The sequence below is a fragment of the Gossypium hirsutum genome, chromosome D02 (assembly GCF_007990345.1).
Source record: "Gossypium hirsutum isolate 1008001.06 chromosome D02, Gossypium_hirsutum_v2.1, whole genome shotgun sequence".
NCBI classification, from domain to species: domain Eukaryota; kingdom Viridiplantae; phylum Streptophyta; class Magnoliopsida; order Malvales; family Malvaceae; genus Gossypium; species Gossypium hirsutum.
The window spans coordinates 36,765,051-36,837,139 of NC_053438.1; the positions used below are offsets into that span (position 1 = coordinate 36,765,051).

The 72,089-nt window shown below is 34.3% G+C and overlaps 2 protein-coding genes and 1 non-coding gene across 4 annotated transcripts; 2 read left to right on the top strand and 1 right to left on the bottom strand.

Moving 5' to 3' along the window:
- Positions 1 to 28,552: 28,552 nt before the first annotated feature.
- On the top strand, positions 28,553 to 28,659 carry LOC121214980 (small nucleolar RNA R71). The gene has a single exon (XR_005910715.1). It is a non-coding gene; the product is annotated as a small nucleolar RNA R71 (small nucleolar RNA).
- Positions 28,660 to 40,219: 11,560 nt separating this feature from the next.
- On the top strand, positions 40,220 to 41,943 carry LOC107907973 (30S ribosomal protein S11, chloroplastic). The gene is made up of 3 exons (XM_016835264.1): positions 40,220 to 40,449; positions 41,603 to 41,742; positions 41,852 to 41,943. The coding sequence occupies exons 1-3, from the start codon at positions 40,220 to 40,222 to the stop codon at positions 41,941 to 41,943; spliced, it is 462 nt and encodes a 153-aa protein (XP_016690753.1).
- Positions 41,944 to 43,435: 1,492 nt separating this feature from the next.
- LOC107910177 (uncharacterized WD repeat-containing protein C2A9.03) lies at positions 43,436 to 50,003 on the bottom strand. Of its 2 annotated transcripts, XM_016837953.2 has the most exons (10): positions 49,347 to 50,003; positions 48,666 to 48,799; positions 48,385 to 48,552; positions 48,205 to 48,291; positions 47,350 to 47,484; positions 47,103 to 47,213; positions 46,198 to 46,289; positions 46,007 to 46,112; positions 45,451 to 45,537; positions 43,436 to 44,063 (listed from the first exon to the last, which is right to left on the bottom strand). In XM_016837953.2, the coding sequence occupies exons 2-10, from the start codon at positions 48,780 to 48,782 to the stop codon at positions 43,650 to 43,652; spliced, it is 1,317 nt and encodes a 438-aa protein (XP_016693442.2). In that variant the 5' UTR covers positions 48,783 to 48,799; positions 49,347 to 50,003; the 3' UTR covers positions 43,436 to 43,649. The 2 variants fall into 2 exon arrangements, with proteins under 2 accessions (XP_016693442.2, XP_040944497.1); XM_041088563.1 differs by lacking the exon at positions 49,347 to 50,003 and having other exon boundaries at positions 48,666 to 49,140.
- Between the last annotated feature and the right edge of the window lie 22,086 nt (positions 50,004 to 72,089).

A 72,089-nucleotide genomic window follows, 5' to 3' on the forward strand; every position in this document is an offset into this window, starting at 1 on the left:
ATCAAAAACCGAATAAAAACGGACCTTTAATCAAGCTTGGAAGTAGTCGAATATCAAAACATATGAGCCCTAGCTTTTCTTTCTTCAATTTCGGCAAAGATGAACTAAAAATGCATGGCCATTTTATTTTATGTTTTATTATACTGTCATAATTAATTAATTTACAAAACTAACCTTTATAATTTCATTTAAAATCCACTAACCATAGGTTTTTGTGTCCATCCATAATTTCAATGGTATAATTTCAACATAAGGCCCCACATAATGAAAGCCATAGCAATATATTACTTTAACAATTAGCAAGTCACTTTTACATTTTACGCGATTAAGTCTTTTTTTTTGCAAATTGAGCACACAAACAATAAAATTTTCACGCAAAATTTTCACACATATTAATTCACATACTGTAAAAACCAAAAATAATATTAAAATATTTTTCTAACTGAGATTTGTGGTCCCAAAACCACTGTTCTGACTATGGTCTAAACCGGGCTATTACAGTTTCCATCTTCGCTACCAACTTCCAATCGAGACAGATGGTTTACAACTTGATTCTTTGAACCCTTGCGGTCTTTTATCTCGATGTCGAATTCTTGCAACAGTAGGATCCAGCGTATCAGTCTTGGTTTTGTATCCTTCTTCGTAAAAAGATATATCAACGCCGAGTGATCAATAAATATGGTAACCTTTGTGCTGACAAGATAAGATTGAAACTTGTCGAAAGCAAAGACTACATCCAACAATTCTTTCTCTGTAGTGATATAATTGATTTGAGCCTCTGTAAGAGTTTTGCTCGCATAATAGATGGCGTGAAATATTTTTCCCTTGCGTTGTCCTAGAACAACACCCACAGCAAAGTCGCTTGCATCACACATAACTTCAAAAGGTCGAGACCAATCTGGTGCAACGACAATGGGTGCATTTACTATCTACGTCTTTAATTGAATGAATGCATCCAGACATGTATCGTCAAAGAGAAACTTATTATTCTGTTCTAGTAATGAGCATATGGGCTTTGTCATTTTCAAGAAATATCTAATAAATCTTCGGTAAAACTGTAAACGAAAAAATATATAGGATTTTTCCTAAGTAATTTATCACCTTTTTACTTAAATCCATTGTTAAAACTAAATAATTGTTTAATAAATTAATGAAATATGTGAAAATATGAAATTGAAACATAGAAATTATTAAAATGTGATTTTATGGTTTATTATATAGTTTTCATACAATAAATGGCTTATTTTTATATTAATTTGAATATATTATATTTTTTAAGACATAAAGTGGGCCATGCATGATTAAATTAAATAATAAAATATAAAATTATATTTAATAATTCATTTTAAAATATTTCATTAATAATTTGGGTTTTAATTAATTAATTAAATTGGATAAATTTAATTCTTTGGTCTTCTAACTTGTTGATTTATTTTTGACAGGTCTAATAGCTTTGCTGGATTACAAAATCGTCCAAATTAGAGACCAAGTCAACCCAAAATTCAGCTGCACATGGCTGTCCATAAACCACTTTTTGGTTTAATTGCACAAGGTCCTTGAAGAGTTAAAGAAATCAGAGATTTTCCCAAAGATTTGCTAGTGACCAAGTCTTAGTCCTGAGTTGTACTGGCACTCAAATTGACCAAGAATCAAGTAGAATTAGCTGCATTTCCTCAATTCATGGCCGGCCATCCTTGGAGGAAGTTTCAAAAGATGGACACTCCTATTTTTAGCAAACTAGCTCCCTTGCCTCACCTATAAATAAGAGCTCATTCTCACTTTTTCAGTCATCCCTCACTCAATCATCATTCTCTCCTCTCTCAAATCTCTTAGCTATCTTTCCCCCTCAGGCCTATCATCATCCTTGCATAAGGATTTTTAGCAAAATTAGTCTCTTAAAGAACCCTTGGTCGGCCACCTTGGAGAACCATCAGCAAACGAGCAAAGTAAAGAAGCGAAGGAGCCTCTTCAATCAGAGCCTTGGGTGACAGCCACTTTGAATTGGGATTAATCTTTCTTTTCTTTAATTTAATCTAAAGATGTTTGCTATGTGTTCTTTGTTCTTATTTACAACAATGTTAGCTTAATTTTATTTAAGCTAGGATGATTGCTTTGATTAAATAATATTTATTTGATTCATGCTTATAATGTTTGTTCCTCAATCGATCATGTTTTCAATTAAAATCAAGTCTATATTTTGTTCATACGTGATTGGAATACACCTGAATTAGCTGAGTGATCCTGACCAGACGATGGCTAATGGGCACATAATTGAAATGTGCATGCTCAATTTAGATCCTAACCTGATTAAATTGTAGGTTGCATAACAACTCTGACCAAGCTCTGTTATCTGCATAGTTTTTAGATATGTGTGATTAAATTGTTTCAAACCTGACACGTCCCTATTACTTCACACGAATACTAAGAAACCTTTAGTAAATAAGGATCAGTAAAATGTGTATTTACTAAGTAAAGGATTCCGAAAGAACCTACTGTGGTTTCCAAACTCATGAAAGATCGAGTTGCCATGGAATGTTTTTCCGAATGTTATTAAGCATGTTGATAATAAATTGAGTTTAATTAAAGTAATTGTCCTAGATTATTTATGTTATAATTAAAGAAAAATTGTGTTTAATTTTACTAAAATCTATTTCATTTAGTTTGCATACTTAGGATAATTTGCATTAGGGTCATTGCATTTAGTTTAATCACCACTTTTCAACTATATTGTGTTTTTATTTACCAAATTGTTAATATAATTTTACAAATTAAGTGACTTAGCACAAATACAATCCCTGTGGAGACGATAACTTAATACTTACTTATTACTTGATAACGACTGTGTACACTTGCACAAACTTACGCGTTACAAACCCCGCATGCGCATGAAAACTGTGAATACCTTTCACATTTGTCGGTGGAGGCAATTTCTCAATGATTTCCACTTTAGCTTTTTCTACTTCAATGCCTTGACTAGAGATGCGATGGCCTAACACAATGCCTTTAGTTGCCATGAAATGGCATTTTTTCCCAATTTAGAACAAGATGTGTGTCTTCACATCACTGCAACACTTTATCCAAATTGTCAGCGCAATGATCAAGATCATTCCCATAGACTAAGAAATCATCCATAAAAACCTCTGAAGAATCTTCAATCATATCCGAGAATATTGTCATCATGCACCTTTGAAATGTGGCTGGTGCGTTGTAAATACCGAAAGGCATACGATGAAAAGTAAAAGTACCAAAGGGACAGGTGAAAGTTATTTTCTTTTGATCCTCTGAAGCAATAACAATTTGATTGTACCCAGAATAGACGTCTAAGAAGCAGTAATAGGCTTTTCCAGCAAGCCTTTCCAGCAAGCCTTTCCAACATTTGGTCAATGAAAGGAAGTGGGAAATGGTCTTTCCGTGTGGCAGCATTAAGTTTGCGATAATCAATACAGACTCGTCATCCCGTAGGAATGCGTGTAGGAATTAATTCATCTTTGTCGTTGCTAACCACAGTGATGCCACTCTTTTTAGGAACGTATTGCACTGGACTTACCCAATTGCTATCAGAAATAGGGTAAATAATTCCAGCATCAAGCCATTTTATAATTTATTTCTTAACAACTTCCTTCATCTTCTCATTTAATCTTATTTGTTGCTCAATTGATTGCTTGCCTTCATCTTTCAACTTGATCTTGTGCATGCAAAAAGATGGACTAATGCCTCGAATATCATCATTAAGTCGCATGGTCAATTCACCTTTGTAACATCAATAAGAGTTCGTCCGGTGGCTAAAAATGGTCGTCCCAAGATTATGGAAACCTCATTGTCTGCCTCGCAGTCAAGTATGATAAAATCAGCCGAAAAATAAATTTATCCACATGAACTAAGATATCTTTGATTTTCCCTTCAGGTTGAGCCAAGGATCGATCAGTTAGTTGCAATGTCACTGCAGTAGATTTCGTGTGACCAATTCGCAACTTTCTGAAAGTAGATAGTGGGATTAGGTTGATGTTAGCTCCCAAGTCACATAAAGCCTTGCCCAAATAATGGTTGCCAATTGAACATGGGATAGTAAAGCTCCTAGGATCTTTCATTTTGGGGGGCAACTTATTTTTCAAAACAGCACTACAGTCCTCTGTGAGTGCAATAGTTTCCATATCACTAAGTTTCTTCTTCTTGGACGAGAGCTCCTTCATAAATTTCCCATAATTCAGAATTTGCACAAGAGCCTCTACTAAAGGAATATTGACCTGAAGTTGCTTTAGTGTGTTCAGGAACTATTAGTATTGTTTATCCTACTCATTCTCCCTCAATCTTTGTGGAAAAGATAAAGGTGGAGATACATCTGATTGCGTTGACACCTTTACTTGTGTCGACAATTTCAAGGGTCAGACATTAGGCATATGAGTGACAATTCATGGAACTTCTTTGTCTAGTACATCGACAAGCTCTTCAGATTCAACCTTCTCACTAGGGATCGCTTCACCAGTATTTTGAGGTGCTATTGTAGTCGGCTCGCCAGTTTGTTTACCACTCATAAGGGTGATAGTCTTGCAGTGTTCTTTCCCCTTCGAACTAGGATTATCAGTGTAATGACCACATTTTGACTAGGAGTTTGGTGCAGTGATGGTCCGGGTAAGGAAATAGTGGAGAAATTTTGAAATTTACTAAATAGGGATCTTTAGTATTAAATTAGGAAGTATTTAGACCCGATAGGAGACTAGAAAAGATTTTTGAGATAGAAAAGATTTAAATAGAAGCTTAGACTAAATTGAAATAACATAAGAATTGTTGTGGTGGAAGTGGGAATTTAGAAAGTTAGGAGATACATAATGGTGTAGAAAGGAATGAAGGATTAAAAAGAAATTTAACCAAAGTGAAGTGTGAGTCATCCTAGGAATTATAAAAGGTGAGTTGGGATAAAATGATAAATAGTCAAGTAGATATTTTAAGGTGGTAATGATGATAGGTAAAAGTGTAAAGCTGGATGGCTTGAGGACTTATTAGGAAATTGACCATTTAATAAAAAAAAGTGAGATATTTTTAGTGGAAATGTACAGAAAAGTGGAGAAAAAATGAAAGATATCATCTTTTCCCAACACACCAATCGTCCCTCACCTTTCCCCCAAATCCATCTAACTTTCCTTTTATTTCCTTCCATGTCCTTCCTCTATTGTTGAACCATCCAAGCTCCAAACCTTCATTTTCTTTGAAATTTCTTTTGTAAAAGCTAAAATAATACTAGTGAGCAACTTTATTTCATGAGGGAACTTACATAGATGAGTTAAAAGAGAGAAATACATGAGTAAGGGTTTTGGGTTTTTAAAAAGTTAAAGTAAGGATGATGGAAATTCTCATAACATACATGTTTATTTTCATAATCTAGCATAGAAAAGTTATTTGATTTTTAGTTTTAACTTATAAATGTTATATGTTGTTATGAAATTGAAGAAAAATAGAAGAAGTTTGAGGACAAAAGTGAAGAGAAAGGAAAAGAAGTGGCCAAGGAGTAAAAGAGAAGAAAAACTCATCATCCAAATTTTGGTTGTAAGTACTTCAAGTAGTAATTTTGTTTAAGTTAAGTTAATTAATTAATTATTTTAATTAAATAGTTTAATTACTAAATTAATGATATCATAATAAGTATTTAGTAGGGGTAAGTAATACAAATGTTATGAATTTTGACTTTAGTGTACCATTATATGATGTATTGTGGTGATAATGAAAAAGGACTAAATTAAAAGAAATTAAAATATGTTATGATATTATGAATATAAGGAAAGTGAGTTTAAATGAAGTGATGTAAAAATTATAGTATTTTATGTGGTAAAAATGAAGAGAATATACAAGTTTTAGTGTTATTATTGTGATAAGGACTAAATTGTAAAAAATGCAAAGTTATATTATTTCCTGTCAAGTAAATGAATAAAAATATTCAATAATTAGAAAAACCAATGTAGACGAGTCTCGAACTATTGGGATATTGATGGCATGCCATTAAGGAAAATTAACGCACTTATCGTAATTATTTCGCACTTCGGTGCTTATCGTTATTTGCACTTTGTACTTAATGATATATGATATGCATTAACAATGCATTATTGATTTATTTCCATATATCCTAAGTGTTCAACTAGTCTACATTAGGCTATAGTGTCGTACTTCAGCTAATACCAATTAATGCGTTACGGTAAGTAATGGTAAGTGTGATTTTTAAGAAAAATATATTGAAATTTAGGGACTAATTTGATGAGAATTATATGTCTATAAAATGGATAAAATTTTATTTTATATTATTAATAACAGTAGATTTTAAAAATCTTGAAGTACTTACTAAGTCTTCACAGACTTACCACATTAATTCTCTAACGCGTAGGTTAAGTACATCCGTTTGGGCTAATATTGAGGTCGTGTGCATCCCATCTCATCACCATTCCAAGAGGCAAGATTGTATGTATGAATATTGGGGTTAGTATGGCATGTACATAGGTTCTTGGTATAGGTGAATGTTAGATGGACTAAAATGCAAACTTTGGAAACCTTTTTATTTTGGTGATTTAATGGTATATTTTGTTAGCTTTTGAAAGTAATTTATAATAGCTTAACATATGCATGCATATATGATGTTATTATATTGATTTTGTGGTGAATTTTAATGAGTTTGAGGGTAATTGAATTGGTTTGGAAGTGTTTGAAAGCTTTGAATTAGTGCAGGGGGCTTTTAGCAATTTTTCCAAACTATTTTTTTTGTGTCACCATAACCTAAGGTATCAATACCTAAAGATATGTTGATCTAAAAATCAATTTTTTTGAGAAACAGAGAGCAGTTTTGGTATCGTTTTTGTTTAGCAGTATGTTGCCCCTATTTTGAGTAAAAACAATTTTTAAATCATTTCCGAACGCAAACAACATCCAGTAATAACCTTGGATATTTATATTAATAATTTTTTTAGTTAAATAAGTTAAAACACAATGTATGAATGATTGAATTATAGAATGTCTAGCCAAAATTGCTTTGGCACTAAATGTAATAGTCTTATACCGGGTCTATATAGCTGGACCGGGTATAGGGGTGTTACATTCCTTGTCACTAGGTAGTGTGACTGGTGGTCGAGTATTCAAATTCGAAGCAAATTGTCCTCATTGTCCTTCAACGCCTGAATAGAAGATTAATTCCCTTGCGCAATAGCTTCTGTGCGAGTCATATGCTCCCGCATTAGAACCTCAAAAGCTGCTAATGGGTCGGAAAGAGAAGCTTGCGTGTACTGTTGTCGTCAATGTTCTTGAACATGCTGATTCGACATTGAAGAGTGTTGTGGCTACGTCTGGTTCTAGTATGGATGCATCTAGCTTTGTTGTGGATGCATCTGAGTGTGTTGATTGTAGTTCTGTTGTTGTTGATTCTAATTCCCTTTTCTTGAATTATAATTGCCTTGAGTAGATATATTTCCATATCATAATGTCGCAGCATTTTGTCCAGCATTCTAAGTTCCCCAAGACTTTTGATTGCGTGCAAAATTATTATAAAAGGTGCCATAAGAATTGTTGCGGATGTTACTGACATAAAAGGCATTCTCTGCATGTTGTGGACAATCTTCATAGATGTGGTTGTCACTGCAAATCTCAAAACAATAGGTAGGAGCATCAACTTGTTGAGCGACTTGTATAGGTGCAACGTTGCTAGTCCCTTGCATATTTTTATCATATTTACAAGAGAAGAAACCTAAGCACTAAGTGCAGATATTGCATCCAATTCAATAACTCCTAGAGTAGCTTTTTCTTGTGGAACTTTAGAGATGGGATATTGATAATCATTCTACGCAATTCTCTCAAGAATTCCAATAGCTTATTTAACTACAATCCAGAAAAAGACCATTGGCTGATGCGTCAACAAGATTCTTCGTGTGTGAATTCAACCCATTATAGAAAATCTCAATTTGTGTTTCCTATTGAATGTCGTGTATGGGACAACATCGAAGCAAAGATTTATAACGTTCCCATGTGGTCTAAAGATTCTCATCATCCAGCTGATGATAAGTTGTAATATCATTTCGGAGACGAGCATTCATTGTCAACAGGTTAAATTGCAAAACAAACTGTGTTGCTAGTGTATTCCAAGAAGTAGTTGATCCGGCAGGTAGCCCAATGAACCAAGTACAAAGCTCTTCCCTGCAAGGAATAAGGAAATAATTGCATCTTCAAAGCGTCATCAGGAATGCCTTGTTGACTAAAGGAAGAACAAATTAATAAAAATGATTTAAGATGTTCTCGTGCATCTCCATGTGGCAGTCGAACATATTGCCGATTAGAATTCAGCATTTGAAACATTACTGGCTTGAGTTCAAATTTTCCATCTTGGATTGCTGGCCTAACAGCTCCCGATTGTAAGTCATCAAAGATAGGTACTACAAAATCTCGTATAGTCTTGTTTTGTATTTGAGCATCCTGTGACAACGGTGGGTCATTAGCATTTTGGTGTTGCATTGGGGGTATGACTTCATAGTTTCTTGGTAAAGTCATATTTCTTTGTTCTCAAAGTTTCCTCCGAACGGTTCTTTCAATTTCTAGATCGAAATCAAAAATAAACTCCAAATTGCTTTGGGTCATACAACACCTAAAATAAAATGTGAAAATAACGAAAAAAAAAAAACAAGTTAGTAACAACTAAATATTATGAAACAAAAACAAGCAAAATAAACATCAAACAAAAGCCATCCCCACCAATGGCGTCAAAACTTGATCGGCTGTTTAATGTCACAGCAATAATGTGCAAGCATACACTGTCAATGCAAGTATAGTAGACAGATATGAATCTGTCGGATATCGATCCCACAAGAATGGTTGTCTTTTGTCTATCAACGTTAGTGCAATAAATAGATAGAAACGAGATAAATTGTGAGAGTAGTTGTCAAAGCAATAACTTGAAAACAATAAGATAAAATATGAAAATGATAAATAGGGATCCCCAACGTGAATATTCAGCAGAATACTAAGTGCTCACAAGGTATAAAAGGATAGGTGATTGTCGATGCATTAAATTGCAATGAATATCTTACCAAGCTTAACTTCTATATTTAATTTAAGACTTAAACATGCATATTAGCCACAACTTTCGATGATGACAGTGGAACACTATTAAGAACAAGTGGATTAAATTTCTCTAATCCTCAAGCAACTTCCGTTGTAATGCTTGTTAGCTTGAACTGTCGCTATAATTTCCAGTGCCAGTGACCGCAATAACACTTCCATGCTAAAAACATTCAAACCCAAATATTAAACAGTAGAAGCAAGATTAGAGAAGATAAAATTTAACCCAGAAATCATGTATACTTCCGTACAAACATGAAATAGAAAGTAATCACCGGCGTTTAGAAAATAAATATAAAAGAAACAAGTGGAGAGTACTATTCCTAGAAAATCTGGACATGATCTCTCAACTCGCTCTTGTGTCACACTCAGGGCTCCTCGTCAAGAGCTAATCTGCATCCCTTTCATGTCGGTTCACCCGTAGGAGGCTTAAACTGCCATAGCCGAAAAGCTTCAAAAGATAGTTTGAAGAAGATGATACTCCTCTAAAAAGCCTCTTTTCCTCCTTTTCACGTGAATATTAATATTTATCCAAATAACACAAGTGTCCTTTCATCTAAATCATACTGCCTCTGTACGTACTAGTTGGTTGTACCAGATTGGACAGCTTACAGCTATTTTTTCTTATCCGGATAGCTGTCAAGTGCGACAACAATTCTGGGCGCAGTCTGGAAATACTCATGCAGTGACATCAATACCAAAACATGACGAAATTAAGGATAAGTAGGTTAAAATCTACTGAGTTATAAAATGTAATTTACTGAACTAAAAATACTAAAATATGTGTTAAAGATAACTAAATGGGGACAAATTAACCAATAAGAAGGGAGAAAAAATATGTTCTTTCTAGTACTATAAACTACATTAGTAAACAAAAAGAATATACCTATCGAGTCAAATGATTACACTGTCAGAGTCACAAATTTGCTTGGTTAATGTGTTTTAATTAATCAGATTTTCAGAATGTGTCCACTGAAAATCTGTGTTAGTACTTTCTTGTCGATTTGATGCTATTACCATTTGATTATTTTGATCTCATTTTGGGTATGGATTGGTTGACTGAACATGTTGCAATAGTGAACTATCGACAGAAACAAATCACTTTGAAATGTCAGCAGTGTTGGCTCAGAAATTGATTAGGAAGGGTTGTGAAGCATATTTCGCATACATTCTTGATTCTCAAGTGTCTGAATCAAAAATTGATCAGGTACTAATAGTTAAAGAATTTGTTGATGTATTTCCTTAAAATTACCAAGGTTATTGTCAATCATAGAAGTTGAATTTGTTATAGAACTTGTACATGAGACAACTCTGATTTTGATAGGTCCATACAAAATGGCTCCTACTAGTTTGTCACACAGTCGTGTTCCATACATGGGCATATGGCACATTCACGTGGTCTATTTAATTTAGGTGCTAATTGGTTCATATGACCACAATTTTTTACTTGGCTTGCTGACACGACAGTGTGACCCATGATTACACGAAAATAGTCTATTACATAGCCATGTCACTTGGCTTCACACGACCTCAGCCTGTCACATGGCTTGGCCACACGACTGTGTGACCCATTTTTTTTCTTTTTACCTATCTTTTTGTAAAAGTTTCAAATAAGTCCTGAATTGTTTCCAAGTTGGTCTAAGAGCTTCGTAAGCTTGATTAAGGCTCGATTTTGATTGTAAATCATATAATACTTATATTATAAATGTTTTGTGGTTTGGTTGATTGTTTATGTCAAATTTATTAATGATATCGATTGTTAACTGTCGTAATACCTTATAGCTCGGGTCTACCAGCCAGACTAGGTATAGGGTGTTACAACCGTACTCTTTAAATGCTTTATTGGGCTATTGAAGCTTCAAGTAGATAGGCTTCTCTACATGTTCCTTGAACCGAACTAGCTCAAGTGGGTCTAATGGGCCCCATTTAATCAATTAACCTTCATAAGATACTCTTTGTGCATTAGTCATGGACTTGGTTCTCTGACCCGTGACACTAGCTCACTTTTGGCTGCTTTCAAAGCATCAGCCTTTTATTGGACCACAATTTTAAGCTTTTTTTTCTCCTTTAAGCAGAATAATTTGTTCATTCAAGGAATCATTTGATGGGCACAATATGTTTGTTTTCTTTAACATATGTTTATAAGCATCCTTCAAAGATTTAAAAGGAACATCATCATTATCTGAATCTTGTTCAAAATCTGTTAGAACATGGTTTCAAAAAATAATAGTAAAGCCAACATAGTTGTTGACATTTTCATCTACATCAGAACTTTTTTCATCACTCCAAGTTACTGAGTGACTTCTCTCTCTTTTTAGTATTAGTATACTCTATATGTAAGTACCAAATTATTGCATGCTTATTAAATATCCTTGTTCCTTGTCCAACCAATATCTAATTTAGTTCCCTTCTTAGCAAACCTTTTCTTATTTTTGTAAGGAAGGCTAATTTCTTTTTTATCTCATCAATATCCTCCACTATTTGTTTTGTTGTTTGGAAAACCATTTGAGCATTGAGTGTTACATTCTTTATCATACCCATTTTATCAAATTTTGCTTCCTCCATGTTCAATTCAAAAGTATGGAGTGAGCCTATTATCTCAAGCTTATTATCTCATCCAACTTGAGAGTAGTAATATATTTGGCCTCCTATATTTTCATGATTTTAATGGAAATTCATTTTGGTTAAGACATCAACATTATGCACCAACTTATCCTTAGAAAAACGCTCACCGAGACAAAAAGCCTCATTAGAAATTTCACATAATCTTGCATAAAACCCATAAATAATTTCATTGTCAAACATTTTTTAAAATTTTTTTATCTCTGTTGTTAAAATAATAAGCTTTGACATACATATGACATCATTTCTTTCATGTTGGTTTTGCAAGATTGTTTATGCCTCCTTAGCAAATTCACATACAAATTTAAGTTGGTCTAAATCAACTCTACTGGAAATGACATTTAGGGCTTGTAAGCTTCCATAAGAAGCCCTTCTTTCTACATCAGTGTATTTGCTTCATTCTTTAAGGCATGTGGTGTCATCAACAATAGTTATAATGGGTTGAGTCCAGTCATCTTCAATAGCTTCCCAAGCTGCCTCATTGCTAAACATAATGAAGGCTCTCATACAAGCCTTCCAATAAGCATAGTTTCTTGAAGCAACAAGGGTTAAGTAACCGAGCTACCTTCCTTCATGGATTCTATGGCCACAAACCAAACAATAGATCACCTTTAAACAACTCTTGAAGTCTGTTCTAATACCAATTAAAAAAGCTTTCAGTTTGCACTTGAAAAACAATTTTGTTTTAATTATTGTTACAACATAATTGAAAGGATTACATTAAAGACAAAGTAAACCAATGAGCAAAGAAGATAAACGAAGACACGATATTTGTTAGCACAGTTCAGATTCACCAATCCTACTCTGCGAAGCCTCACTTAAAAAATTATTCTTATTCAATAATCCAGCCGAATCACCTATTGGTTAAAGCCCAAACTACACTTCCAACAACGGATATATGCAACCTCAAAAATGACTCAAATTGTTACAAATCACTCTCCCAAATACCTCGCATTACAATCAATAAACCTCTCCAAATAATACTTAAAAAAGTGTCACAAAGTAACCTAATGGAATAGCACAATATAAATGCCAAAGACACTCAAAAGTTAGACATGGTGTGCGGTACAAAACATCTTATTTATAAGCCTCTTCAAGTGATCAATCAACGATGTTTTGATAGGCTTGAAACACTCATTTAAAATTTGATTTTATCCCATTAATTATCTTGAATATTTATCACATAAAAGGTGCTCCCCAACAACTTTAAACACTCTAAGAGATAATGATAAGTACTTAATCCTTATCTAATAGGCTCATAGCTTCATCAAAAAGTTCGGTTGAACAGTTAGAGTCCTTGCCGCACATCACCTCTTATTTTGCCAAACATGCCACCACTTTGTAGGCTAAACATAAAAAATCTATGAGGTGAAAACCATCCTATGATCCAAGAAAAAATTTGTTCTCGTCTAATAAAACATGAAATGAGCAATGTCAAAAACTCTAACATGTCCCAAGAATGATTCTTGTTACACCAACACAAATTCCAATTTATTCTTATGTCAATTAATTAATAATAAGTCACATTTTCTATTTTAGTTAAATTTGAATTTTAGTCCTCAAACTTTTTAAAATTAACAATTTGGTCTATTTTCCCACATTCTCACTTCTAAATTCATTTTCATAGTTTCCCATCTCTAAATAATGATTCCTTTCATAAGAATTCTTTTTCTAACTCTTTTTTTTCAAAATTTCTCAAAAATTCATTATATTTTATCCTAGAGTTGTCATATGTTAAACCAAAAATTTTAGGATGTTACGTTTTCAATATTGATTTTGATTACAAAGATTCTATATTTCCTTTTATTTTTCTTCAAGGAATGTATAGCTTCTTTAATAGTTATTATTGATTATCCGAAGCTTGTCTACCAGGGATAATGTTAGCTTGCAAAGGAGAAATAAGTTTCACAAGAAAGGGTTAATCTTAAAAAAAATATATTTGTAATGCCTTTAAGGAATGCATTACAAAGGATAATAGGCCTAAATTGAAAGATAGAAGTTAAGAAAACACATTTCAAGATAAGGGAAATAAGGGTGCAATTTAGCCTTAAGTACATGGAGCATGAATTGAAAATATTCTTAATGGTTTGATATAAATTGCACTTAAGAGTATCTCAATATTTTTTAAAAAACGATAGGGTGAAAGCCATTAAGTCCTAAGGCCTTCAATATCTTGAAAGACCTTTTGTTTTTTTTAGAATTTCTTCATATGTAATAGAATGGGAAAGAGTGGTAATCTTAAATTCTAAAAGTGGAGGCCTATTCAAGAGATAATAAGGAGAATGAAGATCGAAAGCAACTTTCTTTGAAGAAAAAAGATTAGATTTTCAAGAGAGGCTAGATCAAAAACTGAGTTTCCCAAAAGGTCCTTTAGACTAACAATCCAATTCTGTTTCCCATGAATGATAGTAGTATAGTGGGAAAATCTAGTCTTATGCTCTCCCTTAATGAGTCAATTAACTTTAGATTTCATAGACTAAATGTAACAACTTGTTTTTCAGTGAAATCAGAACAGTGGTTTTAGGACCACAAATCTGAAGTTAAAAAATTTATTTTATTATTATTTTATGGTCTATAACATGATAGAAATATCGTATTAAAATTTCGTTAAGAAATTTTACTGTTTACATGCTTAATTTGATAACAAGGATTAAATCGCATAAAGTGCAAAAGTTGAGTTCTAATAGCTAATGGTATTAAATAGCTATAGGAATTTAAAGTGGAGGTCCTTATATGGTAATTAGACCATTATTTTGTTAGTGGATGATAATGGTTTGGCATTTTGTGCAATTATTAAAGTTTATAAAGGTTAATTAGGTAATTAAGTAAATAAATGATAATTAAAATAAACCAAATTAGTATAATCTTTTCTTTCATCTTTCTCAACCGAATATCAAGGATAATAAACCATTTCTAGGTTCGGCCAAGCTTATTTTGCTCAATTGGTAAGTGATTTTTGTCCCATTTTTAATGATTTTTACGTTTTCGGGATCGTTGTAGCTTAATCTAGCTAGCCTAGGGATTAATTTGTGAAACTGTTAAACTATTAAGGTTTTACCATTGATGAGCATGCTTGAGTTTTGAAGTTTGGTGATAAAAAATGAATGGTTGTTAGATAAACAACCTTTGGAAAGGAATTTTTACTAAAATTGCAAAATAGGGACTAAATTGAAAAATAAAAATATTGTATGGTGAAATTATGAATTTATGAAATATATGGGTTACTATTAATATGTATAAAAATCATCTAGGCTTGGGTAAGGGTTAAATTGCATGAATTTCATTTTTCGAGCCTAAGGACTAAATTGCAAAGAATTTAAAAGTATAGGGGCAAAATGGTAATCTTAAAAATATGCTTTGGACTAATTTGAATGAGAAGTATATTAAAATATAGATCCAGTTAGACCTCATACGGAGTTAGATAGGGCCAAAGAGAGTATCAGATTAATCGCCTCCGCATCTACGTATACTCGTCGAGGTAAGTTCGTGTAATTAAATTGAGTATTCATATGTTTTAATTGAATTATATGTGTGTAAATTTTATAATTTTTATGTATAAATACCGATTGCATATCCGATGACGTACGATGATTACTAAGCCTCGTTTGAACCTTAAGAATTCATAGGATACGAATGGCATGTCATTAGGGTTACCGATTTGGTTGTGGTCCTGCATGTGTTGTAGACACACCACGGCTTGTATGAGCTTACTAATTTTAGCTCGTGAGAGCTTACCGGTTTCAGCTCGTATGAGCTTACCGATTTCCAGCTCGTGAGAGCATACCGATTCATAGCTCGTTTGAGCATACATGTATAGGGATTGATGGATTACAGTTTAGCACACTATATGTAAGCTATCTCACGTATCCAACAATATTCTAAATGGTTCAACGGGCAATGTTGTGATACGATAAGACATGATTTCGATACGAATTATTACAGGTATACATATGAATTACATGGAAAATGATATTACATGGTATATATGTATATGAAATGGATGATACATGTATATGAAATTTGATTAATTGTTGAGCTCATCCATGACTTGGTCTATATATGTGTTTACATAACTAACATGGTTGATGTATATGTGCTTAGGCATTTGGCCAATATATGTTGGGATATGCTTTGATTACTTACCTTATATGTGAATAAATGGTAAGTTAAATTCTATGTTATACAAACTTACTAAGCTTAAATTCTTACTTTGTGTTAATTTTCGTGTTATAGTAAATCAAACGCTCGGTCGGGTTGGAAGCTTGTTGGAGCTATATCAGCTCTTTCGATACTTTCAGTTGGTTTAATTTTGGTTATAATAGCATGTATAGGTTATTTTGGCTAATGTTAGCCTCTATGTTTTGTTTGTGGATATGAGCATTTGGTTGGTTTGCATTTTGGCCTTGTGTTGGCGAAATGGTATATTTTGATGTGTATATAAGTTGCCTTATATGGTTGGTGTATGGCTTGATATAGTAGAGTGATGGAAGATAAAATGGTGGTTTGAATATGTATTTTGTGTAAGCCTTGAATGGTTGTGAAATTAATACTTGTTTGAATGATTTATTTGGTGTTTTTAGTGCACAAGTTATATGTGAATTATATGACCATTTGGAGCTAGTTTTTGTATGTCATATGTGGTACATTTTGGTATGCTTTTAAAGGGTAAATCAAGTGGCATAATATGGCTTAGTTTTGGTCAAGCCTTTGTTGGTTAAATGATCAAATTGTGTTTATATTTGCACATGTTTATGAATTGTCATTTGAGGTGCCTAAGGGAATATTAGCTGTATGTAAATATACTACATGTTTAAGGCTTGATTTTGCTTGTTTCGGATGCCTCAATATGGCTTGTTTATATGCACAATGTTGAGTGTAGGTTGATGCCAAATTGGGATAGAAATATGGCTTGCAAAATAACATATTTTCATCCACACGGACGTGTGTCTCAACCGTGTATGACACACAGCCATGTCACACGACCATGTGCCCCCTGTAGTTTCCAAAAGGTTGCAAGTTAGGCTGTTACACGACCTGGCACATTGGCGTGTGAGATTTCTTCGAAGGGTACATGGCCTAGCACACAGGCATGTGGCTTGGTCATGTGGCCCAAGTTAGTGAGTTACACGGGCACGAACAAGGGTTGGGACACGGCCATGTGTCCCTATTTTGAAAGTCCACATAGCCTAAGACACAGGCGTGTCTCTTGGCCGTGTGAGTCACACGGCCTGGCCACACGGTCGTGTGACCCCTGCAGCTTTGAAATTTTCAATATTTTCAAAAAATTCTCTGAGTTTTCAATTTAGTCTTGACTTGTTTCTAACGCTATTTAGGGCCTTGAGGGCTTGTATAAGGGACAATATGTATGATTTTGTTTGATTTTGATATGAATATTGATATGATATGAAATGTTTGGAATTTCTGCCTGTTTGATCTGTAAACTCTGGTAATGCTTCGTAACCCTGTTTCGGTGTTGGATACGGGTTAGGAGTGTTACACTAAAGCATTTCCTCTTGATTGAGCATGGCTTGATATTCAAATTTAAGAGTTTTTTGGAATTTAGAAAGAAAGTTGCAATTGTTGTTCTGTAAAGACTTTTGGATGCCAAGTAGTCTAGCCATAATTTTTTTTAGGGATAAGGATGTTACTTAAAATATCTTTATTACAAAGATTAAGATTTGTCGAGAGTCTTGAAAGTCTAATTAGAAATGGTGCCTAAACTAGAGTTGCAGGTATTATGAACCAAGTCAAAAAAATCATTATGTTGGGACCACATAGGTTGAAATCGAAAAGGCTTATTACCAAGATTGAGCTAAGAATGGGAAAATGAGAGAACATGATAGTTATCAAATGATTCTGGCAAGATGTTGGTTATTCACTTCAAGAAAAAGGGATCTCCAAAGGGGGTTTGCAAGGCAAGACCAATTCATTCTTGGATGAGACTGTTATTTTCCCTAAGGTTTGACTAGGTAAATCTAGGATCTAAAAACCTAGATTAGTAAGTTGACAGGAATCAAGGCATTGATGAAAGAGTTTATGTATCACTAAGTTTAAAAGAAAACCCCCTCTTTTATGGGAGTTTGAAAGCACTTCATTAAAATCTCCAATAAAGATCCAAGAGAGGTCATGGTTTGAGGCAACAATTATTATATTCTCCTTTTTGGATCTGATGTCCTAACTGTAGTATTTTTTTTCTATGTACACTTGTATTTTTTAAACAAACTGGTTTAATAATATCCATAAATTATATTAACACCCTTTGTATATTGTCTTCAATGTTTTTGCACGCAAAGCAAAATGGAAGCAAATATTAACTCACTGGTTATTTAATGTTTAAACCAATACTAAATGACATTATGTGATCGGATCTAATACGGAAAGACAACTTATATTAGTAGACGAACTTAAACATGTCATTATTTTCTATTAGACGAACTTAAACATGTCATTAGTCTAATAAAAAATGAGTAAACCGATTGAAAGACATATACATTGTCTATCAAGTCCAATTGGAAAGATGCTTCGTCTAGAGCATCAAAGCGAATGACTCCTAAAAGATAGAGTAACTGGACTAACAGTACATCAGGCTAGACCCAAGTAGAATAGATCCTAAATCCGTTTATGGATTTATTCACTTGTGACATTCAGAGTATGACATACCTTAATCCTAAGTGAATGATGAACTATGTATGTGTGGCTTGTATACTTTGATGTAAGTAAAAGCTTGAGTTCAAATAGATAGTGCATTAGGTATTCGATTTCTACAGTATGTAGCATCATTCACATTAGTGGAATTCATAACCCAAAAAATGGGTAAATAATATCCTCTAATTGACATTATATAATAGATGAAAAGTAAACATGATCACAGGTCGTTTGTCTTTGTGATAAACAACTTGATTACTATTTTATAGTAATTGACTTTTTATGAAAGAAGATACAATGATTACCATGAGATAAAATACAATCATATTGGGAGAACGAATATCCCAAAGAGATTAAGTTTATCCTATGAGGGTAACACACTTATGACAAGGTCATTGAATGAACACTGATTAAGAAACTTTCGTAATTGTATGTAATAAGGGAGAGCTTGGTCATGATACTATAGTGAAATGACTTCGTGATTAAATAAGTTTATAATTAATAGACAAAAAACTGAAACTTAATTATAAATTATTTGAGCCTTAATTACATATGCCTAATCAGTCCCTCCGTTAGCTCGTTGAAACCAGCAATGACATTTAGAATCAAACGAACAAAAATGAATCAAAAATAATAAAATTAGAGAAATGAGTCACATTCACAAATGAATGTGTTTTCTCATGAAGTATAAACATAACTTCAGAATTAATTTAAAATTTTTGAATTTTTATTTAATTAAATAATTGAAGTTCGAAATTAAATTAAATTAATTAATCATTGTGAATATGTTGAATATGAAAATTAAATATGTTCCTTTATAAATTCTTTTACGGTAAAATTGTCATGACTTTAATGAATTAGAATTGAGTTGAGAAAATTATTAAATTGAAAAATTAATTTAATTAATTAATAAATAATATTTATTTTGGAAAATAGAAAAAATGTATTGGATTGAATTAAATTTAAAAAGTGTTAGTTTAAAAGTTTAGTAAGACCATTGGAAGGACAGAATTGTGCAAGTGTACACAATCGCAACAAGTAATAAAGTGATAAGTAAATGTCGAGTTATCGTACCCACATGGACTGTGAAAAGAATTATTTATGAACACTATTTAAAACACTTTGGTGAAGAAAAATATTTTGTTTGAAGAGGGTGATTAAAAACTAAGATTTTAAACTAAGTGAACTAAATAAATAAATCTCAAATGCACGATTTCAAAATATGATTTTAATCAAGATGACATAATTGTGTTAGATTAATTACATTTCTTAACTTAGAATTACTAAACTCATGTTTATATTGTTACGAACAATTTCACAGCAACTCGGTAATTTGCTAACTTATGAACATACTCACCTGCCAAAATCCATTTATGTCTTGACTATATCCCTATATCAATTCAACCGATTAAACAAATCTTAATAGGCAAATATGTTATTGCACATACATACTTATTAAATTGAAATAATCTCTTATACATATCCCTATGTCAATTCAAACAATTAACTCGATTTAATAAGCACATAAAAGACTATGTGAGGTAACAAAGTATCCCTACCTTGAAACAGTTTAATCACAATAATCTTACAAGTTATGCAAGGCAAAAATATTGTCAGATACCATTGCTAATCTAACCCTCAGTTACCTTAGATGATTAAACATGCATTAATTAAGTACTGTGTCCATTAATTACAATTTCAATCCGTTTAAATAATTAATTCATTTGTTACCTAACAACTGTAATGCAATAATAACTTAGTCATGATTTTACTTAATCAAGCATCTTACCGAGGCCTATAACAACATAACACAATTTTAATAATTTTAACAAATGAAATGCAATCAACCTAACACGAATTAAATTCAAGCTAAATTGATTAAACTAACCATTCCAACAACACAAATATTCATAGATATGTTCAGCATAACAACAACAAAAATTAAAAAGATAGGGAACAAGAATCAAATCTGGTGTTTTTCCGTGGCTTGACTAGTTGCTTTGTTCTTCCTTCTCCGTTGTCCTCGTTGACCAAGGCTACTATGAACAGTTAATTACTGCTCCAAATAGCTGATGAATGCCCCTTTCCCAAGAGGAGAAATCGACAAGAGAGCAAGGGAATTTTGGAATGGAAAAGAAGAGAGAAAGTGGAGAGAAGAGATGAAAGATGTGAATGCTTGAGGTGTGTTTCTAAACTGACCATCCTAAGGGGGTTTTTATAGCTGAGGAGGGCTGCTAAATATGGCTAAAATTATCAGCCAAAGAGCCCTCCCTTGGCCGGCCACACATGTGGCAATGTTGATAGTTTCAACTTTGCTAATTTAGGCTTGGGGCAAATCTAAAAAGCCACCAATTGTGGAGGGGTTTGAATGCAACTTGAACAAGTCTTCAAGGGCCACTTTGCAAGCTTAAATAATCAGCTAATAAGCTGATTTGGGTCAGCTCTTGGGACGGTTTTTGGGCTATCCATTTCTTGTTTGGTTCGGTTCACTCGGTTCAGCTCAACTAGACCACTTTTTCATAATTAATTAATAATAATTTATTAACCCAAATTAAATTGGATATAAATTAAAATTAATTATATTATGAATTAATACATATAATTTTGGACCTTCTTAGGCTGAAATTTAGTTCGCCTCAATACTTCAAATTGCTTCTCGGTTTTGTGCTTCTAGCAATGTTTGTCGACCCATTTTTTGCCCTTTGTGCAAATCTGTTGAAAATAATCAAAATTCATCAAAATTAATTATAAAATTAACTAAAATTAAACATTTTCATATTTTAAGTGCACTTTAATTATTTTGTAAAAATTAATTATTTTTTCGACAAGAATTTTATCAAAATTGTATGATTTTAAGTTTAAAAGGGTATGTAAAAATGTGTAAATTTCCGTGTTCACACCCTCAAACTTAATTCATTGCTTGTCTCGAGTAATCCACAAATTAAAAAGAATTACTCAAAAAACACCTTTGAAAAATTCCTTCAGAATAACATTCTTCCCAGAATTATGAATTTAATATACTTATGCTCAAAAACAAGAAATTTGATAGTTATACTACTTAAGTATACATATCGTTCAAATTAATCTCAACAACTATTATGATAGCACAATTAGACTAAATGCTTCCTTAACAAGACATGTTAACCCTTAACAATTTGATTTTATTTCCTTATTCAAGATTAAGCTGCAATCTTTAAGTTTAACTTATGCCTTCATATGTTGAACATAGCAATTTCTCTCCACTAATGTAGGTAGCATAGAAAAGCTGAATCAATAGGTCTTTAAAAAGGTTGTAACGTAGCTAGGCTAAAGGTAGGTAAAAGATAGATAAATTTAGGCTTTTAAACCCTAAACTCAGCTTCAATCGAACCTTTGGAATAATTTCCCTCAATACACTAACTTACTTTGCTTTCACATGCTCCTTTGTACATCTATTTTCTTTGAAGTACATGTGCTCTTTTTTTTTGAGCATTTTACTGTATGTACTACAATTTTTAGAGCATTTGATACTTCTTTCAACTCCTCTAAACTTATTTTCAAAGAATATTCTAAATAGTACTGAGTCTAGTGTTTGGGACAATTTAAAGATAATTAAGAAAGAAGTGATGGCTAATTATTGCAATGGTTCAAATAAAATTAGGCCATATAGTCTTAAAGTTGGGTTTCAAAGGATAAAATTTCATCAATGTTGGCTTGAAAGGCTCAAACGGTCCGAACAAGAGTTGCCTAAATCATTTTCAACATTCCATGCTTCCTAGGATTTCACCTCAAGAAACTACTAAGTCAATTCTAGAGACTTAAACTGTAATGCATGCCTACCTTTCTTAAGGAACTAAAAATTTTATGGTACGATTTGCATGCTTTATTAAAAATAAATTTATATCATTATTTAGCTAACATAACAATTTATTGAAATAATAGAACTTTATTTATACTGAAGTTTAGCATACTTAACAAAATTTTAAATTATTGAACAAAATATATCCTAATCATAATTAAAAGAACTATTTATTCTAAGTGGAAATAATTTCAATTGTTTGGTCCCCCTACTTAAAATGAGCAATGTCCTCATTGTTTAAAGTGAATAGATACTATACACCAGGTAGGATTCTAGAAAAGAGGAGGTGAGTCAATTTGACTGCTTAAGTACCAAGCTCTTTCTAAATCCCATCCTAGACATCTATATATCTATTGTCACACTTTATACTTCTCGACTTGTTAAATTTTATTAATGATTTTCATCTCTTGTTTTATTATGCAAAAATTCCTAATTAATTTTAGCCTAACATAACCTAAGAACATAAATAAAATAAAGTCAAGATCCCCCATTTATTTATTTGCAGATCCTTTCGAATTCGACTCATCTTTTGCTCCATCATTGTTGTCTTTGCATGAATCGCTTCACTTCTTTTTCGATAATGGGCTCCATGGTTCAAATATGTAATTTTGAAACTCAGGCACAAAAATAAATGGGTCATTGTAAATTTTCGTGAGAGCACTTCTCATCGAGTCATCCCTTATTTTTGAGTATTTCTAGTAAGCTTGTTGTTGCCACTGCATATGTTGCATTATGTCCATTAACTTTGATAGCTCATCTCAAAAATCTGGGCGAGGCAGTTGAGCTCTGAACATTGAAGTCTCGATATTAGGTCCAGCTTCTGGTTCCATTGGTTCCACCTTATCAGGGACTTCAGCCGATTGCACTGACTTGATCTCTGTGGGATCTTCTTCTTCTTCTTTTTCGGGATCCTCACTTTCTTCAACTCATTGCTGTAGAACAGAGTCTCTAGCTATTCGATAGAGGTCCTAATCTGTGATTGTACCCCGGCTATATAGCCTGTCTTTTTTACGATAAAAATTATTTGCTATTAATTTATTAAGATAAAAACTTATCGAATAAAATATGATTAAATTAAAAATAATCCTAGCTCTAAATAAAGTTGATAATAATTAATATATATTATAATGGATATAATTATATATTAATAATTATCATCTTTTCTTTTTTTCTTTTTTCTTTTTTCTTTTTTCTTTTTTTTATTGAACTAAAAACATTTATTCTAGATGCTTTTTGAAAATATTTACAAAAAAAAACATCTAATTTTTAATATTTACAAAAAGAGCAACCAAATTTTTAAAAATAATTCAATTAAGTTCTTAGACTTAATGAAAATTCAAAATTGAGTTGCAACATAAAACTTGGATCAAAATTGACCCTTTTATTTGAAAAACTAAAAATTTATTTTGTTATTTAGGGAATAATTTCTTAGGAAATTATGTTAAAATCAATTCCTAGGAAAGATTGGAGAGGTCACAAGCGGTCCCGCTTAAGTTCCAATCTCTTAGACAGAATTTATTTAAACATACTAATCCCAAAAATATACCCTAAATCATTTATTCAAACAGAAGAACAAGAAAAATTAAATATCTGATTAAATGAACGAAATTTGATTCCGTTCAATTTTATCTCCTCAGTAATGTTTCAAGCATTGAGCATTAACTCAAAAATTACATCCCTTACCTTGAAGCTCCGTATGGATAGACTCGATGAATCATAAATGGACCGGACCAACGTGGTTTTAACTTACCTCGAAAGAACCTTAATCTGGAATTGAATAACAAGACTTGCTGACCTGCTTCAAATTCTCGAACTCAAATGTGCTTGTCATGCCATATCATAAGTCTCTCCTTAAGTAATTTGGCATTCTCGTATGAAGACATTCGGAATTCTTCTAACTTGTTAATTTGAAGCGTTCGTTTCTCTTTGGCACTTTTAAGATCCAAGTTGAGTCGTTGGAGAGCCCCGTAAGCTTTGTATTCTAACTCCAAGGGTAGATGGCAGGCTTTCCCAAAGACTAACCTATAGGGTGACATCCTTCAAGGTGTCTTGTATGCTATCCTGTAACCCCATAAAGCATCATCCAGTCTTTTGGATCAATCTCGTCGGTTCGAGCAAACTACCTTCTCAAGTATGCCTTTGATCTCCTTGTTTGCCAGTTCAGCTTGCCCATTCGTCTGCGGATGGTAAGCTTTAGCAACCTTGTGTTTCACTCCATATTTATCTAATAACCATCTCGACCACTTGTTCACAAAATGGGACCCTTCATCACTGATGATGGCTATTGGGGTTCCAAACCTTGTGAACACATGTTTCTACAAAAACTTTATTACAACCTTAGCATCGTTTGTCGGATATGTCTCTGCCTCAACCCACTTAGACACATAGTCTACTGCTATTAATATGTACTTGTGACCAAAAGACGGAGGGAAAGGATCAAGAAATTCAATACCCCAAACATCAAATAATTCTACCTCAATAATGTTTGTTCGAGGCATCTCATTTCTATTGGTGACATTTTCAACCCTTTGACATCGATCACAACTCTTTACGTAAGCATATGCATCTTTGAATAGTGTTGGCCAAAAGAATCCGACTTGCAATACCTTGGCTGCAGTACGTGTACCTTCGAACTGTCCCCCACTCAGAGCTGAGTTACAATGGTATAAAATCTTATATACTTCATCTTCTGCCACGCATATCCTGATCATTTGATCTGTACACTTTTTAAACAAATATGGTTCTTCCCATAAATAGTACTTCACATCGTGAAGAAACTTTTTCTTTTGATGATACGTCTTATCAATCGGCATCAAACCACAAGCTAAAAAGTTAGCAATATCAGCAAACCAAGGGGTATTATGGACATGATTTACCTTCAGTATGTGTTCATCTGGAGACGTCTCTCGAATTGGTATAAGAGGAGAGTTCCTTTCTTACGGCTCTAATATGGATAAGTGGTCTACTACTTGGTTTTCCACTCCCTTTTGATCTTGAATTTCTAGATCGAACTCTTGAAGTAGAAGTACCCATCAGATTAGTCTCGACTTAGCGTCTTTCTTGGCAAGTAAATACTTAATTACCGAGTGGTTCGTATAAACAGTCACTTTGGTACCTACAAGATAAGATCGAAACTTGTCAAAAAAACACAATAGCAAGTAACTCTTTTTTATTATCGTCTAATTCAGTTGAACTCCTGTCAGAGTCTGACTCGCACAGTAGATGGGATGAAAAACTTTGTTCCTTCGCTGACCCATGACAGCTCCATTCGGTAAGTCACTTGCGTCACACATCAATTCAAATGGAAAATCCTAGTCTAGTGTGACTATTATGGGTGTCGAGACTAACCAACTCTTCAAATCGTTGAAAGCTCTTAAGCACTCCTCATCAAATTTAAACATCGTGTCCTTCTCCAATAATTTGCATAAGGGTTTAGCAAATTTGGAGAAGTCCTTGATGAATCTTCGATAGAAACTGACGTGGCCCAAAAAGCTCTTAACACCCTTTACAGATATTGGAGGTGGGAGTTTCTCAATAACATCTACCTTTGCTTTATCTACCTCGATTCTATGTCTTGTTACTCGATACCCTAGAACAATACCTTCTTGTACCATGAAATGACATTTTTCCCAGTTAAGTACAAGGTTTGTTTCTTCACATCGCCTTAGTACCTTGGCTAGATTAGCTAGGCAATCATCATATGTATCTCCGAATACTGAAAAATCATCCATTAAAACTTCAAAATATTTCTCAACCATGTCAGTAAAAATAGATATCATACTTCTTCGAAATGTAGCAGGTGCATTACATAAACCAAATGGCATGCGCCTAAATGCAAACGTACCATACGGGGAGGTGAATGTTGTCTTGTGTTGATCTTTCAATGCTACTGTAATCTGATTATACCCCGAGTATCCATCGAGAAAACAGTAATAGTCTCACCCTGCGAGTCTATCCAGCATCTGGTCCAAAAACGACAAAGGAAAGTGATCCTTCCTAGTTGCCTTGTTCAGCTTCCGGTAATCGATGCAAATTCTCCATCTCGTAACCGTTCTAGTTGGTATCAACTCGTTATTTTTCTTTTTAATGACCGTGATACCTCCTTTCTTTGGCATGCACTGGACCAGACTTACCTATGAACAATCTTAGATGGGGTAAATTATACCCACATCTAACCACTTGATGATTTCTTTCTTGACTACGTCCTTCATGATAGGGTTCAGTCTTCGTTGTCCATCAATCGTCCCTTTTTCGCCATTTTCTAAGATAATCTTGTGCATGCATACAGATGGACTAATTCTGTGAATATCGGCTATGGTCCATCTGATAGCCTTCTTGAATTGTTTCAACACCAGGATGAGTTTCTCTTTTTACTCAATAGTTAATTCTGCTAAACAATCACAGGCAGAGTAGAAGAGTTACCTAAATAAACATATTTCAAATGTGAGGGAAGTACCTTCAGTTCTAATTTAGGTGGCTCCTCGATTGACGCTTTTGGTTGGGCATAATCCCATTTCTCTAACTCCAAAGATTCAAAGCGGGATTGCGAACTAAATCCCCTTTGATTAGCTTCTAATAAAGCTAAGTATTCATCCTCCTCTTCATCATTTGAAGGATCTAATGTCAAAATTTGTTCCAATGGGTCCTCAACATAATTGACTTCCTTTTTCACGATTAAATCTTCTAAATCGGACACTGTAGAACAATTATCAATTGTGTCAGGAAATCGCATGGACATAAAAACGTTAAATGTTATCTGATCATCCTGAACACGCATAGTAAGCTCACCCTTCTGCACATCAATAAGGGTCCTTCTGGTTGCTACGAATGGTCTTCCTAGGATGATTGGCACCTATCTTTGTCTACTTCAAAGTCTAGAATCACAAAGTCAATAGGAAAGATAAATTTGTCTACACGTACCAATACGTCCTCGATTTTTCCTTCTGGATGTGTTAAGGATCGATCTGCTAATTGAAGTCTAACCGTAATAGGTCTAACTTCACCTATCCCCAACTTTCTAAATATTGGCATGAGCATCAAGTTAATACTTGCACCCAAGTCACATAGTGCCTTACCACAATATGTTGCTCCAATATTGCAAGGTATGGTAAAACATCCAGGATCCTTCCATTTTGGGGGTAGTTTGTCTTGAAGATATGCACTACATTTCTTCGTTAGGGCTACCATCTCAAATTCTCCAAGCCTTCATTTTTTAGATAGGATATCCTTCATGAATTGACGTAGTTCGGCATTTGTTCAAGTGCTTCAACCAACGGGATATTGATATGAAGTTGCTTAAGTACGTCTAGGAACTTCTTGAATTGAATTTCCTACTTTTGCTTCTAAATTCTTTAAGGGTAGGGTGGTGGAGGTTTCTTTACTGGAACTGGTTGATTCATTTTCTGTGGCAATTCTGCATCTAACAGAGTTATTAGTTGATCAGAATTATTTGGTTCAGAAGTTACCTTGTCAGATTTTACTGATTCAATTTCTGGTGAAACTGGAATTCCAACACTCGGTTGAACTTCCTCTGAGTCTTGAGAGTCAGCTGGCTCTTTCTTAACTTCGAGGAAATTGGGCTCTAAAGTCTTTCCGCTCCTCAATGTTAACGCTTTACAATGCTCCTTCCCTAGATTCCTCGGATTCTCCATATCACTAGGTAAAGCATCTTGTGGTCGGTTTTTGAGTTTAGTTGCAAGCTGGCCCACTTGATTCTCTAAATTCCTTAGAGAGGCATCATTTTTCACCATGTATGCCTTCAGTAGATTCTCTAAGCTATTGGATGGTTCAGCTTGGGTTGGTTTTTGAGCTTGTTGGGAAAAACTAGGTGGCTGGGTCGATCTAGATTGGACATAATTGTTACTGGTTCCTGCCCCTTGGTTACTTTAGGAAAATTTTGGGTGGTTTCACCATGATGGGTTATAGAAATTGGATTGCAGCCCTTGCCTTCCTCGATTTTGGTTCTGGTTACCCATGTTATACACAAATTCTAGGTTCGATGGACATTCTTTGAATAAATGTCCTTCCCCACAATAAATACAGGCTACATTTTCAAATTGATTCAGTGGTTGTGCTGCAAAAATATTACACCCATTAGTAGTAAGATTTTTTAACATTGAGGATATTGATGATACTTGAGATGCGAGTGAAGTAAGAGCGTCTAATTCATGTATTCCAGCAACTCGTCTTCCTGACGCTGCTCGATTGGTTGACCATTGATAATTGTTGCTGGCAATCCTCTCAATGGTTTCATAAGCCTCAATATAAGACTTAGAATGGAGAGCACCATTAGCAAAAGCGTCCACTACCATCCTCGTTTAAGCATTGAGACCATTATAAAATGTCTTAAGTTGTACGCAATGTGGGATTCCATGATGAGGGCACTTCCGTAATAATTCTTTGTACCTTTCCCATGCCTCATATAATGACTCATCATCCATTTGTTGGAAAGCAGTGGTCTCGTTCCTCAACTTAGCATTCTTGCTAGGTGAGAAATACTTCATAAGGAATTTTTCTACTAACTCTTGCCATGTTGAAATTGAGTTTGGTGGTAATGAGTTCAACTAAGCTCGAGCTCTATCCCTTAGTGAATATAGGAACAACTTCAATCGTACTGCATCTTCAGGTACTTCGACTAACTTGAAAGAATTTCTTACCTTCATAAACAGTCTTAAGTGTAGATGAGGATCTTCGGTAGGCATTCCACTAAATTGGCCCACTGTCTGAAGCATCTGGAACATGACTGGCTTCAACTCGAACTGTTGTGCCTCAATTTCGGGTCTCCTAATACCCGGATTAAGATCATGAAATACTGGCACGGCATACTGTCTCAAAGATCTGTCCCTATCATCAGCAATAAGGATAAGATTTTGAGCAAGGTTTGCTCCGTTTCCTTGATTCAGATTTTTGAAGTTCATCTCTTCAGTCCTTCTTTGACTTGCTTGTCTTCTTCTCTGTCGAAAAGTTCGTTCAATCTCAGGGTCTACAGGGAGTAAATCGATGATTCGTTAAATACACATTAACACCTGAAATAATCATAGAAAAATTAACTAAGTTAAAATTTGAACAGAAAAATAAACCAAAATGCAAAACTAACTTCACAAATAATGACTTTTTTTAAAACATAGTCCCCGGCAATGGCACCAAAAACTTGGAATGAAAGAAATGTGTAAGTGTATACAATCGTAACAAGTAATAAAGTGACAAGTAAATGTTGAGTTATCGTACACATAGGGACTGTGAAAAGAATTATTTATGAATGCTTTTTAAAACACTTTGGTGAAGAAAATTATTTTGTTTGAAGAGGGTGATTAAAAACTAAGATTTTAAACTAAGTGAACTAAATAAATAAATCTCAAATGCACAATTTCAAAAGACGATTTTAATCAAGATGACATAATTGTGTTAGATTAATTACATTTCTTAACTTAGAATTATTAAACTCATGTATATATTGTTATGAATAAGTTCACGGCAACTCGGTAATTTGCTAACTTATGAACATACCCACCTACCAAAATCCATTTATCTCTTGACTATATCCCTATATCAATTCAACCGATTAAACAAATCTTAATAGGCAAATATGTTATTGCACATACATACTTATTAAATCGAAATAATCTCTTGTACATATCCCTATGTCAATTCAAACAATTAACTCGATTTAATAAGCACATAAAAGACTATGTGAGGTAACAAAGTATCCTTACCTTGAAACAGTTTAATCACAATAATCTTGCAAGTTATGCAAGGTAAATGTATCGTCAGATACCGTTGCTAATCTAACCCTCATCTACCTTAGATGATTAAACATGCACTGATTAAGTACTGTTGTAATAGCCCGATTTTAGGCTTAGTCGGAACAGTGGTTTCGGGACCACAAATCCGACGAAAAAAAAATGTAATGGCTTGAATTTTCAGAGGTGTCGGAACGGTGATTCGAGATCACTAAATTCGACAAATGGGTAGAAAATATTATTAATTTAGCAAGTATAAGTTAAATATGAAGTTAGGAAAATTTTTGAAATAGTGAATAGTGCACTAGAAATAAATATTAAAATAATTAGAATCGAAATGAGGTATCAAGACCTCGGGGATTTTAAACTGAGCCATAAATATTTTTATAAATATTTATGGAGTGTTAAAAAGTTAGTATTAAAGACTAAATGTAACACCCCTTACCCGTATCCAACACCGGAATAGGGTACGAGGCATTACCAAAACACATACACTTGTAAACGTATTTAACCGAGTTATAAAATTTCATCAAAATTAAAACTTTCAAAAATAATTAACATGTTTCTATAACTTTTCACAATATATCCTCAAAATATTATAATCATAATAATTAGGGCCTGCGAGACCCGATACATACTCATGCAATTTAATGCTTCATTTCCATTTCATTCAATTCGCAATTTCTCATGCTCATAATTTAAATCATATCACTATAAATTTCCATTTAATTCACGTACAATTCAATGACATCAAATTCAAAACTAATACGTATTTACCATTTAACTCAATGTTTATTGATTATACCATTCAATAACACATTTATGAAATTCTCAATTTAGCAATGAAAATATCACTTTAGTTTGAATAACAACATCGTCCTGATATAAATACACTACCACTTATCCATTTACTTTAATTCTTTTGGGCCCATTTGTCACTTACCATCCTTAATCAAATTAGGGAACGGTCACGGAAAATTGAGTACTTCACTTTCACTTTGCCATAGTATAACTATGGTCTTACGTATGATCACTTATCACTTGTCCCTTGATCAGATAAGTGTAGCCACTTATCACTTTGTTTCTTGATCAGATAAGTGTAGCCACTTATCACTTTGTCTCTTGATCAGATAAGTGTAGCTAAAGCTATCACTTATCACTTTGTCTCTTGATCAGATAAGTATAGCCGAAGCTATCACTTATCACTTTTCACTTGTCACTTGATCAGATAAGTGTAGCCGAAGCTATCACTTATCACTTTCCACTTGTCACTTGATCAGATAAGTGTAGCTGAAGCTATCACTTATCACTTTGTCACTTGATCAGATAAGTATAGCCGAAGCTATAACTTATCACTTTATCACTTGATCAGATAAGTATAGCCGAAGCTATTACTTATCACTTTCCACTTGTCACTTGATCAGATAAGTGTAGCTAAAGCTACCACTTATCACTTTATCACTTGATCAGAAGTACTCAAATCCGGCGTTCCGCTCAATTTGATCATTTTTTTCATATATCATGCTTACCAACATGTGTTAATTCATAAACCATTCATGGTATTATTTCATGCCAAATCATATACTGAATATACCATACACACATACTATGAAACTTTATTTTCACACATGAGCTTAAACCATGACCAATAATGCACAAAAATAAGCATCATTCATATTTCATCGTTTATGAGTTATAATCAAACATATGACCATTTATACACGAATCATTCATATATTTCCCAATTTTCCTCCTCCTCCTCTCCATTCCACATCCTTAATGTGTATAACACACTTAAACAACATTAACCATAATTTCAATATTCACTAACATGTATATTCAAAGCTGTTTATCCGAGTCAGAGTCACTAAATTATTTTTATCCAGAGCTACAGAGCTCCAAATTAAGATCCGTTAATTTTCCCTGAAACTAGATTCACATATCTTCATACCATAAAATTTTCATAATTTTTTGTTCAGCCAAATAGTACAGTTTATTCTTTAAAGTTTCCCCTGTTTCGCTGTCTGACAGTTCCGACCACTCTTCACTAAAAATTAATTATCTCATTGTACAGAATTCGGATGATGTTTTAGCTTGTTTCTTCTAAAAATAGACTCATTAAGGATTCTAACCATATAAACTATAACTCATAATCATTTCTGTACAATTTTTAATGATTTTCCAAAGTCAGAACAGGGGAACCTGAATTCATTCTGACCTTGTCTCACAAAATCTATTATATCTCATGATTTACAATTCCATTGCTCACATCATTTCTTTTATAAGAAACTAGACTAAATAAGCTTTAATTTCATATTTTATTCATCCTCTAATTCAATCTCTACAATTTTTGGTGATTTTTCAAAGTTACACTACTGCTGCTGTCCAAAACTGCTTTAGTGCAAAATGTTGATTTCCATTTTGCCCCAAATTTCACAGTTTATACAATTCGGTCCTTTCTCAATTAACCCCTCAATTAATCTAATTTTCTCAATTAGTACTTTACTAGACATTATAAGTTGTTACACAACTATTGAAATTCAGAATTGCCACATATAACTCTATCTTCAAACTCTTTTACTATTAGGTCCCAAACATTCACTTTCTATTCAATTCTTTCAATAAAATCAGCATATGAACAATTTAAAGCTCTAATTTCATGCTAAATCATCATATACTTCCAGCACATATTCATATCAACTTTCAACTTCTTTCATAAAATCAAAAACTAATGAATTTAACAAGTGGGCCTAGTTGTAAAAGTCATAAAAATACAAAAATTTCAAGAAATAGTCAAGAATTGAACTTACTTGTAATAAAAATATGAAGAACCAGCTTGAAGAACCAGCTTGAAGAAGCCCTTCCATGGTGTTTTAGCTGATGAGAATTCAGAAAAATGAAGAGAAATCTAGATAATTCCACTTGGGTCCTAACTTTATTAAGCAAATTTTGCAATTTTCCAATTTTGCCCTTAATTCTCCTTACTTTCTTGCTGATTTCATGCCTCTGCCGTCCAGCCCAAATAGACCTTGGGTCTATTTGCTTTTAAGCCCTCTTCCTTTTATCATTTAAGCTATTTAATCATTTCCCAAAATTTTGCATTTGTTACAATTTAGTCCTTTTTGTTCAATTAATTATCGGAACTTTAAAATTTCTTAACGAAACTTTAATACTAACTTTTTAACACTCCATAAATATTTATAAAAATATTTATGGCTCAGTTTAAAATCCCCGAGGTCTTGATACCTCATTTCGATTCTAATTATTTTAATATTTATTTCTAGTGCACTATTCACTATTTCAAAAATTTTCCTAACTTCATATTTAACTTATACTTGCTAAATTAATAATATTTTCTACCCATTTGTCGAATTTAGTGATCTCGAATCACCGTTCCGACACCTCTGAAAATTCAAGCCATTACATTTTTTTTTTCGTCGGATTTGTGGTCCCGAAACCACTGTTCCGACTAAGCCTAAAATCGGGCTATTACAACTCTCCCCCCTTTAGGGATTTTCGTCCCCGAAAATCTTACCAGATGGTAGGTTAATGATTTACTTCCACAGTATATTTCAAATTCGCACATGATTTTGGATTTTCATATCTTTTACAGATAATCACATAGATTCATAAGAAAATCAGGATAGCGATATTTTAGCATCTGAAGCTACACAAAGTATCGAAAAATTACAATCCATATAGAATGATATCCATTTTGATAATCTGAGTAGTTTTCAGAACTATCAAATATTTCTCTCTTTTTATATTGTCCTCATTTTCTAATTCATTCACTTTTCCGACCACATTATTATTCTTCCGTACACGAACTTCTGTAACACTACACTCGTAAGCTTATTCAACCAGAATCTCACAAATTTCATTGTAACATTTTACTAATATGGGGGTGAGTGTAGTAAAGCCTCAAATTTATCTTACACATAAATGCGCATAACACATACCATCACAAATAGCCAATTCATTACTAAGTTCACATTCTCAAAGCATTTAATAAACATTTGCTTTTAATCACTTTTGTTCTCAACACAAAATTCTAACTCAAATCACTAATTCACAATCAAAATTTCTATATAGCATCATAATCCAAATATCATAACTCATATGCTTGTATAATTATAACATTCATCAATAAAAAAAATGTTTTATTCTTTGATCCATACTTTTATGAGTTTCAACTCATAATTAATACATTTTCACTCAAACATTTTAGTATTTATTTCTATACTATTACAATTAACTCAGTTGAAAAACATATCTGTCTCATCAAGATAATTTTCGTCATAGAACAATACTGATAAGGGGGTGTTGGTGAAGTCATAAATCTTTCAACTTGCTCTCATAGATACATATATATATATGATTTTGTATTCATCATCAATGTAATACCATCAAAACCACGTAATTCATTCCAAGCAAATTAACACATCTATTTATTACAAATGTTTTCTGTCACTCACAATTTCACACAACGAATTTACTTACTCAAGCTCAATGTTAATATCTAATTAAATTCCAATACTTGGCTTCTATTTTACTTACCGACATTTGCCAAATTAGAGAACGTCTTACGGAATTGAGTACTTCGTTTTCTCGATGCCATAGTCCAACTATGGTCTTACACGTAATCACAAATCACATACCGATGCCATAGCCCAGCTATGGTCTTACACGGAGTCACATATCACTTACCGATGCCATAGCCCAGCTATGGTCTTACACGGAATCACATATCACTTACCGATGCCATAGCCCAGCTATGGTCTTACACGGAATCACATATCACTTACCGATGCCATAGCCCAGCTATGGTCTTACACGGAATCACATAATCACATGTTCACATGTTGCCATGGTCAAACCATGGTCTTTTCCGTCAATTCATCACATATCACTGAACGAAAGTACTCATTCCTACGTTCTACTCAATTTGACTTCCAATTCAATTTTTCATACTATTATAATATTCATGGTTTAGACATAAAACAAAATATCTTATTATCTTTAATTTAACAATTAAACATAAGATTCTATCATATGAACATACTAATTTCACTTATTCAAGCAGATGTACATACACACGTTCCATCTATTTAAGTAAATTTGCTTATCATATTCACTTAATCAAATATGTTGAGCACATAGCATTATATAATCACCAACATACTTGGATGAGCTTATCACAACATAAAATTTTTTTTTTTAACTTATAGTCATCTCTTTTCATACATGAACACATCCATATCACAAATTTTTATACTTACCTTTCCAAATTCCAACATAACGTGAGCATTTTTCATTTATCTCAATATCATTTTTAGCATTATCGAAAATAGCTCGATTGAAAATCATCTCTGTCTTAACAAAGCAATTTCGTTAGAGCCCGGAGATATCACATCATCAAGAGTAATAACGTGGCATGTATAGCTAGGCTCACATATGCTACGTTTGGTCCGAGAACCGACTAAACCGTAGCTCTGATACCACTAAATGTAACACCCCTTACCCGTATCCAACACCGGAATAGGGTACGAGGCATTACCAAAACACATACACTTGTAAACGTATTTAACCGAGTTATAAAATTTCATCAAAATTAAAACTTTCAAAAATAATTAACATGTTTCTATAACTTTTCACAATATATCCTCAAAATATTATAATCATAATAATTAGGGCCTGCGAGACCCGATACATACTCATGCAATTTAATGCTTCATTTCCATTTCATTCAATTCGCAATTTCTCATGCTCATAATTTAAATCATATCACTATAAATTTCCATTTAATTCACGTACAATTCAATGACATCAAATTCAAAACTAATACGTATTTACCATTTAACTCAATGTTTATTGATTATACCATTCAATAACACATTTATGAAATTCTCAATTTAGCAATGAAAATATCACTTTAGTTTGAATAACAACATCGTCCTGATATAAATACACTACCACTTATCCATTTACTTTAATTCTTTTGGGCCCATTTGTCACTTACCATCCTTAATCAAATTAGGGAACGGTCACGGAAAATTGAGTACTTCACTTTCACTTTGCCATAGTATAACTATGGTCTTACGTATGATCACTTATCACTTGTCCCTTGATCAGATAAGTGTAGCCACTTATCACTTTGTTTCTTGATCAGATAAGTGTAGCCACTTATCACTTTGTCTCTTGATCAGATAAGTGTAGCTAAAGCTATCACTTATCACTTTGTCTCTTGATCAGATAAGTATAGCCGAAGCTATCACTTATCACTTTTCACTTGTCACTTGATCAGATAAGTGTAGCCGAAGCTATCACTTATCACTTTCCACTTGTCACTTGATCAGATAAGTGTAGCTGAAGCTATCACTTATCACTTTGTCACTTGATCAGATAAGTATAGCCGAAGCTATAACTTATCACTTTATCACTTGATCAGATAAGTATAGCCGAAGCTATTACTTATCACTTTCCACTTGTCACTTGATCAGATAAGTGTAGCTAAAGCTACCACTTATCACTTTATCACTTGATCAGAAGTACTCAAATCCGGCGTTCCGCTCAATTTGATCATTTTTTTCATATATCATGCTTACCAACATGTGTTAATTCATAAACCATTCATGGTATTATTTCATGCCAAATCATATACTGAATATACCATACACACATACTATGAAACTTTATTTTCACACATGAGCTTAAACCATGACCAATAATGCACAAAAATAAGCATCATTCATATTTCATCGTTTATGAGTTATAATCAAACATATGACCATTTATACACGAATCATTCATATATTTCCCAATTTTCCTCCTCCTCCTCTCCATTCCACATCCTTAATGTGTATAACACACTTAAACAACATTAACCATAATTTCAATATTCACTAACATGTATATTCAAAGCTGTTTATCCGAGTCAGAGTCACTAAATTATTTTTATCCGGAGTTACAGAGCTCCAAATTAAGATCCGTTAATTTTCCCTGAAACTAGACTCACATATCTTCATACCATAAAATTTTCATAATTTTTTGTTCAGCCAAATAGTACAGTTTATTCTTTAAAGTTTCCCCTGTTTCGCTGTCTGACAGTTCCGACCACTCTTCACTAAAAATTAATTATCTCATTGTACAGAATTCGGATGATGTTTTAGCTTGTTTCTTCTAAAAATAGACTCATTAAGGATTCTAACCATATAAACTATAACTCATAATCATTTCTGTACAATTTTTAATGATTTTCCAAAGTCAGAACAGGGGAACCCGAATTCATTCTGACCTTGTCTCACAAAATCTATTATATCTCATGATTTACAATTCCATTGCTCACATCATTTCTTTTATAAGAAACTAGACTCAATAAGCTTTAATTTCATATTTTATTCATCCTCTAATTCAATCTCTACAATTTTTGGTGATTTTTCAAAGTTACACTACTGCTGCTGTCCAAAACTGCTTTAGTGCAAAATGTTGATTTCCATTTTGCCCCAAATTTCACAGTTTATACAATTCGGTCCTTTCTCAATTAACCCCTCAATTAATCTAATTTTCTCAATTAGTACTTTACTAGACATTATAAGTTGTTACACAACTATTGAAATTCAGAATTGCCACATATAACTCTATCTTCAAACTCTTTTACTATTAGGTCCCAAACATTCACTTTCTATTCAATTCTTTCAATAAAATCAGCATATGAACAATTTAAAGCTCTAATTTCATGCTAAATCATCATATACTTCCAGCACATATTCATATCAACTTTCAACTTCTTTCATAAAATCAAAAACTAATGAATTTAACAAGTGGGCCTAGTTGTAAAAGTCATAAAAATACAAAAATTTCAAGAAATAGTCAAGAATTGAACTTACTTGTAATAAAAATATGAAGAACCAGCTTGAAGAAGCCCTTCCATGGTGTTTTAGCTGATGAGAATTCAGAAAAATGAAGAGAAATCTAGATAATTCCACTTGGGTCCTAACTTTATTAAGCAAATTTTGCAATTTTCCAATTTTGCCCTTAATTCTCCTTACTTTCTTGCTGATTTCATGCCTCTGCCGTCCAGCCCAAATAGACCTTGGGTCTATTTGCTTTTAAGCCCTCTTCCTTTTATCATTTAAGCTATTTAATCATTTCCCAAAATTTTGCATTTGTTACAATTTAGTCCTTTTTGTTCAATTAATTATCGGAACTTTAAAATTTCTTAACGAAACTTTAATACTAACTTTTTAACACTCCATAAATATTTATAAAAATATTTATGGCTCAGTTTAAAATCCCCGAGGTCTTGATACCTCATTTCGATTCTAATTATTTTAATATTTATTTCTAGTGCACTATTCACTATTTCAAAAATTTTCCTAACTTCATATTTAACTTATACTTGCTAAATTAATAATATTTTCTACCCATTTGTCGAATTTAGTGATCTCGAATCACCGTTCCGACACCTCTGAAAATTCAAGCCATTACATTTTTTTTTTCGTCGGATTTGTGGTCCCGAAACCACTGTTCCGACTAAGCCTAAAATCGGGCTATTACAACTGTCTCAATTAATTACAATTTCAATCCGTTTAAATAATTAATTCATTAGTTACTTAACAATTGTAATGCAAGAATAACTTAGTCATGATTTTATTTAATCAATCATCTTACCGAGGCCTATAACAACATGACACAATTTTAATAATTTTAACAAACGAAATGCAATCAACGTAACACGAATTAAATTCAAGCTAAATTGATTAAATTAACCATTCCAACAACATAAATATTCATAGATATGTTCAGCATAACAACAACAAAAATTAAAAAGATAGGGAACAAGAATCAAATCCGATGTTTTTTCGTGGCTTGACTAGTTGTTCTGTTCTTCTTTCTCTGTTTTCCTCATCGACCAAGGCTGCTATGAACACTTAATTGCTACTCCAAATAGCTGATGAATGCCCCTTTCCCAAGAGGAGAAATCGACAGAGCAAGGGAATTTTGAAATGGAAAAGAAGAGAGAAAGTGGAGAGAAGAAAGGAAAGATGTGAATGTTTGAGGTGTGTTTCTAAAATGACCAGCCTAAGGGGGTTTTTATAGCTGAGGAGGGCTGTTAAATATGGCTAAAATTATCAGCCAAAGAGCCCTCCCTTAGCCGGCCACACATGTGGCAATGTTGATAGTTTCAACTTTGCTAATTTAGGCTTGGGGCAAATCTAAAAAGCCACCAATTGTAGAGTGGTTTGAATGCAACTTGAACAAGTCTTCAAGGGCCACTTTGCAATCTTAAATAATCAGCTAATAAGCTGATTTGGGTTAGCTCTTGGGACGGCTTTTGGGCTGTCCATTTCTTGGTCGATTCAGTTCACTCGGTTTAGTTCAACTTGACCACTTTTTCATAATTAATCAATAATAATTTATTAACCCAAATTAAATTGGATGTAAATTAAAATTAATTATATTATGAATTAATACATATAATTTTGGACTGTCTTAGGCTGAAATTTAGTTCGCCTCAATAATTCAAATTGCTTCCCGGTTTTGTGCTTCTAGCAATGTCTACCAAGCCATTTTTCGCCCTTTGTGCAAATCTGTCGAAAATAATCAAAATTCATCAAAATTAATTATAAAATTAACTAAAATTCAACATGTTCATATTTTAAGTGCACTTTAATTATTTTTTAAAAATTAATTATTTTTTCGACAAGAATTTTATCGAAACTGTATGATTTTAAGTTAAAAATGGTATGTAAAAATGTGTAAACTTCCATGTTTCCAACCATTGGACCAAATATAGGAGAGGTTCAATTCCTCTCATACATAAGCGACAATCCTCGTGTATTTAATTAGGGTGTGTCGCTCCCTTCTTTAGATTAAAAGACTAGTTTTTCTATTAAATAAATATTATTTGTGTTTTACTAATTTAATTAGAAGTCTCCTATCTCTCATTATAAATAGATAAGACTAGTAAAACTATTTACACAAGTTTCATACAAATTTGATATATTGTGATTCTTTCAAAAAATAGAGAATTTATTTTCTAAGTATAAATTTTATTTTCTAATAATCACAATTCTAATGATTTCTATTGACAGATATTTACTTTCCTACTTAAAGTAATAAATTTTTTATGGTTCTATATTTGGTTCGTGATTATTCGAGCCCACACTTGAAGCAATTCGTGGTACGAGAATAGCAGAGAAAGTCGTTTGATTGAAAGTCAAAAGTTTTTCTAAAAAAAATTATTACTATAAATATCACAAACCAACTCTGACTACTTATGAAATGATAAAATATGGCAAAACCTATACCAAAAGTTGGTTCACGTAGGAATGGACGCAATAGTGCACAAAAAAGTGCACGTAGAATACCAAAAGGAGTTATTCATGTTCAAGAAAGTTTCAACAATACCATTGTTACTATTGCAGATGTACGAGGTCGGGTAATCTCTTGGTCCTCCGTCGGCACTTGTGGATTCAAGGGTACAAGAAGGGGGACCCCTTATTCGAGCAATAGTAGGCCAAGGTATGCAACGAGCAGAAGTTATGATAAAAGGTCCTGGTCTCGGAAGAGAAGCAACATTACAAGCTATTCGTAGAAGTGGTATACTATTAAGTTTCATACAGGATGTAACCCCTATACCATATAATGGTTGTAGACCCCTTAAAAAAGACGTGTGTAGAAATAAACACTAAAAAGATTTTAAGAGAAATAAATTATTCAATGATTTGATCAAATAAAATAATATTACTATGGTTCAAGAAAACGTAAAAGTCTCTGCTTTGACTCAAATACGACAATGGAAGTGTGTTTAATCAAGAACATATAGTAAGCGCCTTTATTATGGACACTTTATTTTATCTCCACTTATGAAAGGCTAAGTGACAGGTATTACGATGCGAACAGCTTTGCTTGGAGAACTAGAAGAAACATGCATTACATGTGCAAAATCTAAGAAAATATCACACGAATATTCTACCACTCTCGATTTTTAAAATTTTAATTTTCTGTTGTTACTAAAAATCATTTTTCTAAACCAGAATTTTCTAACACTCCCATAAAATAGTACGCTCATTAAAACAAAGACTAGCATAGATAGCTGAAAATGACTATGATAAATTTGAGGAATTGACTTCAAAATGGCATGAATTTCTTGCTCCGAAACACAAATATTGTTAATGGTGATGCGATACAAGTTCCACTCACCCAAATGCCACCTTTATGCCTTCGTTTTAATAATGACCAAAATGTCAAGTTGTTGAACCCTAATCAGATCATTGACAGTGATAAGAAATTTGCGATGACGAGCACTTTTGTAGTTCCAAAAGAGGATTGACATAAGATGATACAAATGTTGAATACCAGTCGTCTCGAAACAAAAGTGGTCATCTTCCGTCATTTCCTTCAGTATCGTCAACATTTCCATCTTGTAAATTAGCAGATGGTTTTCTCTCACCAGAAGGTGCGTGAAGAAAATCAGGTAATGAATATTCATGACTACCGAGACTCGAAAAATAAGGAGTTGATTCTCTGGAATCTGGATTTTCTAGAGGTTGGATGTTGAGCTCGTAAACTGATATCCTGAAAAGCTAAGGGGGGAGTTTGAGTTGATCTTGGCTCTGGCAAAATCAAGGCAAGAGTCCTCTTTAGTTCTACTGGGTTGATTGTTTTTTCTAAGATCACTTGAGTGTTTGAACTTGACCTTTCAAATTTCCTACGGTTTCCAGTTCGTTGAAGGCTCAAAGCATCCAGAGCTTGTCCCACTGGCAGAAGAGGATGAAACAAAATGTTTGGAGCTTGAGAATTTGCTTCCCTTAAGTGAGATCTTCTATTTCTCCTTTCCATACCAACTTTCATTCGTTGGCTGGCGTTAATGCCCTAGAATTCTGGCCTTAGGTGTTTCTTTGTGGCTCTTGGTTTGCCACAGGGTTTTTTAGGAGAAAACTAAGAGGGGGAAGGAAAGTGACCAGAGAGGCTTGGGAAAGAAAAGCTAAAACGCCCTTGAACTTTAACTCCTGAAAAAAGAGCGGGAGAAACTATCCCTTCACTATTAACAATCTTTCCATGCCTCACATCGGGCAGATTCAGGAGGGAAAGGGAGGGTTGTGGCTCAACGTTAAAAAGTAAGTATTAGATTGATCATTTAAGATAAGACATTTCCTACCTTCAATTGGGGAGAGGGTAAGAGAGAGATATCCATTTGACAGGTGGATGAAGAGGGTTTAGCATTCTCTTTAGCAGGCAATGAGGAGTTGGGTACAATAGGAGTAGCTATCTTGTCTAACTTTTTACTTTTGGGAGAATGGATTTTTGGAGGACTTGTGTCAAAAGCTGATTTACTAACAGGGGACAAGTTTTGAAGGGCTTGTTTCGTCTTTCCCGCGGCATGCATGAGATTTCCTTTGAACAAGCATCCAAGGACCATATCCTTGTTCTTCAACTGGAGGGCTCTCAAGAGAAGAATGGTCCTTTCAGGAAATGGAGGAAGAACCTTGTTCCTGAATAGAAGGGCAATCAGGCGAGATATGGTCTAGTTTCCCATATTTAAAACAAATTGAATTGAATCCCTCATAAATAATGGGTTGTCTAAAACCTTCAACATTAACAAACGAGGTAGAGGGTTGTTTAGATTGACTTGAATCCACATACAAGCATATCTACTCCTCACACCCATTAATGTTCGGTCATCCACACGAAGAAGAGGTCCAACACATCTTCCCAATTTCTTAAGAATCCCTAAATTCAGGAAGTCTAAGCCACACTGTAACAAAAGAGTTTGTAGTAGTCCAAGCCCTAAAATTAGGTTCCCACCTTCTAACAATAAGACAATGCTTGAGAATATTGGCTCACCTCATCGACAGAGCCTTGCTTGAGAATATCTTCATAAAATGCTTCATCATCAACCGAAGAAGAAGATAGTTTCCCAGAACGGAGAATTTTCAACGAGTTTCTTGTTGCTCCCAAAAAGGTTGTTCTCCTCTTCAGAAGCAAGATATACAGTAAGAAGAAATTTTAGAAAAAGAATCTATTTTTTTACCATTTTCTGTGTTCAGGAGTTTTTAAGACTTCGGAGTATGATATCCATGTGGGTTTTCTAATAATAGTTAATTTAGATATATTTTTTGTGATGGTAACCAAATGTAGAATACAATAATAAAGTACATTCTGCTCTCAAAAAACACTCAGAATATAAAGTACATTCTGCTCTCAAAAAACACTCAGAATATAAAGTACATTCTGTATACTTTTGAACCTGTGATTGTATTCTGTGTACTACTAAAAAAATATGGAGAAAATACCTTTTATTCGTAATTATATTTGCAAACTTCACAAAGTAGTAAACTGAATAAATATATTCTGTTTTTAAATTAAACAAAACTTTAAAAAATACCCATAACCAGATGAGTCAATTCAATTTAATTGTCTGCAATCTTTTAAAAACAAAAACACTAAACATTAATCGCAAATTATTTTCAACACCGTACTCAACCATAATCGCTCCCACATTCTATACACCCAATGATGATGGAACAAAACTGTCCATCAAGTGGCATGTGCCTCCACATTTATTACCGCAAAGTTTATACAACTCTATCCTACACTAAACACGATTATACCAACAAACACGACACAAGTACACGAGTTACATACATGAATTACACAATCTAAAAAAGGTTGCAAAACTACAGCATCAAGCAGCAGCACACATTGATTTAAACATATAATCACAGGTAAGAATCTAAGTAACCATAAGTGTGTTTTTTGTTATACTGCAGCAAACTAGCGTAAGTTCTATCCCATATTCCTATATACAGAGACTCGTCATCTGGACTCAAAGATACCCCCGAAATCTCACCAAAGAAGTCGATCTCTTGCCGTTTCTGGAAACCAGCCCTTATGTTATACACATGGACGAAATCTGCCGGTTCAGCAACAACCATGAATTGGCCATCAGATGAAAAGTGGATTGATCGTACGGCACCTAAGTTTCCTTTGAAAGTAGCGACTGGCATTGAGAGGTTTCTTATGTCCCATACTCGGCACGTCTTGTCCTGATTTCCCGTGGCAAATATGCGTCCATCTGGGTGCCATGCAGATGCGAACGAGTAATCTCGATGACCTACCACTGTGGCTACAGTCTGAGACCAAGGAACAAGCGATTCAGGTTCAATAGGACTAACATTTCTTACTTTCAGCACTAAAATGTGAAGCATTCTAGTATGCAACATATGATATTCTTGACAATATTTAAAATACCAGAATAAAGATCAAACGGATGAAACCTCCACTGGTTTAACCAGATAGACTGGTTACACTGATTGAGTCGGATGATTAGATTAAAAAGAACTTAATATAAAATAATAGGTAACTTTAATATTAAATATTAAATATAAAATATTTTCCAAATTACTAGAATCTTTAATATTAAATATAAAATACTTTGTAAATTACTAGAAATCTTATCGCACGCGTATATGAGTGACAGTCACGTATTTAGATTGTAAGATGTGTTTGAAAATAACATGCAGTAAATAAGTAAAAATATGATTTATCATCAATCCTAAATTGGTATGGAGTTAATTTGTCACACAAACTCAATCAACAACAGTATTAATATACACAAATATATACAAATATATTTATTAAAGTTCTATATAAAAACAAAAAAATTGCTATAATTCAAATGGTAAATGAAAAAGTTTTATATGAATGTTATCTTTGGTTTAAATCCTATTATGGATAAATTTTTATTGATATATAAAAATTAAAAAAAAAAAAAACAACAACAACCATATAATCATATAACTTACTTAGCAAATAAATAGCTTTTTCAGTAATTACCTAATTGAGTTAGGACTCGATTAATAGGTCGATTAGGGATTTAAATAATAGTATAAATACACAAATATATAAAAATTAAGAACAAAAATATACTTATTAAAGTTTCAAATAAAAACTAAAATTGGTTTTAGTTAAATGGTAAATGAAAAAGTTTTACATGAATAGCGTCCTTATTTCAAATCTTATTATAGATGATTTTTTATTGATTTATAAAAATACAAAAAAGACAAAAACACTAACATAATCATTTAATTTATTTTGTAAATAAAATGGTTATTTGATATTTCTCTAACTGAGTTGTTGATCTCGTTACATAGCTAAATGGTAGGATTTTTAATATAGATCCAAAAATAAAATGTTAAAATCTCCTTGCATAAAATAAAATTTAAAATAAAAATAAAAATAAAAAAGCTTAAACCCAATTTTTTGCGATTTCTTTTTTTGGTTTTTTACCAGTTTTTAATCAGCTTAACCAATTTATCCCCCCCCCCCCGTTCGTTAAAGTGAACAAGTAAACGTTTTTCGGTTCAACTACTTTTACCAGTCAATGGAAGAGTCAAATGTACACAAATGCAACCCTGCTTTCAGGGAGGCTATCTCCCTATTTTGAATAACTGATTACGAAGTAACCTTACCCAGTCACCATTACAGTTCCCATATCCTATCAGAAAATCAAATTCTTACCTTTCCATTTTGCGAATCCACAAGCAGCCCATCCAAGTCATCTCCAACGACAGTGATAAGTCTTTGATCTGGGCTGACTGATGTGTGCTGCATCAGAATAAAGTTCAGTCATGTTATTGAATTTTAAGATAATCCACGAAAATGACAGATGATTTCAGTTTGCTTTTTTCTGTTTATGAAGCAACAATCTCCATTGCTGTTGAAATGCAGACCCCTTGAGTCAAATTTACTCCATTAGGTGAAAAAATTATTTACTTTGGATAAGACGACCCTTTTTAAAACACATGTGAATATAAGCTATATCGCTTTGACTTTCATTTTTCTTTAAGTACCCATGACGGAACTAGCATTGGAAATATTTTCGGAAATAAGTACAAGGATATGATCCTCCAACCACTACCCAAATAAGTGAAAGACATTTAAAATTATACCTGTGCCAGACACATACTCGTATCTGACACTACATTGTAACACAAGATGCAAGATAGAACATTAAGGATTCTGAAAGAACTGAATCAAGATTGTAGGCATCACAGTAGCAATTTGAAGGACTTACATTTACTGGCCAAGGGAACTGGAAATGGTTTAAAAGTTGAAATCTCTCAGTATCATATTCTCTCACACTACAGTCATTATTTGAGGCCATAAAATTAATTCCACCCCTGCAAAACAGCTTCAAAATTCAATCTAATATTTTATTCGATATATTATCCAAGTCAATCAGCAAATCAGCAATTATCATGCTACCTCAAGCTGTCATATATCTCGATAGCATTTGTAATTGCATTATCGTCATACGTTGTCCGGGTACAAAAGGTTACTCCTTTTCTGTCCAAGAGCTGCAGAAACAGGAACATGAAATTGTACAATATTATATATAAAAGAAATGGCTAAAGGGAAACAGAGAATGCCAGAAATAAGTTCATACAAAACCAGAATTTGCAGAAACAAATAAATAAATGATACAAATATGGAAATATGTACGAACTAGAGCATGCTATCAATCCATGTTCTTTTGAGAACAAGCCAAACATTTAATTTCTAGGATTTTCTAGAATTCCCTTTCTTGATTTCTACCAGGATTCCCATCACAAATTAAGAATGATATCATCGAAAAAGAGCTGCTTGAATGGTTACTCAGAATGTAATACATCCCAGGTTGCGGTTTGGCCTCACACACTCTCCCACATACTACCTGGTTCACACCATAACACTCTCCAAAACACACTGCCTTTTCTTCCCATTGCAACTATGAAAAACTACGTTGCTTACTGTTCTTGAAATGTCTAACACATGGCATGGGAATATGACCTCCGAAAATCCTCCAAATACATGGAAAAAGTTAGAAAAAAATAACCATACCATATTGGAGAAATGCGCATATTTGAGACTCACCCGAGTTCGAGTAACATAGATGAAAAGTTCCTAAAAGAAAGATTGTTATCTACACACGTCTCACCCCGATACTACCTGATTCACTACATAAAATCCACAACTATTCCACCCCTTCAACAAAAGAGAAAAAGGGTGAGAGATAGTTGACAAGATACTCTCCTGATTTAGGAAAACAACTATTCAAATGTTTGTCATTTCTTGGGCAAGTTTACAAGATGATTTAGCAGAAATAGGAAACGCAGAAAATATTAACTTACCTTAAAAGTAAGCTCTCCTTGGAAGCCTCCTGCAACCATAAAATTGTCTTTGACTGCTAGGGTGCTTATTTGAGTTTGTGTAAAACCTTCTAACAAACTTCCGGGATGTTTCTAGTTGCAAGGCAAATTAAGAGAAATTAGCAGATAAAATAAAACCAAATTACTACAATAACCATCTATCATCGACAACGTTCATATTTGTAAAGAAAATATAAGCACTAAGGCTAACTAAGTGCAATTGTAATACCTCGGTAGGTGCCACATGCCCAGCAAAATTAAGGATCTCGGACAGATTACACGACACTGATGACCAATGCATAACCGAATAATTGGACATAAGGTAAACATCATGCTTTGAAGTAGCCCAAACCAAGTTTCTGAGCTGTAAAATTCATTCCACAACAGGTTAATTAAGTCAAGAACACTGTACATAATAAAACTTCTAAGCCAAATATAGGACCTACTTTAGGTATTCTTAATCTTACTACATAAATATTGCCATGTACAAAGACAAAAGTAATGAGTACTAAAGGAAAGAAAGGGAAGTAGAACTTAATGAAACAAACAGCAACTTATGTGCAAATGCAGATGCACACAAAGTTGCAGGTTCAAAAGCATAAATATAACCAATCAAATCTATAACCGATAAATAACACTACTGAATAACATATTCAATACCAAAGAAGAAAATCAAGTTCCTTTATAATTGTCCATGCACACAACTGAACCTAGAGAAGTGATGACAAAGGTAATCTTTTGAATGATTAAATACATTAAAGCTAAATCATTTCTGAAAGGACAAAAAGAAATGCAAGAACAATATGTTTTGACACCAAAATCAACATATTCGAAAGGTAAATATAAATGACACCCTATGTTGCTCCAATTTGTTGTTTTTCTTTAAAAACACATTCCAGAACCTGTATCCGACATGGCTATGGGGATATAAACCTCCACTGTTTCTCCAAATACATGAGTGAACGTAGAAAAAATTTGAACATACCAGTATCAGACACATTCAAATTTGACAATTGCACATGAGTCCAAAGTAACTTAGATAACAACAAGAACAAAAGATATAAACATTTTCTGACTAACAAACCTGAAAATGAAGGATCGTAGGTTTAATTAATCTAGTATTGTAGAAGAATTCATAGTAGTTCCCACCCTTCTTTATATGTTTAAATTCCTGAAACAACAAATACATATTACACATAGCTTAATATGATATCCGCTTTACTACAAACTAGTTCATTTATGGATTGTAGGAAAAGATACAAACCTTGTCAACAGCTTCACCGGAAGAAGGCATATTCTCATAGTTCTTATACTGCTCAAGCCTTGTCAACCTATATTTTTCTCTAGTTATGTTCAGTCTTTCCCACGGAATCCCCTGAATGTCTTTCCCCTTCCGCGCTTGCGCAGAAGTCGTATCGGTCACCTTGGTCAGCTGCTCAAATTATAGCATGAAAGTGATGAATTTCATCATTTAGTATAAAATTAACTAAAATTAACAACAAATATATATAGAATATATAAATATCACCAAAACGAAAAACAAACCATGTCATATTCATCAGCATCCACATCTCCACCAGCTTGACCGTAGTTGTCTTCATCCATGTCATCTACAAAATCTTCATCCATGTAATAGAAATCCTCCCCTTGCTGGTAGGACATGATATATTTGCATTCAACTGCAAAAAGATTCAATTAAAAATTTCTTTCTACAGATAAAATTAACAAATATTAAAATAAAAACGCTTAGGGAAACCTAAAGAGAGTTGAATCAAAAGGGGATCCTAAAATTCATAGAAAAAAAAACTTATTTTCAGACAAACTAGCAAATAGCAAATTTACTATTTTTCTTTTCATTTTCTTAAAACATATCTTAAAAAAAAAACTTGAATTTCTAAAAGAGAACGGAATTTTTAAGAGCAGAAGGGTGTATTCCAGGGAGCTTATTTTAAAACAAATGGCCTTCAAAAATTATTTAAAAAAAAACCTAAAACATGATAAAATCATATCCAACATAAAAGATGAACAAGAACAAAAAAAAAACCCAAAAATCCTTAAACCTCACAAAGGAAAAAATAAAACTATTTTTCTACCACCAAAAAGAATTGCGCATAACTAAACAAAAAGGGGAAAAGGAATAGGACAAAAGAAAACAGATATTGAATTCACTAAAAGAAAAATTAAATTTAAAAAAGGAAAAAGAAAACGAGAGATTGTTATTCTTACAAGAAGTTTAGTAGGATGGTTCTGAAACTGAGGCCTCGGATTTAATCATTTAGGAAATAAAATATTATAAATATTTTATCTTATTTTATTATTCTAATTTATCTTTATAAGTAAAGAGAATAATGAAAAGAGTGCCGGGGGTGACGTTATTGTGGGCGAAAACCGTCATTGCAGCATGCTTTCTTGGGCCGGGTTACCCTTCTCCGATTCAATCAGCTCCGGTTTAAATTTTTTAATTTATTTTTCATACAGTTATATTTGAACAAAAAATATAATTACGAATCAATAGGTGATTAAAAAAAGTGTGGTCAAGTTTAAATCCTAATGATGAGAAATTTACTTAAATATTATTCTCAATCAAAACGGAAAAACACATCTATAATTATATCAATATATATAAAATTATTTGTCCTCTTTAAAAAATAAAATAAATAAATATGATTTTTTTTGATAAAATAGGGTTGTGCTTTATTAATTTAAAACTAAAATTTACATGAAAAACAAAATTAAAAAGACCAAAGGCACAAACAGGCTGAAAGAAAGAAAAGTTATCTAATCCTAAAAGGAAGAAAAAATATTGAAAAAGAAAGATGATAAAGAAGCTACTGAAAAAGTAAAGAAACTATAAAGAAAATCAAAGAAAAACGTACCCACTCCCTTGGGGAACGAGATTGCCCGTCCCACTCTTATCATCTTTCTAAGAGGCGTCGACGGTTCCATTTCTCCTAAAAAAAACTGCCAAACTTATTTCCCTGCATTGAGACAATCATTCAGTCGAAGCATCCCTGTCTAGATCTGATGCTTCGGTAACCCAGGAAACCGGACAAACCAAGAGTCGTTCATTCGTCAGTCAGGCTCGCGAAGCCAATCATCGGAAAAAGTTGTTTCAGCGGATTCTGGGGCAGACGATCAGGTAAAAACCTTCTCCCTTCTTTACACATTCAGTGGCTAGAGCGTCTGCTAAAGCATTTCCAGATCTTTTAACATGCACAAATATGATGCTTTGAAATCGGACGGAGAGTGCCTCTTCTTTCTCTGTTCATAACTGTATAAGGCCGCACAGATTTCGCTCAGAGATATATCACTCCTGCCATGAAGTAGAGTAGTTTCTAGGAACTCAAACTCCTCAGGAAGTGACCCCAACAGCATTAAAGCCAAATCTTCATCTTTGAATGTCTCATCCATATTCAGCAAATCAGTGACTAACTGATTAAATTTGGTGATGTGATCATTCATTGTGGTACTTGGGACGTATGTGAAGCGAAACAGTCTTTTCTTCAAGTGGAGCTTATTTTGACTATTTTCTTCAAAAAATTTTCTTCAAGTGCCACCCACAACTTATTTGCAGAAGTCTCCTTTGAAAAAGCATACCTCTGCTCTCGAGAAAGGCATGATCGAATTGTGCCACATGCCAACCGATTGATCGCCTTCCAATCTTTCTCATGTACATCATCTGGTTTCTCTTCATCAATGGCAATGTCTAGACCCTGCTGAAAAAGGGCATCTAGAACCTCACTTTGCCACATACCAAAATGGCCCGTGCCATCAAAGATCTCCACGGCCAATCTTGCATTTGCAATTGTCGGTCTTGTCCACATGGACGATGTTGAAGCTCCTACACCGACCGTTTTCTCCATAATCTTTCAATATACCTAAGGAAATCTTTTCTGATGTGGAAGATCAGTTTAAACTGCAACCACAGAGCATACTACGATTAACCTTCGGCTCTTGATACCACTTGTTGTTCCAATAGGGTCGGAAGCGTGTAAATTATTGTACTAAAAAATCACACAAAGTTCAATTCCCAGGGAAGAGAGGTGGATCACATGGATCTCTTAAATACCAAGTCTTTCCTTAGACAGAATATCCCTTCTATAGTAATTTAATAGCACAATTAAATACTACTATTATACCCTCAAATATTAAAAGAAAAATAGGACAAGAAAGAACACAAGAGATTTAACGAGGTTTGGTAAATTATACCTACGTCCTCGGGCACTAACACCAGATGATAACTTTACTATCTCCAAAGTATTACAAACAAATAGAATTCCTTAAGAATTCTCAAATGGGAGAAGAGAGAAAACTAAGGGAGAAAGATTGGTTGGGATGAATTGAAATGAGAAATGAGAAGGCCTATTTATAGTTGAGGTTTAAGGACCAAACAATAAATAGCCCATTATCTCAAGGACCAAAACAAAATTATCCCATGCCACTTTTTCAAAGTCAACTTTAGGGTGCTAAACTTGCACCACTTTGTATTGTTTGCCATTAATGTTGTCTCCCATTAATGTTAACAATCTCCACCTTGAAGATTTGATTAGGATAATCACATCTTCACACACTTCCTTTAACTCCCCAAATTCGATAAAGCTATCTTTTGTAGTGCCTACAAATGCACTCTCGAGCGCCATACACCTGAAGGTGCTCAAATTCTTAGGATGTTAATCAAGTTCAAACAATGATTAAACTTGATTGTTGTTACCACCTTGGTCATCATATCTGCGGGATTATCTGCTGTCGGAATCTTCTGAAGTAGAATTTTTCCTTTTTCAAAGACTTCCCGCACAAAGTGATATCTTACGTCGATATGCTTGGTTCTTGAATGATAGACTTGATTTTTCGCTAAATGAATAGCGCTCTGACTGTCACAATATAAACTTATGTGACTTTGAACAACTCCTAAGTCTTTCAACAATCCATTAAGCCAAATAGCCTCCTTAACAGCTTCTGTAACTGCCATATATTCTGCCTCTGTAGTAGACACAGCTACTGTAGACTGTAAGGTAGACTTCCAACTCACTGGGGCTTTCGCAAGAGTAAACAGATACCCCGTAGTTGAACGACGTTTATCTAAATCACCAGCAAAGTCGGAATCAACATATCCAACTACAAACTGACCAAGTGCTTCATCCTGTTCAAAAATTAAACCAACATCTACGGTTTTTTGAAGATACCGTAGAATCCATTTCACAGCTTGCCAATGTCCTTTTCCAGGATCATGCATATACCTGCTCACAACTCCAACAGCTTGTGAAATGTCAGGCCTCATACACACCATCGCATACATCAAACTCCCAACTGCATTAGCATATGGGACTTTCGCCATATATTCTCTTTCATCTTCAGTCTTCGGAGATAATTGAGCACTAAGTTTCAAATGAGAAGCAAGTGGGGTACTTACATGTTTTGTGTTTTCATTTACACCAAAACATTGTAATACCTTTTTCAGATATTGCTTCTGATTTAAACAGAGCTTGCCTCTCGGTCTATCTCTACTTATCTCCATGCCGAGAATCTTCTTGGCCTCACCTAGATCTTTCATCTCGAACTCTTGATTCAACTGAGCCTTCAGCTTATCTATCTCATTTTGGCTCTTCGAAGCGATTAACATATCATCAACATACAAGAGTAGATAAATGAAAGATCCGTCATGCAGCTTCTGTAAATATACACAATTGTCATATTTGCTTCTTGTGTACTTCTGCCTTCTCATAAAGCTATCAAATCGCTTGTACCACTGCCTCGGGGATTGCTTCAATCCATATAGTGATTTGTTCAGCTTACAAACCCAATTTCTACCACCAGCATCTGTGTATCCTTCGGGCTGAGTCATATAGATCTCCTCTTCTAACTCACCATGCAAGAAAGCCGTCTTAACATCAAGTTGAGCTAGCTCCAAATTCAACTGTGCTACCAAGGCGAACAAAATTCTAATGGAGGAATGCTTCACAACAGGGGAAAATACATCATTGTAGTCAATTCCCTCCTTCTGAGCGTAGCCTTTAGCTACCAATCTTGCCTTGTAGCGAATATCCTTCTTACTAGGAGATCCATCTTTCTTTGCGAATACCCACTTGCATCCGATTGCCCTTTTACCTTTCGGTAATTGCGCCAACTCCCAAGTATTGTTCTTCCGGAGAGACTGCATTTCTTCATCCATGGCGCTTTTCCATTTATCACTTTCTAAGCTTTGCATTACTTCTTGATAAGTGATAGGAATATCATCAACAACGGGAAGGGCGTAGGCCACCATATTAGTAAATCGAGCAGGTTTACGAATTTCTCTCCGTGGCCTTGCAACTGCAACTGGTTCTGGTGTACTTAGTGGTTCTTGGGTCAGAACCTCTTCAACCTCTAATTCCTCCATTGTGGCTGGAGAATTAGACTTATTAACTGGGCAAATCCCCATCTGCTCAAACTCCACCTGTTTTGGAGTACACTCCACCTGCTGTGGAGTATTGCTCGTCTGAATATCTTTATCTGCTACCTTTTTCAATGTGGCAGATTCATCAAAGGTAACATCTCTGCTACAGATCATTTTCTTTGTGCTTAAGCACTAAAGACGAAATCCCTTCACTCCAGAAGTGATTCCCATAAAGAGAGCTTTCTTTGCCCTCGGATCTAACTTTGACTCCTTCACATGGTAATATGCAGTGGTTCCAAACACATGTAAGGAATCATAATCTGTAGCCGGTTTTCCAGACCATACCTCCATAGGAGTTTTTCTTTCTAATGCAGATGATGGCAAACGATTAACAAGATGGCCAGCGTATGTCACAGCCTCAGCCCAAAATTGCTTGCCCAACCCAGCATTGGACAACATACATCGAACTTTCTCCAGCAATGTTCGATTCATACGCTCTGCCAATCCATTCTGCTGTGGTGTATCCCTAACTGTGAAGTGTCGAACAATACCATACTCTTGGCACACATCGAAGAACGGATCACTTTTATATTCCCCTCCATTGTCCATCCTAAGCCGCTTGATTTTCTTGCCAGTCTAGTTTTCGATCATAGTTTTCCATTTAAGAAAAACTCTAAGCACTTCATCCTTAGTTCTCATGGTATACACCCAAACTCTTCTGGAAAAGTCATCAACAAAAGTAAAAAAGTAGTGTTTTCTTCCCAATGAAGGTGTCTTGGAAGGCCCCCACACATCTGAGTGAACATATTCGAAAATACCTTTTGTATTATGGATAGTAGTACCGAATTTCACTCTCTTTTGCTTTCCCAGAACACAATGCTCGCAAAATTTTAATTTGCAAGCCTTTGCACCTTTCAACAATCCTTGCTTTGCCAGAATTTGCAAGGATTTTTCGCTGGCATGTCCCAACTTCATATGCCACAACTGTATTGAGTCCAATTCTTTGTTGTCAGAAGCTGCAGCGACTGCTCCAATAACTGTACTACCTTGGTAGTAATACAAGTTATTTTTCCTGATGCCCTTCAATATCACAAGTGCGCCAGATGTCACTTTCAAAACCCCATCTCTCATAGTAACAACTGAACCATTGGATTCCAGGGCTCCCAATGAGATGAGATTTTTCTTCAAACTGGGCACGTACCGAACATCGGTCAGAATTCTGGTTGATCCATCTTTATTCTTTAATTGGATTGAACCTATCCCAACAGTTTTACAGGCATTGTCATTGCCCATATAAACAACTCCTCCATTTAGTTCTACTAAATCAGAGAACCACTCCCGGTTAGGGGACATATGATAGGTACAACCCGAATCCAATATCCACTCATCTGAATGGAACGACGATGATGATGCAACCAGTGATAATTCAGAGTCACTGGTATCATGCTTTGCAACACAAGCATCTACAGCAGCTTTTTCCTTATTCTTCATCTTTGGACAATTTTTCTTCCAGTGGCCTTTCTCATGACAAAAAGCACATTCATCTTTCCCGAGTCTGGACTTTGACTTTGATCTCCCCTTTTGAGTTTTCTTCCGAGTGTATGAACGACCTCGGACTACTAAAGCTTCTGAATCTCTGATTGAGTTTTTCTGTTTGTCCTTCTTTCTCTGTTCATAACTGTATAAGGCCGCACAGACTTCGCTCAGAGATATATCACTCCTGCCATGAAGTAGAGTAGTTTCTAGGAACTCAAACTCCTCAGGAAGTGACCCCAACAGCATCAAAGCCAAATCTTCATCTTTGAATGTCTCATCCATATTCAGCAAATCAGTGACTAACTGATTAAATTTGGTGATGTGATCATTCATTGTGGTACTTGGGACGTATGTGAAGCGAAACAGTCTTTTCTTCAAGTGGAGCTTATTTTGACTGTTTTTCTTCAAAAAATTTTCTTCAAGTGCCACCCACAACTTATTTGCAGAAGTCTCCTTTGAAAAAGCATACCTTTGCTCTCGAGAAAGGCATGATCGAATTGTGCCACATGCCAACCGATTGATCGCCTTTCAATCTTTCTCCTGTACATCATCTGGTTTCTCTTCATCAATGGCAATGTCTAGACCCTGCTGAAAAAGGGCATCTAGAACCTCACTTTGCCACATACCAAAATGGCCCGTGCCATCAAAGATCTCCACGGCCAATCTTGCATTTGCAATTGTCGGTCTTGTCCACATGGACGATGTTGAAGCTCCTACACCGACCTTTTTCTCCATAATCTTTCAATATACCTAAGGAAATCTTTTCTGATGTGGAAGATCAGTTTAAACTGCAACCACAGAGCATACTACGATTAACCTTCGGCTCTTGATACCACTTGTTGTTCCAATAGGGTCGGAAGCGTGTAAATTATTGTACTAAAAAATCACACAAAGTTCAATTCCTAGGGAAGAGAGGTGGATCACATGGATCTCTTAAATACCAAGTCTTTCCTTAGACAGAATATCCCTTCTATAGTAATTTAATAGCACAATTAAATACTACTATTATACCCTCAAATATTGAAAGAAAAATAGGACAAGAAAGAACACAAGAGATTTAACGAGGTTCGGTAAATTATACCTACGTCCTCGGGCACTAACACCAGATGATAACTTTACTATCTCCAAAGTATTACAAACAAATAGAATTCCTTAAGAATTCTCAAATGGGAGAAGAGAGAAAACTAAGGGAGAAAGATTGGTTGGGATGAATTGAAATGAGAAATGAGAAGGCCTATTTATAGTTGAGGTTTAAGGACCAAACAATAAATAGCCCATTATCTCAAGGACCAAAAAAATTATCCCATGCCACTTTTTCAAAGTCAACTTTAGGGTGCTAAACTTGCACCACTTTGTATTGTTTGCCATTAATGTTGTCTCCCATTAATGTTAACACCTCTGATATTACGAATGTATGAGCTAACTTCTGATTTGTCAGTGTGACTTGAGTTGCATTTCGTAATAACAGGCAAGGGGTCTCCTTCGATGATTACTTTTGTTAATCTGAGAACTAACCCCATTTTAACCGCCTCAAGGCATGCAAGGGCTTCCCCGGCGAAAGCCGATCCCACATTGTCGTGCACGTTTTAGACGCTATTACCACACCCTTGCTATTTCGAGCAACCTGCCCTGTACCTAATCTACATCGTTCCATGACAAAAGCCGTATCAAAGTTTACTTTGATAAAATCGGTAGGAGGAGGATTCCAGATGACTTTATCACCCTGGACGGTAATTTTCTTCTCTTCTACACAGTCCAATTCATAGAGATACCTGGAGATAAAATTAGTGATTTCCTTTCCTGATTTAACCACTTTGTCATAACTCTCCTATTTCTTTCAGACCGGATGGCCGAAAGAGAGCAGCAAACAATCCTTCGTTGAGTGTGCAAGCAGATATTAAAAACTACAGTAAGGCAACCCAACCACCCCTGACTAGGTAGGTTTAATAAATCAATGATTAAAATTTCCCAAACTTCATTTGCAATAGGACAAAGGCAGAAGGCATGATCTACTGTTTCTGCTCCTCCCCCACAAATGGTATCCATGCGGTATTAAAAATAGGGATGGCTTCATTCGTATCCACCCTTCAACCAGAACCATCCTGAAGTACCTTTTTTGTTGCCTAGATGCTTTTCCACGCATACGAAGCATTCACTTTAAGACATGAATTCAGAAAATTAGAATGTGGATAATATTTCGCTTTCAAAACCTACGCCAACAGAGAATTTGGATTAGTCATAAGACGCCACCCTTGTTTTGCAAGACGGGCGATATTAAATTTTGCAAAACTCCTAAAGCCCATGCCACCATTTTCTTTTAATTCACACATAAAACCCCATCCACACCAATGTAAGCCTCGTTTCCCATGAGTCTTTTGCCACCAAAATCAAGCCACAATTCTCTCCATCTCTTTACACAAAGATTTCGGCAAAAGAAAATAGCCCATAGCATAAGTAGGTATTGCCTGCAACATCGCTTTAATAAACACTTGTCGCCTTGAGACAAGAAACGGGAACTCCAATTATCAAACTTTTGTTTCATACGATCTTTTAAATACTGAAAGGAGACATTCTTCCTTCTGCCCACTATATTTGAGAGACCCAGGTATTTCTCGAAGTTAGTAGAACACTTTACACCCAATTCGATGGAGATTTGTGTTCTCACCGAATCAATTGTATTTGCGCTAAAAAAGATTGTGGATTTGTCAAAATTCACACATTGACCCAAATGGGTCTCATATTCTTTCAAAATTTACTTCAAAATTTTATCGCCTCCCACAGTAGCCTCCCCAAATAAAATACAATCATCGGCAAAGAGTAAGTAAGATATCAGTGGACCTCTTCAACTTGCTTTTACCCCTTTTAGAAGACCTTCATGAACAACCAACCTAATTAAAGAAGAGAGACCCTCGCTACAAATGAGAAAGAGAAAAGGGCTAAGAGGGTCCCCTTGTCGAAGTCCTCTTGAAGGTCTGAAAGGTGCCCCAATTCTTTCATTGAAGTTGATCGAATAAGAGACAGTGGAAACACACTTCATCACAGTGTCAACCCAAGCCTGAGAAAAACTCATTTTTTCTATCATTACTCGCTGAAAATTCCATTCTACCCTATCGTAGGCTTTACTCATGTCTAGTTTGAGCGCAAATAAACCCTTTCTGCCTTTTCGCTTCTGGCTAAAAGTATGCAATAATTCATATGCCAATAAAACATTATCAGATATTAATCGGCTGAGAACAAATGCACTTCGGGACTTGTCAATATAAACCTATAGGACCTTTTGAAATATGTTTGCAACCATTTTGGCTATGATTTTATAGATAACAGTGTAAAGGCTAATTAGTTTAAAATTTCACATTTTTGTAGGATTATGAATTTTAGGGATAAGAAATATATTAGTGACATTTATAGACTCCATATTCATGCTATTATTTAAAACTCTGAAACCAAAACGACAAACCTCCTTGCCCATAATGTGCCAATATTTTTGAAAGAAGATTGCTGAGAAACCATCTATACCTGGTGCCTTCATAAGACTCATACCCTTTAATGCCCCAAAGACTTCCTCCTTTGTGTAGGAAGTAGTTAGCTCAACATTGGCCTCCTTAATGATGCACCTATCAACTCCGAACAGAGTATGGCTTATCTCATTGGCCCCCTTTCCATTGCGAAAAGCTCAACAAAATAGATCGTCCCAAAGTTTTCCATTTCGTCATGATCTAAGGTAGTTCTACCATCCACATAGTCCAACGAAGAGATCCTATTTGAAATTTTCCTTTGAGATGCACATTTGTGAAAAAAGTACCATTTTTTTCACTAGCATTTAGCCAATTTACCCTTGCTCTTTGTTCTCAGAAAAGTTCTTCCTTATCAATCTCCCAATTAAGGAGTTTTGTATCAATAAATTCTTGAAGATTTGTATCGTCTCCATCAGCCTCTTGTAGTAACTCCAACTTTTTTATCAAACTCTCCTTCAAACCATTCATTTTCTCCTTTCTTTGCCGAGCCCATTAAGTAAACCAACTCGAGTACTTTCTAGTTTGGAAAGAAGGTCCCCCTATTCGAATCTCATATATTCTTAACTTCAGCTTCGAAGGAGTCTTCTATAGTCCACCAAGCTTATAATCAAAACTTGTGTTGTTTTTAATCTTCTCTTCCACGGTATGTTTGGATCAATAGTGGGCAATGATCTGAGAAAAAGTAGGGCAAATGACGAATGAAAACACTAGGGAATTGAGTAAACCACTTTTTGTATGCGATCCCCTATCCAACCGCTTTTTGATGTTTGTTTCTAACAAATTACCCTTCTCCCATGTAAGCAGAGGGCCCAAAAAACCCATGTCAAATAGGCTACAGTCCATTAAGGCATCTCAGAAATCTTTCATTCTCCTTTCTTCCCTTGGTAGCCTTTTTTTTAGAAGCGTAGAGAATATTAGTAAAGTCCCCGCACACGAGCCATGGGAGATTACAATTAGCTCCTAAATATCTAAAAGCGTTCCATGATTCTTGTCTACTCTTTGCAAAATGAGAACCATAAAAGCCTATAAAATTCCACTTGTCATCCTATTTGCTCCTTTTAATCGTCATGTCAATAAAATTATTAGAGAACTTCCTTAAACATACTTGTAGATCATCTTTCCATGCTAGACAGATGCCACATTTACTACCATCAGCCCCAATCTCAAATCCATGCAAAAAAACCATATCATTTCCTAACCGTTTCCATTATACGATAACCTAATTTTGTCTCCATAAAGAAGACCAGTTTGGGTTTATAAAAGCCTCGGTGAATGCCGAATGCGGCATGCTGTCTATGGTCTCTTTAAACCATGAACATTCCAGGATAAGAGTTTCATTGAGCCCGGTTGGCTTGCCCTTGGAAGTCGTCGATCCTTCATTAGTTAGAGCTAAAGCTTGCTCCAAGGCATTTTTGTCAGAATTGTCCATCATAAAGTTGTCAACTTCTTCTCTATCACTTTTCACTTTTTTACTATCTGTAGTGTCGTAGGAAGGAAACGCCACCTCACTAAAGAACTCACATTCCCCTTTACGTTTTCCATATGTCACAACCCTACTACCTTGTTCCAAATTAGCGCTTCTAGCTAGCCTCTTCCAGTGTTTGGTGGGCTATAGTTTTTCTTCCAAGTTTTGCACCTTACACTCCTGGGCCCCATTTGAGTCATTAATGGGCCATTCCCAAATGGGGACCATCGTGATCTATAAGTTCCCAGCCCGAATCTTTCTCTAAAGGAGAATCAATCGAAGTCCAATACTTGCCTTTATCATCTTCCTGAATTTCGTGGGCCCCATCTTTTAATTCCACGTCTGACTCATATTCATTTAAAACGCTCCTCAAATAACCTATTTGAGTCCAACACTAACTTAAAACGCTCATCAAATAACCTATTTGAGTCCAACACTAACTTCTATTCCAACACACTTTCCCTTTTTGCGTTTCTCGTATCAAACTCCAATTCAAGCACGTCACCCACAACACTTTTCCTCCCAGTTGTAATTTCGGAATCCAATACCTCATTCTCGAATCTAGCGCCCTCCTTCCAAGTCGTGTCATCCATAGCTGCCATAAGCGGTGTCCTAATCCCAACACTCTGGCATTTCGAATGTGTGGAATCATCATCTTCTCCCACATAGGCAAATTGTTTCATGGATTTCTTTAAGTTGGCACCCAACTTTTGACTTACCTTTCTCACCAATTTAAATTCTACTTTAAGCGCTACAGAGTAAGGTAGGTCGTCCTCTAATAAGTGTTTAATAACATTCGAGACCTCCGTGCATTCCTTTAGGTCGTGCCCCATTCGACCATAATCAAAGTAAAAATCGGGCAAATTTTCATACTTAAAAGGGATCCATTGCTTTCCCTCCGAACCAACCTGGATAAAAATTCCACGCCTTAAAGGTTTCTGCACATTAATATTGACTCAAATTCAACAAAAATCCCCTTTTGACTCCGATGCAGAACTTCACCAAAAGTGGACCCAACTGCATTCATAAGGTCCTTCTTGTCGTATTCTAGCGGGCAAGGGCCAACTTTGATCCAAAAAGGAGACATAATCAACTTTATCTTTCTTCTCTCCATGGATTTCAAAAGTCGATAAAAGATAATTAGATTTCTCCGAAAAAACAATGGTTGACCCTTCAAGATCGTCTTCAGGTCCTCCTTTTCCTCAAATAGAATCATGAATAAATTCTGCCCTGCAACTTGTTTCTCAAACTTTTTCTGTGTCTTCTAGATACTTTTCAATTGGGCTAAAAAACTATCACGATTATATGATTTCCTTGTCTCACAGAACATAACAACATTGGTTTCCCTGTATGAACAATCGACGAACTTTTCACTGATAACTAAACCAATTCTTCTTCTAGAAGAGAGATCTTGTCCCTCTCCTCCCTCTCCATCAACACCAAAAGTCACCACCCTTCTTGAACCTAGCCACAACAAAAGTTGTTTCTCTAAGAGACTTTGAGAAAGTACTATTGACCTAGGTTTTTAACGACTAAAAGTATTATAAATGTGATTTCTTAAACCTTACTAATACATTAAACAATGATCTTATTTCTCAAGTTTGATGTTGATAATGTTATATTTAATAGATATATTTTTATATAAATTCAATTTTGAAAAAGTATTTTTAAATAATAAAATAAAGGTTTTTTTTACCTAAATAACATAAAAATAATAATTAATTATGAAAAATAAATTAATTACGAAAATGCATATTTGCTACAGTGTTCTGACGGTGCTGCCAATGCTGAAATTTGATGACCTGAAATATTCAGGGACCTAATAGGTAAATATCCCATTTTGATTGAAAGTTGAAAAAAAAGCTTTAAGAGTGCCGCATGACAGCATGCCGACACCAACCTTTAAATAGGGTAAATTGCCTCATAAACCCCCCTTATTTATTATTTTCTTTTATTCCCTTTATAGCCGACTTTATAAAAACGTTATGGAATAGTTGGAACAACCGTAATATCTATATTTTTTGGGGCAAGAAGGATAAAGCGAGAGTTGTATGAGATAGAGCTAAAACCCTCTACCAAGACTTTTGGATTCACAACCTGGTCAACAAATTGGTGCTGCTAGTTACCCCTGCTTGTAAAAATTGAGAGAAGCCACCATGCAGTTTTGCAAAAATAAACTTTGACGCTACTGTGTCTGATAATAAAATTAGTTATGGTGTGATCGTACGTGATTCTGATGGTTTCGTTCTTGGTAGGGTTGGGGGTTTTAAAGATGAAGAAATGTCAGCTGAACGGGCAGAGCTTTTTTCTTTTGAAGAAAGTTTGAACATTGCATGCTCCCTTAATATTTTAAAAGGTATTTTCAAAATTGACTGAGCCAGCTTGGTGAACAGGGAAAAAGCATGGAAAAGATATTACCATAATGGGCTATCGCATTGACGTGGCCTATAAACACATGGACAATTTTAATTCCGTTGTAATTTGGGCCAACTGCAGCTGCAATAAGGTTGCGAATTTTCTTTGCAAAATAACTATTAAAAATATTTGTAATTGGAACTTTGGAATGGATTATTCTAAGGAAATTCATGATTTTGTAATTGGTGATTCTATTAATTGAGTTTAACCTTTTAGGTCTTTTTGTAAAAAAAAAGAATATATATATAACCTAAGGTCCCATGGGAACTTGACAGGTGTCACAAACTTTCAAAATTGCCTTTATAAATAGTTTACAACTATAGAGAGAACATAAATAAAAATCTTATAAACTTATATACTTGGTTCATCTATTCCATTAATTCCTAACCAAATCATTTATAATGTAACTAGCATATTAACTTAATGAACTTGACGTGCAATACCTTCGGTGATAACCCAATTAATAAAAAATCCTCAATACCCTTATCATACTCTTCTTCTTTCTAAGTTCAATTTTACATAATATTCTAATGTCTACTATGCATCGAATCTATATGCCAAGAATAATAATTGGGTGGATAGAGCCACGTCTCATAAATTACTTTTAATCTACTCATTAGAACTTAGGACCTGCAAAAATTGGGTGTTACAACTAATCTAACAATGGGTAAAATGAGTGAGTCAATAAAATAGATTCTAAGCTAAACGGTCTGGTTAGCAAGTTTGCTAGAAATCTTCAGAGAAAGTGGATTTCAGGTTAAGACTTGTTAACGTGGAAAGTAAGCGAGGACCATGCATCTAGGAAGCCTACAGAAGACTATTTTAAATCTGTCAGAGACTAATGGAAGAAACAGAAGTCCATCAGGACTATATAGTACGAAGAAGACTATGTGGGATTGCCAAAGGTGGTGACTGCCCGGAATACTTGGGCAGGAATAGTCCACTAGGGTCTGCTAATAAATTGGAGTATTTTAAGAAGATTTGGCTCAAGAGAGTAAGCACTTTGTGGGTTACATTACGGGTATGAATTCGCTAGGAAAAAAAGGTGTGCTGATTCACTCAGTCAAGTATGTTATTCAAGTTCGCGAATGAGGATGATAGAAAGAGACCTTATCCTAAATAAAAGGGATCATGAATAGGTTAAGCCAAAAAAAAGATTACCACTGAAATAGTATGAAAATTTTGTATGGAGATCAAGGTGGTTCAAAAGGATTGAGGAAGGGATTCGCAATTATAGCGAGGTTTTGATTAAAATGCCAGTAGGTTTACCAAATACGTGATGGATAATATGAGAAATCTGTAATAAGGCATGTCTTGATGGGTTCAAGGGAAGTTTGGAATAATGATAAACAAGGTTAAAACCCATAAGAAAGTAATGTTTATAACATAGTTTGGCGGGTGGTAATGTCCACTGACAGTTTGTTCGAAGAAAACAAGTCCATGGCTACGCTAGAGAAATTACGAATCTTTTTGTGAGTTTTAGAGGGTTTCTTATCTGTTCTTAAAATTTCATTTTCCCTAATTTCAAAGAAATATTTTATGGATACCATTTTATAGGATCTTGCTAAGTTCTCATGAACTTTTAACGTTTATTGCTTCTATGCAGGGTAGGTGAAGACTCGAAAATATAATAGAGGGACCGAGCCAGATACCGCCATATTTAGGAGATGAGTGCAGTCGCTATTTCATGTATATAGAGGGGCATTTTTAGAGGCCACGCCTCTAGGTTAAAGTTGGTTATATTTGTATTAAAGTATAGATTTAATTAGTAAATAGATGTCAAGTGATACGATTTGACCTCGTGTTTGATTTTGAGTCATTTTTGCATTACCCGATCGTCGACAAGAAAGTATCGCTCCAATTAGCAAGTTGTTTATAGTTGGGTAAATATGGGAAATATCAATGGAAGTTCGGTTTAAAATTGGCTAAGTATTGAAAATAGGTTCGACTAACAAGGAATTAAAAGGGATTAAAAGAAAGTTGATAGTTTTTGGATGGAATGGAAAGAAATGGTTCTCAAGCGGCAAGAACGAACCAACATTAAGAAATGTTGACCTGGGACTTATATGAATTAAGTGGTTTTGGATAGATGAGATAAAACCTCGACCCACTATCTAGGGAGATAGGAACCTCGGTATGAAGGTTTGAACGCCACACTATTGATAGTGATAAGTTTAGATTTAAAGAAAGAATTGGTTGACACCACTAGCTTTGTAGATAAGCCAACAAGTCTTTAAACGAAATTTGAGAGAAGCAAATCTCACAAAATGATATAATTATATTCAATAAAATGTCAAAAGTCCCTTTACAAAGTCTGATTTCACCTATTTATAGTGCTAGAATAGAGTAGCTGAATAGTCACAAGTATTCATCTTAATGTGCTAATTAAAAACTGAAATAAAGTTCAAGTCTCTTGGCATTCTTGAACCAAATAACTCCATCATTGAATTCACTTCAATTCAGCTGAGTGAATGTCCTTGAATGCTTGAAAGATGACTCTTGGATTGTCCCTTGGCTAGCCAAATAGACACCAGCTACTTAATGGTGTTTTGAATGCTTGATTTAATCTTTTGAAAGAGCAAAAACAGCTGGTAGATGAAAAGGTTGCTGTCGAATTTTAAAGGGTGTCATAATGCTCTTTATGTTGGAACGCTGGCACCCCCACGGCGCATCAAAAATTAATACATCCGACAATCCAAACCATGGATCCATGTGTGAGGAACGAATCGGGGTGAAATAAGGTTTCGAAATTACCGAATCTTTAAACTGAATAGACAGCGATGCCTCGGCAATGATTATTATGTTCTACTATTGAACCAAGCCGCAACCTTTAGTGACTTCGGCCTCTACGCAATCCACCCAGTTGACAATGAACGGAAGAAATCCCCAAAACTGTTTTGAAGAAGACTTTGCTTGACGGCTGTTAGACTTTTCAAGAAAAGGAAAAACGAGATTTTATATTTTTTAGGGTTTTTTAAAAAAAACTATCTAATATATCCCTCTTATAATTGGTATATATAATGAATCATAATTCATTAAATAAATCAAATAAATATAACAATGTTTTAAACCGAAAATTATAATTACATTAATTATAATAATGATTTCGGTAAACTATATTTATTTGAATTTATATACGAACCAAAATCATATAATATGTTCTCATTATGTGTACAACAACCTTGTACATATAATATGTTCGATATTTGATTACCCAATTAAATTAATTCTACAATTAATTTAAATCATGTGATAACCAAACACAATACCAACTATGTTTTATTCCGTTCATTTCAACCATAGGGTGTGACCCTGTAGGTTCTTGTAACGTTAGCAGTAATACTAGAATGATTCTAATGTTACAAACAATAAGTGGCATCTAGCAATGCATCATTGCTACCTAAGTTACAAGAAATTATGATTCGACATAACCTTTTTGCGATTAACCTTTCATGCATTAACCCTTAAGTTCTTTATCTTTAGGTTGGACACAAGTCATGGAATAGTCACACTTGCATAGTCCATCCCATGTTCCTTGATATCTTGAGTAGGCTATGATATACAAATAAGTACTACATCTCATATCAGCTTATTTGAGCATGACTAAGCATTTCTAGTCTCACTCAATCAAGTGGCCTAAGATATTACTCCCATTATGTAGGAGGGGCTTATCCTATATCGATCAACCATATCCCTCTATATAGATCGTGGTATATCCAACATCAGCATTTATAGAACAACCGGTTACAATGTATGTTTGACTGTATCAAAATATACAATCACGATGTTGGGATAATGATGATCTCAAGTCTGAGGATCATATACATATTAATCATTATGAGTAATGTTGTGACAATTACATAATAATCCAAGAAACATACTCATAACGGGTTAGTCCAATATGTTGTTCTCTAACATACATATTCATGCAATGATTTTGAAACTCCATATCAATGACAACTCTTTATCATCAATCAACTACATGTTAGTCTTAACGCATTATTGTTGTCCTAGCCAACAATCATACTTGACTAAGGACCCTTTTTAAGAATAATTATATTATTCTCAGGACATTATTATGAAACATTTTATTTATACACACAGAAAAGAAACTGAAATAATAATGGTAACGCCTTGTATTAATAAACATGATAAATCAAGTATGTTATTACAACCATCTCATGATTGATCTTTGGGCATACTCCAACACTTTAAAACTTGATAGAGGATCGTGCGTGGACCAAGATCATGTTGTCAAGTCACGGAAAACTCCTACGAAAGCTATAGACACTCTGATCTGAAATGAAACAGAAAATTAAACTTAGAATCAATTAGATCTGTAACGAAAATACCCAAAACAATAAAGGATCAACCAAGAATTGAAAACACTTATTAATAGGGATTCTTGGAAGCCAAGAACACATAATTGAACTTCAAGAAAGACTCCAATCAGTCGAATCTGACAATTGAACACGAAACAAAAAAAACTTAACAGATCACAAAAACCAAAAATTGAAATAGAACTAGGGTTCGTGTAGTAAGAAAGAGGGGATTTATGAATTAAGAATAATTCTTGATGCCCAAGAATGATGTGGACTTCCCAAACTGAATCTGAAAAGAAGAACACCAAAAAAACAGCAAATTAAACTCAAAAGTCAAGCAAAACGAATTGAATCAGAATTAGGATGACTGGACGGCAAGATCAATTGAAAATGATGATTAAGGAACGTTTCTTGTTTCCAAGAAGGGTGCCGATCAGATTTTTGAAGAGTGTAATGACTGGAAACGCAACAAAAGAGATTAAAACAAGTTAATCAATAAATCGGCACAAGCAGAAAAATTTAAAGAGGAATAAACAGCAAGAAAAATAAAAAAAAGTCCTAAGAAGCCTTAAAATCGAGAAAGATTTCACAACTCCCTTCAAACGGCTCTAATCTCCCCTCCAATGTAGGACAATGGCAAGAAGAAGGCTGAAGATGGCTCCCATAATCAAAAAGATTGTTAAAACTACTTCCAAAGAAATCGCAAGAGAAAATTCCTGGAGAAAACTCAAAGAGAATTTTCACTCAACTAAATCTGATTTCAATGTATAATTCAATGTGTTGTGTATAAGGTGGCTGGCCAAGCCTTATTATAGGCCTTCTATCTATTTTCCTAACCCTATTAGGAAAACTAAAAAAAACCTAATTATTAACTTCAAGAGAAATTCGGCCAAGGCTTTTAATGGGCTTCTTGGGCTGAATTTTTTTACATAGGAATTTAATCATAAAGTCTAAAAATTAAACTAAGTATTTAAAAAAATAAAATTTTACAAATTGGGCCACTTTGACAATTTGGCCTGATTTTCAACTAAGTCTAATTTAAATTTCTTGATTGGGCTTGGAACATCTTATTGGGCCGTTTCTTCAAGCATTTGGGCTTGTAATCCATTCTCTCCCTAAATTGGTTCGTTGATGCTCGTAACTGAGATCCAATGCGCCTTAGCTGCAAGATTCGGTTTCTTGGGCCAAGATTTCCAAGATTTGAAATCTTGATTTTCTTGATTCTTGAAATCGCTCAAAACAGCAAGATTGGACCAAGATTCGGTTTCTTAATTTTCTTGAAAACAAGAAAGTGAATCTTGATTTTCTTTTTCCTTTGTATACGCATCTAAGGCATTGCTAATGAAGTCTTGAATGATTTCATTTAGTTTCGTACGCATTTTCCTGGCCTTTGACCTCGTTATTGGGCCTTATGGTAATTTGAACTCATCACGTTCTTGAGCTTGAATTGGGCCTTTGTGACTCGTATCAAAACTCCTTAAATGATGTATAAAACCCCCTTTGTAACAACTTCTTATTTTGTCCCCAAAAGCCACTTGAAAAGTTATTTCAATTAAGTTGTAACAGCCTTGAAATGTAACAGTTGTAAGCTGAAGAGACATCTGCAATAAACACATTAAAATGAAATTATTAAACATAGTTAAACACTAATTAAACATATCAAAAATAAATACTCAAATAAATGAACTAAACATATGCATCAATTATTTCAGCAACTAGTTAATTAAAGAAGCAAAAATAAATAAACTTAAACTCATGCGTCAACAAATAATCCTAGTAACTAGATTAATTAAAAGCAACACTTATTAAATAAAGTTCAACAAAAACACTAATTAATTAAACTAAGATGAGTTGAATAAATGTCCAGCAACTCATTTGTGAAACTAAGATGCTTAAATGCATGGTTTGAAATGCAAACTAAATGACAAATGAGTTACTTAATGCAAGACTTAATTTAATGATGTAGACTTAAACTAGCATAGAAGTTACATAATGCATAACTTTATTAAATGCAGAACACACAAAGTGCAAGTCTAAAATTAAAAATATGCAAACTTATTAATTTAAATAAAATAGTCCTTAAAAATCTTGGCCCAATAATCAATCAGGCCGAAGAGATGTTTCATCTTGCACTTGGGCCCTTCAAGGTTAGGCCAATTCTGATGTCAGCGAATTGTATCAAAACATGATGCGACCGGGTTCACATCATCAAGTTTAATAAGGCACCAATCTTGTAAAAAAATTAATTCTTGCATAATATGAGTTGCAATAAGGGTTACAGTTTTAAACTCGATATTGTCTAAGTGCTTAAATAAAACAATTAAAATATGCTTAAATAAAATAGGTTTTCTTGTGACATTTACAACCCGGACCCTACGGTCAGGTCGAGTAAAAAGTGTTACAGAATTGGAAGTCTTATAGCTCTTTAGTTACTTATAGAGGGTGGTAGTCACGCTTTACAATATATAACAATGAACTATCTCATCAGACTCCTCCCCAATTTTTTCTAGCCTCAGCTTGAGTTACTGATGGTGATACGAGTCACAAAGGTCCAACCCAAGCTCAAGAACGTGATGGGCTCAAATTACCACAAGTCCCAATAACGAGGTCAAAGGCCAGACAAATGCGTTCCAAACTAAATGGGACCATTCAGGAATTTGTTAGCAAGGCCTTAGATGTGTACACGAAAGAAAGAGAAAATCAAGATTCACTTTCTTGTTTTCAAGAAAATTAAGAAATCGAATCTTGGCCCAATTTTGCTGTTTGGAGCGATTTCTAGAATCAAGAAAATCAAGATTTCAAATCTTGGAAATCTTGGTCCAAGAAACCGAATCTTGCAGCCAAAGCGCATTGGATCTCCGTTATGAGCATCAACGAACCAATTTCGGTAGGAGATGGACTACAAGCCGAAGTTCTTGAAGGCAAGGCCCAATAAGATGATTCCAAGCCCAACCAAGAAGTCAAACCATACTTAGTTGAAAATCAGGCCAAATTGTTAAAGTGGCCCAATTTGTAAAAATTTTAATTGTTTAAATATCTAAGTTTAATTTTTAGACTTTAGGATTATTATATGTAAAAATTCGGCCCAAGCAGCCCATTAAAATGCCTTGGCCAAATTTCCCTCTTAATTTATTAATTAGGTCTTTTTAAAGTTTTCTTAATGAGATTAGGAAATAGATAGAAGGCCTATTATTAGGCATGGCCGGCCACCTTATTGAACACATTACAATTACATTGAAAATTTTCAAATTTGCTTTGAGTGAAAATTCTCTTTGAGTTCTTCAAGAATTTTCTCTTGATTTTTTTAGAAGTAGTTTTAACAATCTTTTTGATTGTGGGAGTCATCTTCAGCCTTCTTCTTGCCATTGATCTTCATTGGAGGGGAGATTAGAGCCGTTTGAAGGGAGTTGTGAAATCTTTCGGGATTTCAAGGCTTCTTAGGACTTTATTTTAGTTGCTTGCTGTTCAATCTTTCTTTTAAATTCTGTTTGTGCCGATTTATTATTTTAACTTCTTAAATCTTCTTGTTGTGTTTCCAGCCCTCTTCAACATTAAAGAACTGGTCGGCCCCTTTTCTTGGCAGCAAAGATCAAACAAAAATCCATCTTTTCCATAGATATTGCCGTTACTTCCTCTCCATTCTGTTCGAAAATTCAGTTGCTGGAATTTGGGGAAATTATTTTGCTGGTTCAATTTGGGCAGAATCGCAATCTTCTTGAGCATCAGGAATCAATTTTGATTCATCAATCTTTCTTTTCTCTTGCCGCCCCAAACCCTAGCTTTCTATTTAATCTGATTGTTTTCTTTAATCTGATTTTTAATTCGTCTTCTTTTGGTGCTGATAGGTTTGGATAAGGTAAACGAGTTGTTTAATTCACACAGGGACAAGCTGTCGGAAAGGAATGATGCTCTTGAGGCCGTGATGATGGCTTTGAAGGAGGAAACAATGGTCACGATGAAGGCTTTGAGCACAAGAATAGAAGAGCTCGAGGGAGAGCTGCTGTTAGGAGGGATTCTCTCTAAGCTCAAATCGGTTCGTGGCTTCCAAAAATTGACATCTTTTGGGGCGTTTTAATGCTTGCTGCCCATTAATTGAATTGGGGATTTTTGTTTTCAGATCTGATTGGATCTAATCTTAATTCTCTGTTTCGTTTTCAGATCTGATCGTTTAGAGCTTCGTAGGAGTTTTCTCGTGACTTAGAAACTTGATCTTGGTCCGCGCGTAACCTTCTATCATTTGGTATCAGATTTTGGGCGTTTTGGGTGTTCTTGGTTGATTTTTAAACTGATCTCCTTTTTAAAATAGCAAACAGTAGTTTTTACCCAAAAAAATTTTGGAAAAAAATTCATTTGAGTGGGTAAACGTTTTCTGATTGATCTGAATTTTTACATGCATATTTGTGACTCTGTGATTGAATATAAAAAATATTTCCCGCAAAAAAATCAGTCAAAAAAGTCAAAAAAAATTGAAAAAGACAAAATCCAATAAAAAAAATAAAAAATGATTCAGCGGGTTGAGTTTGGTGCCCAAACTTTCCAGATCAAAAATTCAATTTTTAAGGACATTCCAGATTTAATTTTGTGATTTTTGGAGATGAGGAACACCTCGAACGAAGTTGTCAGGTTACTCCGTAATTTTTCGAGTTTTTGGATTTCAGCAATTTTTATTGATTCTTAGCTGTAGGTTTTCATTTGTTTTGCCTTTATTCTCCCTTTACACTATTTAACACCTTCTTGTTTCTTGTGTTAGTAGGATTTTAAGGTGTGCACAATTCTTCCTCGGTGCGACACAAATCAATTGGTGTCTCGTCAATTTTGGCATCCTAGTGCAAATGAGGACTCTTTGGTAGTTTCAGTTCATACACTTTCTAATTAATTGATATAGACTCTACTAAAGAACTCACAAGACTGAATTCTACCTCATTTAGAATTTGATTTTTCTTTTGGAGTGATTAACGGTGAGGTTTGCTAACTTTCCTTTTTGAGTGTTGAGTGTTTATTTTGCAGGTTTTTTAAAATGTCTAAGGTTGGTCAAGGTGATAATGACCATAATGATGAAAAATTCCAACAACAGTTAGAAGAATAGGCTGTCGTACTTTGAACTTTGAGTGCTACTATCAATAAGGTGCGATTGAATCAAGAGCCTTAATATCAGGATCCAATTAAAGAAGATGTGGATAACCAGCCTCCTGCTCATAGGCATGGCCCTCGACGTGTCCCTAGAACTGATTATGATTTTCATGATCGTGGGCAACCCTCTTTGGCAAAACCGAAGTTCACAATTCCCCAATTTCATGGTAAGAATGATCCAGAAGCTTATTGTGAATGAGAATCTAAGATTGA

Coding starts and splice junctions, on each gene's coding strand:
- LOC107907973 (XM_016835264.1), top strand. CDS start 40,220: ATGGCAAAACCTATACCAAAAGTTGGTTCACGTAGGAATGGACGCAAT. Junction 40,450..41,602: donor TCGAGCAATAGTAGGCCAAG/GTATGCAACGAG, acceptor GTTTTTTCTAAG/ATCACTTGAGTGTTTGAACT. Junction 41,743..41,851: donor TGAGAATTTGCTTCCCTTAA/GTGAGATCTTCT, acceptor GGTTTGCCACAG/GGTTTTTTAGGAGAAAACTA.
- LOC107910177 (XM_016837953.2), bottom strand. CDS start 48,782: ATGTCCTACCAGCAAGGGGAGGATTTCTATTACATGGATGAAGATTTT. Junction 45,538..46,006: donor AGTTCCCTTGGCCAGTAAAT/GTAAGTCCTTCA, acceptor ATTCTGATGCAG/CACACATCAGTCAGCCCAGA. Junction 44,064..45,450: donor TGGATTCGCAAAATGGAAAG/GTAAGAATTTGA, acceptor CCTTGGTCTCAG/ACTGTAGCCACAGTGGTAGG.